Source organism: Pseudopodoces humilis, chromosome 1 (genome assembly GCF_049639895.1).
Source record: "Pseudopodoces humilis isolate 2021_Gansu_Grassland_sample_001 chromosome 1, ASM4963989v1, whole genome shotgun sequence".
NCBI classification, from domain to species: domain Eukaryota; kingdom Metazoa; phylum Chordata; class Aves; order Passeriformes; family Paridae; genus Pseudopodoces; species Pseudopodoces humilis.
This window is the reverse complement of record NC_142200.1, coordinates 104,224,648-104,296,736: the sequence shown is the minus strand read 5'-3', so window position 1 is coordinate 104,296,736 and position 72,089 is coordinate 104,224,648. Positions and strand designations below refer to the sequence as shown.

Genomic DNA, 72,089 nt, shown 5'->3' with positions numbered 1-72,089 from the left:
GCAAAATGGTGGGATCATTTGTACACCAAAATGGTAGCACAGAGAGCCTTTTCTCACCCAGAATATTCAGACCATCAATATCTCCCACTCTGAGACCGTAGCACAAAGCCAAATTGGAAGCAAGGTTCCCTCTTAAGCCGGGTCCTTTCATGTAAACAGTCATTAAGAGACTTCCTGGGTGAGAAAGTCAGGGGTCCAGGGACCAAGATCTTGTTACCCAGCGCTGGGGTGGTAAAGCCTGATCACCTCTCTGTGGTTATGAATTCTGCACTAAACAGCTTCTGGATAAAACAAAGGTGCTGACAGAACTTAGACATGGCTGAGGGGGAGGGGAGATGCCTAAGACTGTGATTTTGGTTTGGTGAACTGAATTCTCATATCTGTGACTTTCAGCTCTTTCTTAAATCTAGTCCTTGGTCACTCCTCTGAGAGTTTAGAAGTAAGAGAACCAGCTCCACTTTGTTTCTCAGCACATGAATACTAATTGTTTCCCTTTGGATTTACGCCATGTCATCTAATATTCAGTGAATAAACAAAGCTCTAAGTCATGTGCAATCATCCCCAACCTACTGGAGTTATTAACAGCACCCACTCATGGACTTTTTAACAGAGATTCTGCTTTCCTTTAAATTCTCTCTTGGAAAAGTGGCCATAAAATATCCCAGGCTCAGATACACTCTATTCTGAAGGAATTCTTATTGAAAACTTTCAGTACTTACTGCAGCATGATTCTCTCTAAATTGTCCTCCTTTGGAGTGCTTGCTGAACATTCAAAACTAATAGGCTGATAATATTGCCTCCAGAAACTTTCTATGCCCTTGCAATATAGTTGCTTCTATTACTGTAGCACAGAAATGTGATCGAAACCCTAATTTTTTTTTATATGTCTTAAATAAATTAATTCAAATAATTGCCTTAAACCCCCCCAGATTTAATATATAAAGAAAGAATTTGTTGACATGGTGCTGCTTCTTCCCTTATCAGCTCACTGGGGAGGTAATTTTTTGTTGCAATCTTTATTTTCAAGTGCAATTCATGCTCACCACAGGACATGAAGCACTGTGTAGAAAGGAATAATGGGTGTAGCTTCTTTAAATCTTCCAGTGGAAAGTGCAGGGGAACAGCCAGCCGGCACTCTTTTCAAAACATAGTATTAAAAATGGTTCTGCACAGACTGAATTCAGTTCCTCATCTCCAATTCTTGGGTGTTTGTCACACCTTGGACAGTATTGATGTATGACCAATGCGTGCATTGGTACTTGTATGATCTATGTATGTAGATATGTGTTTAAAAACACCTGAAGCTCCAGATATTCTCTACCAGCTACTTGAAGTAGGTGAAACTTACACATGGAATTCCCATTTTCTCTTTGAAGAGTAGAGTCTCTACATTTGTCCCTAAAATGAAGAAAATTATTCATAAAAGAACCTCATCTGCTTGGTTTAAGCAGACCGACTAGGAGTTTTTACATCTTTAGTTAAGGCTGACTCTATCTTTTGTCCATATTTGATGGAAAACTCAGTAGATAATTCTAATGACTCAGATAAAAAGATGGAATATATATCTGCACCTGTAGTTTCACGCAAGTGTCTCACGTATGCAACATTTCAGCACCAGCTTCTTGTAAGGGAGATGAATCCTTGGAGTGTATTTCACAGTCTTATGGTGATCTTCAGCACAGGCATGTGCTGGATAAAGCCTGGCTAACAACTCTGATCAAGTTTACAATGAAAACTTCACTCCTTTCTCTACAAAACCCATGAGACAGATGCTGTATTTGTATCTTGTTAAGTAAATAAAAGACGTAGCTGGTGAGATGTAGGATTTCTCATTCAGATTAGCTGGCACATACCATTCACAGGGCTTCACTGGTGATGTGAAGAAGTTGCCTAGGTAGCAGAATATTGTCCCCAGGCTCCCAGGCTGAGAGCAAGTACAACACTGCCAGCCTGCTTCTAATAAACATAGAGGGATTACAAAGTGATTGCTTACTTTGAACTTCCTCACTTCTGCTTCCTTGCTTGAGAGAGATTAATGGATCATTTAAGGGAGGAAAAACATATTTTCAGGGGGCAATTTGGAAATGAACTTCAATTTTTGGGGACTTTGCATGTTTTTTTAAACAAATTACTGCTTAACTACATAGAGTGATGCAGGCAACAGGTGCTTACTGCAATGTTGTGCTTGTGCTTGAAGCGAGGAGCCACATGGGCTTTTGTGATCTGCAGTGGATCTAAGATGGCTTTAGAGTGCCTGAATTTTCTCATATGGAAATTGCAACCTGTTTTTCTTTTCTCATTCACCATTAAAATGTCAAGTCAAATTTTCTTTGGTTTGGACAGAGCATGTCAGGAAGACTGGAAAACAAGAAAAGTATAAATTAAAGGTTGTAGCCATCTGTAACCATAACAATAAATATCCTTGTCTGTACAGTTAATGCTTCATCCATGTCTGCTGCCTGAGAAGACTGAAAAAGCATTCATGTCAATGCACTATCCCTCATTATTCTGCATGTACAGAAGAAATTCATCCCTTTCAGCAGGAGGAAAATTGTCTAGTCTCAGGTCTTTGAGTTCAAAGCAGTTTAAAATATTGGCACAGCTCTTTAGGAATGAAATTTGAGCGGAGGTGTGGTAGAAAGATGGTTTTCATCTCTTTCAAAATGGCTAATTAACACTGTAACCAGTCATTTTTGCAATGGTGCACCTACTTTAACTGTTTCAGTTTGAATCTCCCATCAAAGCAGGACGTCAAAAATAGCATTGGGTAGAGCAGTAGAGAACAGGCTGGAACCACAAATCTGTGTCAGGGAAGGAGGGACAGAAAACTTTAACAGAACATCTTATGCCAAGTTCTGTTCCATGTTCTGAGTAAGCATGGTTTGGGATGCCCCTCAAGTTTTTCTCCACTTTCTTTTACCACACCATTAGGAGAGGGACAAAACCAGGAAAAAAATTACCTTTCTGCCATGTGGCTGTATGCTAAGGCACCATATCCATCAGAAATCCCAATAAAGCACTCAACTGCCTGTTCTTGCCTTTTATATCTTTCTCCTTTACTTGGATGTGAGTATACTGGCAGCTACATAGAAGCACTTTTAATACTTCTGCTTTCTCTGGGGTTCATTAAGGCCAGTGGAAAAACACACACTTTCTCATGAATTTTCACCTTGTCCAGTTATGTGTATCTCTTGCACTCTTGTTTTGAAGGCTAAGTCAGGAAAGCAATGAAATTATTGCAAAAGGAGCTCAAAAGCTTATAAATAATGTATTCCATCATTTTGGCCTAGGAAGCAGAGAAAGTGCTATCAAAGAAAGGTGACAAGGCTTTTAAGATGCTTTTCTGGGGAGTCAAAATTAGTGCCATGTGTTCATTTTACTGTGTTGTCCTAAGATTGACAGTGTGTCTGTTCTGTGGTCCCTCTGCAAACACCAGTGAGATTTAAGTGAGTTTTTCTGTGAGCAAGGGGACTAATCAATCCTGGTTTCCTATGAATTGTCCTTTGCCTCAAGTCTATCTCTTCCTTTATGCTTTCCTCCAATTTGAATAATGTCAGCCCTCCACTACGTGCTGTTGATGCAGCAGCTGTCAGTGGTATCCCAGAAAAACAGGGCCAGGGCTAATGTGAGGCTGCCCATGGATGATTACACATGTTCTACTGTCAGCTGGTTGTCAGCAGCTGCATATGTGAAGAGCAGCTACATCCTGGTTGCTTTGCTTTCATGGGGGAAAATAATTTGGCTTGCTGTGTGCTAGCCAGCTTGAAGTCTTTACAAAATGTATACAAGGCAGTTGTGTTTGAAATGTTTACTCCCTTGTCATTTTTGGTAGAAATTAGTCAGTGCTGTCAAAATTATTGGGTAAAGAGAGGGAACGAGACAAATGACAAACTGAAGAGAAAATCACAGCCTCAAAATTCTTTCTTTCTTGGGAATTCAGACCTGAAACAGTTAATGCCAGTATTGCATATTTGTCTGCTGCTTCTTTAACTGGTGATGTTGGTATTTTCAAGTTGTTCTCTCTCAATCAGGAGGGCCAAGCATTTTTTTTTTAATGGTAATGCAAATTATCTTACAACTGTAGCTGAGGCTTAAAAAAAAATATAAAGAAAATAGTTGTTAGATTGTGAAATTAATGAAATGTAAAAAGTAGCCAGAACAACTTCTCCTGTTTTGGTTCACTTGCTGATTTGCTATCTTGTTCATCATAGTCCAGAATAAATAGCTGATTCTAACTGGGGCTCCCAAAAGTTATGGCAACAGTGGTACCAGTTGTCCTAAGCATGCAGAGAAGGAACAGCTGGTGACTGTTTTTGCACACAATCTTCCTCTAAATATTAGAGGGTGCTTTGCAATGTGGTATTATTATTATTTATACCTCAGTAATACCAAGATATCCTAGCTGAAAGTGGAGCCTGGAGGTACAATTTTTGGATCTACAACACTGTAGGAGACAGTCCTGTCTCGGTTTCCCTCTATCCCTTTTGTCCAAAATATCACAGCTAATTAGGAAGAGGAAAGGCAGGAGCCATGAAATGAGGTGCCTTGTGCCAGGCTCCAGAGCAGATCAGGGCTGTGTGTGCTGAGAATACAGCTCAGTCTCCTGCTGTCCAATGGGAATCTCTTCCCTGGATTCCTTGGCTGCATCTCAAGGTCCCAGCTAAAACATTGCATTTCTAAAACAGTGTTACAAAACTCAAAAGTTCTAAGGAAACATTGTAAAAACTTCCTCAAAACTCCTCAAAACACTTGAAATATTGTGGGTACAGCTGAGCAGCATTCATTCACTTAAATGCAAGGTTGTTACAATCTTTATTGAGAGAAGGGCAGGGAAAATAATTTGTTTTCAAGGATTCTGCTTCACTGCGTGCTTTTCAGACTCTCATGATTTGTGATTCGGCTGTGACTTCTAATGAGAATTACATTCCTAATAAATACATTTGTGTTTGCATTGTCATTAGCATAAATGTGTGAACACTCCATGCATTTACCATGCACAGGCTTGTCTTGACTCTTGGCATTGTCAAAGCCACAAAGTTTTTTTCCCCAACACATTCTGTTCTTTAATATACTTTTCTATTTTGTGGAATGTTTCTTTCTTTGACTTGGATCATAAATGGTCTTAATTACCCTGTTCTTCTGAACTAAGTAATTAAATGCAAGTTCCTGTGGATGTGAAAGGGGTTACGAATCATACAAACAAAAATATGTTAACTTCTTGTGTGTGTTGTAATCCATTAGAAACATTCTTATTCCATGTGGCTTAACCTTGTACTTTCTTCCTATTATAAGTGACAATCACCAATTAATTGATGTGTAAATTTGGACCCATCAGACTGTCAGAACTGTGTGTTGCAATGAATTCATATAATTCCAGGTGCCGCTTTACATTGTCACCTCTTAATACTACTGTACTATGACAATAATGGATTGAATAACTGGGATTGCAAGGCAATCTTTTGGGGGTTACTGTAATAAAAGTGAAGGTAGGTTACATGCTCTAAATTCTCCTCCCTATTGAGAACAAAGCCCTTTTGCAGGGAATTTATATTTCCGTATAGAGAGAGATCTGGCTCTCTTCAGCTCTCAGCAAGAGCAGGCTGGTCCTGTCTTTCCAGATGGTTTAACCTGCCTGATGTGTTTGCTGAGGAGTCCCACTGAGGTATAGAGAGAGATCCATGAGATCATCACATGTGTGGGCCTTTCCCTATGAATTCTCCTTGGGGAGAAATTTCAAAATGCTGAATCCCTGTGTCCCTGGGTTCCCTCCATGTCATATGTGCTTTTTATGGTGAGATAGAGAAGGCCATCAGGAACACTGCTGTGGCTGACTCTGCAAAAGCATATGGGGCAAGAAACAAGTTCTGTCCCGGGTATGAAATGCAAAAGTGATGCTGCAAGCAAGCAGAAAGTAGAGGTGATAGTGCTCTGTTTGCTGTCTGAGTTTTAATTACAGTGTATTCCAGAGTGATAAGGAAAATATGGATTCTTTATCCATTTTTCTTAAGAATCATAAGCATTATCAATCAGACTGTAGCTTGCACAAAAGACAGTTTTCGAGTATTCTTAATGAAAGCACAGAAGCTGATGTTTTTTATAATGATGCTAAAGTCCACATTTTTTATTGTTTGGGAAGTTTCTCAGATGAAATCTGCAGTTTTCAAATTCTTTCTTTTCCCACCAACCACAGGCGATGCTTGCGTGAGAAGTCCTTATTTCAAAAGAGAAGTGAGAAAGAATTTAAGGAAGATCTACAGCTATATTACACAGAAGATTGACTGCAGTATCTTGGCCCCTCCCTTTTGCATGGACGGCCACATTTCTCAAAGATGCAGCAGAGTCTGGGCAGCTTGAGTCCTGTTCACCCTGAAAACAGAAACATCTTCCTTGTTCTGTCCTTTCCATTCAGTGGAGAACAGAGGAATTGCATTTATTCATTAAGCCCAGCTGCTGAACATGGGGACAGAAACATATATTGCCCCTCAGTTTACCTGAAGAGGTGCCTCTCTTGCCTTCCCAGTACAGCCCCTCTGCTTTGGTGTCACAAGTCTGACCTGCTCATCAGTACTGACCAGTGTTAGATTAAATGACCTTAGGGTAAAAGATGATCTCAGACTGGTATTGCTATTTCTGGTTTACTGGTCTGTTTTTCCCATCCATCTCTGTTATGCTGGTAGTGTTCCATTTCTACAGTAACAATATAGACATGATTAGTAAGTATGAACTGCCTGCTTCCAAACAGTACAAAATGTGTCATTTAAAAATGTATCTGTACAAACACTGTCTCACACTATTTGCAGCTAAATTTTCTGTAGCCTGAGCCATCAATGGCAGTGAAAAACCAGTGTCTCCAAGAAGTTGAGGTTCCTCTTCACTTTACACAAGGCAGAAATAAGCTGATATGTAGCAAATAGAAGTATTCACAGCAGGAACCATGGTCAGAACTTCAAAGCAAGGAAGGGAGAGTAACTTCTAAGCAAGGAGAGGAGTGTATTTTTAAAGCTATACTGTCAGCTGGGAAATAGCCTCTAAAAAATCCACAAAGAGCTTATGTATGTGAGTAAGCACCTAGGGTACTTTCAAAAAACCACATCCAGCATCAGATATTGTCATAACAATGGCAAATTTCGAGGCACACAAAGTCAGGCAGTTGGGGTTTGGATTCTATTTCCGTGACTCGCTGTGTGACCCTCATCCCTCTCTGTGTTTAAAAGTTCTTACTTTTAATATTCAAGGTACCTAAATATAGTTTATACACCTTCACTGCTTTTCTCCAGCTCTAGGTTTTGATCAGATCATCTATTAATGAAGTTCCTACGTGCCTTATATCATTGTGCAAGGTTTCTCTGAATGTTGACAACCTTTGCAATACTTGAATGAAAGAAATTATTAAATGTAAAATATAAATATAATAAATATAAATAGAATATAAAATGTCCCCTTAGAGAAGTGTCCTAATGATAAGCATGCTATTCTGTGAGTCTTACTAGGAATCATAATTCTGTATGCGTTGTTTAGCACAGGTAAAGCTGAAACCTGGAGTGTCAGGCAATGCCAGGTGGCCACAATTTCTACTCATTTGATGCCAATGAGTATCTCTTTAATACATGAACACTTTTTAAAACAAGTCATGGAGAGTTATCCCACATCATCAAAACATTGCCATTTATAATACACCTATTATCAATGCCCTTTTCCGTTGCAGTTTCTAATTATCTGAATTTGACACTGATTAAGTATTTTCATGACTTAGAAGCTGAAATAAGGCAGTATGTCAGAGGAAGATAGCACACCTTACTTTGGTGAGAATACAATACACTTTTCCAAATACACCCTTTAAATAAAAAGTTAATTCTGGAAAGAAGTAGTCAATTATGTTCATTATCTTCTTTCTTGGTTAGGTAATAAGTTGCCAAAGTCTGGTTTTCGCTTTGGATATCTGCTGGCCTGCTGACTGTGCCTGAGGAAGCTTTGGATCCTGACTTTTTATTTGATCTAATGAATTTGTTCAGCACTGTTGTTATGTAAATGCCCATAATATCACTGTTATAGGAAAATTACACATTGCCTTGATTCCACTCTGGTATTAGAATTTGTTTTCTACTGGAAATTCTTTCCTTTGTGACATTTAAGGAGTAGCATGAATGTAAGCTCTTTGATTTTTTTAAATTTATTTTTGAGGGTGGAGGGTTAATCCTGTGTTGTTCACACATAGCTTGGCATTTGTTTTTTGTGATTTGAATAATGCCTGTCATTTTTGGTATTTCAGTGATGGCTTTTGATTTCTTATTGAAGAGGTCTGAAATATTAGCTTATGGAGCTCTAACAGCAGCAGACTTAGCTGTCATCGCCTTCATTCAGATTAATTCCTTCATCTTCTGCCCCTTGTATTTCATATACTCAAGCCATAGAAGATGAGATAGAAATGTGGTTTACAGAGAACTCAGTCTTATTTTTAGTCCTCTGTAAAGGTCAGGGGTTTTTTTTTGTCTTCCATTCTTATATTAAATGCACTGGGTTTCTTTTTTTCTTTAAAGGGAACCATATTAACTGCTTTCTTATTTACAATATAGGTATTTTTGCAAATATGAAGTAATCCCTGATAGTTCTGCCAGAAGCAGCATTGTCAGGGTGCCTGTCACACCTTTGTATTTCAGCCTTAGTGTCAGTGGAAGTTACTTTACACCACATGATGTGACAAAGTTTAATGTGCCCCAAGAAACCACTGGCTCCTGGGTGTTTGGAATATCCCAGTGACATGTATGGGATATTCATATTCGTCTGAAAACATTACACACACTTTTCTTTGTAGACTACAGAAAAATTACATTATAGCACTGGGCTCCAAGACTTCAAGCTTAATTTGCCACCTCAGGGACTATTAGTAAATTGGAAAATCACTGTGTATGGATGACTTTCACATAAAAATGGCAGACTAACATTTTTGTTATTGAAACCACAATATGAAACTGATATTTCAATGCTGATTTATTCAATATCCTAGATTAGATTTCTGGACATTAGGAAGACAGCTCTCATCAGACTTTGTGAATAAACTGATTAAGTTTAAGGTAACTGATTATTTCTTGTCTCAAAGCAATTGTAATTTCTTTTAAATTATGCAAAACAGAGGCAAATAAATATATAAGGTAGCTCTTGCTACTTCTTCCTCACTTGGTATGGTGTGTATAGGCAATTTATCATGTTCAAAGCAATGTGTTGTGATAGCAGAAGGGATGATCATATCTGGGGCATAAGTTAATATGTCCAGGTTAATAGGAAAAAATGTGGATTTATTTTTAGTGATATATTTAGTGATATATTTTTAAGAATACAACAAGAAATAAACAAAATGTAATTTCTGAGCATGATCATCTAGAGAGAATAATTCCTCAAGATCAGGTGGAAATTTTGTTTTACATATCTCCTTTAATTAAAGTACAGCCCTTGAAACAGAGCAGGTGCCAGCAGAATCCTGGGTCTCAAGGGAGGAGAAAAGGGACACGAAGAGATGGTTTCTAACACAGAAGAAAATTGCTGATTTTAGGACAAGGCCAAAGGAAAGTAGGATTTCTTACTAAGAGAGAATGAACATCCCATTTCCAAGGGTGTACCAATGTATCTGTTGCCAGTCATAGCCCTCTGTAGATACTACGTGTGAGCCAGTGTGCAAGAGACCAGATGTGTATTTGACAACTTCCTGCTGATTCATCTGTGAAATTCAGCTTTCCTACCGGTTAAAAAGGTATCATTGAGCAGCAAATCTTGTGGTTCTTGTTTACATTTATTAAGAAACGGCAAGGAAGTAGCAAATGGTTTAGTAGAGGAACAGAGTGGTTGAGGTCATTGGCTGGTTAAAAAAGGGATCAAAGGGAAAAACACTTCACTGGCTGATAAAGGCAGAGGTGACAATTTTCCAGAGGCAATTAGAACTGAGATGTCTTCAGAATCTGGTATTCACTCCTCGTCTGTTTTTCATTTTATAAGAAGAAATGAGGGTTCCACTGATCTAGTGTTTATTTTTGGGTCATGTCACATTCTTATTTTGGAAGCCATACAACTGCAGATAATTAAGAGTGATACTTAGCTGTTTTAAGGATTTTGCATCTATCAACAGCAAATCTCTTTAACTGATGTTGTTATTGACATTTCACATTGGAAAGGTCAAACACAGAAAAGTGGAATAACCTGGTGGAAGAGTGCCACAGACAGGAACTGAACACAGTCCCTGATTTCTTAAGACAGGATTAATAATTGAGATGCCAACAATTGAAGAACTTAGTTGTAACATTGTTTAAAGGACTGGGTGAGAGATGGGGAATAGCAGAAGAGACCTGCCATTGTATTTACTGAAGCCAAGATCTCACATGGGCATTGGGTGTGTCAGAAGAGGTGACCCATTATACGACACAAACTGCACATGTGAAAATGACTGAAAAGCAACACCTTAGTTGAGCTCCTTCAGGCAGTTCTAATCCTGAAGATTTGTTGTTTGAAACTAACTTTGATACACAGGGCAAACAGATAATTATGACTGCAGGATTGGAGCAAAGCAACAAGCTCTAGATATAGGAGTAAAGCAAAAAGAAAAAAAAAAAAAAGAAACATGGAATTTGAAAGTTTCTGAGATTTTAAGCAAACATGAACATTTCAAAAGATGGTGAAATTATGCTATCTTTTTGGTATTATAATGTGTTGCAGGGTTTTGACAACCTGAGTTGTCAAACTTGTTTATAAGACAGCTTTTGTCTATATTTTTATTTTACATAGTTTCACTCACCACATAGCCTAGCCAAATGCTAATTCTCAGTGTCAAAGAATGAGTAAAGATATTTGAGGTTTTTATACCCATTTTTTCAGAAGCACAGTGAAATACATTTCAGGGAAAATACTGTTCAAGGTCTACTTTTACAAAGGTGTTTGTGTTAGACTCTGTTGCCCCAAAAATGGTTAAATACCCTGGAAGAAAAATCATAGAAGACAAGCTATTAAACAGGGCAGCTTGACAATACTTTCAGTAAATGACAAAAGTCAGACAAAGGTTTAGCATGTTCTGCTTTGTCCTGTTCATACAGTTTGATGCCAGAATGATGTAAGACATCTTATTGTCTGACCTACTGGATATCTCTGGCCACTAAATATTGCATCCAACTTCTCTGGTGGGATACTGTATTTATCAGATATTCATACAGTATTTACATATTATATTACAAGAGACATCTTGTGTTATTGGGAGATTTCTAAATAATAAAATACAGCTTCTCTCCACAATTTGTGCCAGTGATTATTCACTCCCAACAATAACATTTCTTACTTGAATTTACCCACCTTCAGCTTCCAGACATTGACTTTCTTATACATTTCAACTGCAAATGTGAAGGATCTTTTAGTTTGTAGTATGTGCAGTTATCAAGTTGCACCTCCTTTTGTAGCGTGGTATGGGGATCAATCTCCATTTATACAACCCTTAAATTAGCTTTGTGGCTCATCACTTCACTCGCTTATTTTTCAGGTGTGTAGCCATGTAGGCAGCATCCCAGGGGCAGCCTGGATGAAATAAACGCTCTTCTCATATTTTATGTTGATGTTGGGCAACCAGTTGTTCATGCATCCAGCATTATTTTTATTTACTTTATTTACATAGCTTGGCACTTGTCTTTTTTAATACAAGTGAAACTGAAGTTGTGTCAGGGTAAGTTTAGGTTGGGTATCAGGAAAAAGGTTCTTCCCCCAGAGGGTGTTTGGGCCCTGGAAGAGGCTCCCCAGGGCAGTGGTCATAGCACCAGCCTGACAGAGCCCAAGAAGTGCTTGTGCAATGTTCTCGGGCACATGGGGGACGGTGCTGTGCGGGGCCTGGAGCTGCCCTCCAGGATCCTTGAGGGTCCCTTCCAACTCAGCATTTTCTGTGATTCTGTGAATGATTTACCAAATCTACTTGGCATCTACAGGGCGACAATAAAAGCGTTTTCACTCACTGCTGGGAGCAGCGTCCCACATCCCGCCAGCTGGGGACACCCGCGGGGACGCACGGAGCCCCCCGGGCTCGAACAAACACCCGCCTGGGGGGGCACACGAGGACATGCGGGCGGCCGGGGCCGAGCCGGGCGCTGGGGAGAGGCGGGAGCCGGGCGGGCAGCGGCGCGGGGGCGGGCGGGCTCTGAGGCGGCGCCGCCGGCGGGGCAGCCCCGGGGAGGGCGGGCAGGCCGGGGAGGGTGCGGCGGTGTGACCGCCGGTGTGGCCGGTGCGCGGCGCCGCCTCCCCGCCGGCCCCCCTCCCTCCCTCCCTCCCGCTCCCTGACTGCGCCGGCAGGCGGGAGGCGGCGCGGAGGGACCGTGAGGTGCCGTGCCGTGAGGGCAGCCCCTGGCCGGAGCCGAGCCCCCGCACCATGCCGGCCGCCGCGCCGCCCCCGCTCCAGCCCGCGCCGGGCTCCTGCTGCCACTGCCAGGGTGAGTGCCCCTTCCTTCCCCCGGCCCCTTGCCCGCAGGCAGCCGCCCCAGCAGCACCCTGGTCCCGCAGGTCCGAGCTCGGGGGCTCGCTCCGGGAGGAGGGGGAGAGCTGGCGGCGCCGCGCCCCGGCTGAGGGGGACGTGGGGCGGTGGCGGCGGCGACGAAAGTTCCTGCCCGGGTCCTTGCGTGTCGGCGGGGAGCGGGGGAAGCTTTCGGGGGCGTTTGGGCTGGAAAATGGGGGCTGGAGACTGACTGTCGGCCATGGGACTGAGGCGAGGGCTTTGGGAGGGGAGAGAGGTCCCCGAAGGACCGGCGTTGGGGTGTTTTTTTTTTTCACCGTGCTCCTTTAATTGCCTGTATTTTGGGTTGAAGAGGAGCCCCTTCGCCCCCACAGTTTTGTGTTGTAGAGGAGACTAGTGCAGTGGCTTCGCTGGGAAGCGGGTTGCTTTGGGAAGCAGAACGGGGGCTGCTGCAGCACCGAGAGGCAGTCCCCGCTGCTGGGTGCGGGTCACGCCGGCTGTGCCCCTTTCGGAGCCTGAGAGAGCCGGGCAAGCTTGGCAGCCTGAGTGTGAAGTCAGCGTTTGCCGCTCAGAAAGGAGCGCACGGTGTCATCTGTGCTGCCATAAAAATTGAAGATTTGAAGTAACTTGCGCTCTTAATAGTCAGCGTGAGAGTTCTTCGCTCGGAGCGAATGCTTGCGGGCCGCTCAGAGCACGCTGATGCGCTGCAAAACAAAGTAAATAGAATGCGCTGTAAGGGTTTTAAAGCATTGCACAACTGTGTGTTAAAACACACTTGAGGCTGATGAATCTTTCCTCAGCTGGGAAATCACAACGGCTGGAGGTACACGGGTTACAGGCAGGGGCTCAAAGCGTGGGGAGGGCTCTTGTGTCAGATGGAGATGTTGTGACATGTGGTAGCCAGATCTCGCTCGGGAAGAATGCTGGCTCTGCCCTTGCATCCCCTGGCTTCTCTAGTTACATCACTTTACTCCTATTTAATAACTGAGCAGATGTTTATGGGAGAACTACTCCATAGCTTTTCCCTGTGCAGCATTATTTTCTGCCTTCCTCAGGGTACATTCAGTATGCAGTGTCAGCAGGACTGGACGGGCCACTGGTTTGAGCTAATGGAGCAGTTTTCAGGTTGTGAGACACTGTATTTGGGAACAACCTCATGAAGTGAAACTTTGCTACACCAAGTACTAAAAGGCTTCCTTTTTCAAAAAAGAACAAATCCAAAACCAACAAAAAACCCCAATGCCTTTCAATAGCATAAAAAGTTTATAGCTCCTTCCTCTGAGCTTTTGGATTGAACTAAGAGTTTATCTTTTAAACCTGATAATTTGTTATGTATGCTTTTGATACTGACTTTATAGGGACATGAGAAGGTGCGTATGTGCAAGTTTGTCCTCCAACCTCCTTGTTTCCTTTTCCTTGAGCCCCCCTTTTTTCTCTTGATGCTTCCTGTGTTTGTTTTTTTTTTATATGATCTGAATGCAGTGTTGACACTTTGAAATGTTGAGAACTTAGCAGACTCCCAAAACAGTCAGCAAGTGAAATGAAGCTTACAAAACATATTACAGCTGCTTTATGTAGTAGAAGTGCAGTTATTACGGCAATTCATGCTCTTCTCAAGAGGTGACTGAATTTTATACCAAAGGAAGCCACCCTTCAGCTTTCCAGATGAAACTGATCCTGCTGTGTTAGTCCCTTTCTTGTAGTATAAATGGGTGTGGATCTTCTGAAACAGCAATTCCATGAAAATTTCTGTAGGATGTTCGGACACACCAGCTGAGAGGTAGCTTCTGATAAATCTCCATCTGTGGCTTATTAACCTGAATTGGCTAATTGGACCTAAACTGTCAGCAAAGCTAAGATAACTCAGTTTAATTCAAGTTAGTGGTAGCTGTTCAAACCTCTGAATTTGAGCAGTGCTTAAGTTACCTCCTCTATATTTGTTTCTTTTTATACTCAAGTTAATTAATTACCTTGGACATGCTAGTCTGATTTTTGAATGTATCTTTATCTGGTAGTGTCACTACAAGCTTTGCGTCTGTTTTCACTGCTGCTTTTTCTGGTCAGGTTCCGCAAAGCATCACGATTTTGGCACTGGCTGGACTTACAGCGTGTGGTGACTAAGGGAAGTTGTGTGGGATTCATTTCCGCATTCCAAGATTACCTACCTTGGTTTGTTTTCTGCAGAAACATCTATAGTTTTGTAAAAATAAGGGACATTTGTGGTTCTTCCTTCTCTTCTTCTCACAGCTCTAGGGTGAATTGAGTTGGTTTTTGTTACTGATTTTCTCATTTCCTTTAACTTAATGATTCCATGACATTTAACAACATTGGAAATTAGTGTTACATAGATTTTCTTGGAAATAAAATTCAAATCTTTCTTGTAAATATAATTAGAATCAGAATGGTGATTTTAGCTGCCTCAGATCTGATCCAGATCTCACTGAAGCTAATGTGAATCTTTTAATTAGCTTCAGTGCAACTTGGATCGGAGCTGAAAATGTGGTAGTTGAAGAGGTTAATGTGACATTTCTCTTTGTAACAGTATACTGTTTTCCATGTTTTTCTCAATTTCAGGATATGGGCTCTCTCCTTTTGGAGTCTTCACTAGATTCTGGAAACAATGAGAAAAGAGTGGGGGCTACTGCCTTGTTTGATTCTAATATAAATTTGGAGTTTTGGTAATGCTTGCACATTGTCCATCTTACCTGACAGTAGTTGGCTTTCACTGCAAATGAAAGGCATGTTTACCATCTCCTCTCTGTTGCTAACATTGTTTATGCAGTCTAATTATTGTAAGAATGCAAAACAATTATGCCACATATTCATGGAGGAAACTCTCAGTAGACATTCTCAAAACACCGTTTCCCACTCCATCAATAGTGCTAGCCTGCATATATTCTCCAGGTTTTAGTTTTCTCATCACACCAAATAATGTAGTTAATGGAAATGCTGGGAAATGTCTGGTGATGTGAAAATCATGATCTTTCTGCTTGTCATCATGTTTTTGAGTCTAATTAGCACTGGCTTTCAGTTTTCCCTGAGAAAGCCATCTTCCTTTATAAGTCCTGTGAAAAAATTTGTTTTGCAATGTTGACTTTAATATACGAGTCTTTTCTGAAAAAGTGGTTCTGTAATAATGGGGTTGGGAATTCTACTTTTGTGTGTGAGTTAACATCTCTTAAATGTGCTATATTTACAAAGAAAACTTCTGTGTGATTTCCCCTTTCACAAACCAGATGGAGAATCAGACTCTGTCGGGTCTTTCCTTTAGTTATGCAACGAGGTTATTGGTAATAAAGGATCTGGAAGCTTAATTAAACTCTTCGGTGACACCTCTGCAGGCTCTTTTATTTTCACTGGGTTTGCTCAGTTGCAACAGATGAGTCATCAAGTTGAGATTTAGGAAGCAATGCAAATAAAGTCTCCCACAAGAAGAAACAGAATCCTGCTCCTTTGACTGAGGCATTGTTGGCTAACAGGACTAAAAGGCAGTTGAAAGCATAGTTTGTAGTGAAACATGAATAATTAATTTGAAATATATTGTACTTCAGGAGTCAAGAGCATCAACGTGAAAGTGAAACTTGCTGTACAGTGAGCCTGGAGAAACACATGGAGGGCTTTGCCAGATGGATTCTGGCAAATGCCACATTTGTGTAAGATGTTTTTGTTTCCCTCTGTCAGTTCTGTCCCTCTCCTGAAAGATCCTTGATGGAAAGTCCTGGACTGCAGAGCTCACTTCCTTGGTTACTGGGGCAGACCCTAAAGCAAGCAAATTGCAGATAGCAGCCATGGCTGCTCCCAATAAAATACACAGCCTGTTGTCTTTGAAAGAAATTAAATAAATGAGCAGTTTCATAATATTCTTTTTTTGGTTTTATGCAGCTTAAACCAAACCTCACACCTCCAAAGGCACTGATTCATTTCACGTGCAGTCTTACATTTCGCATAGTTCTTTACAGATTATGCATCTGTATACTTCTCTATAAGACTTTTCTTTATGCTTGCTTTTTAATTTGCTACCCTTAAAATGTCAGGAAGAAGATAATGAAAGTGGGGTTCTGCTCCAAAAAAAAAGTAAAGATTATGGCACTTGTGAGTCATTACCAGTCTCCATGAAATCTTTACCTTCATCTGCTGCTCTGGGTGTGATTCAGCTCAGTTTAACACTAACACATGGCAGTAACCATCTGTGTTTGCTGTAAATATTTTATTTTTTAATTACAAATGGCTTGATTTAGAAAACCTGCAGTGGTATAGTGGGGTGGTTGTGGGCCTGCAGGGGAAGAAGATAAGCACCTGGGAATTACTGGGAAGGTAATTTTTGCCCCAGCATGTTGCCAGGTTGGAAAGGCAGGTGTAACACAAAGAGCAACCCAGGCTGCCCTGCAGCAATCCAGACCCTGCTGCTCCCTTCTTGGAGGAGCTGGGCAGGAGAACACCAGCACTGACTGCAACAGGGCTCTGAACATTCAGTGAAGGAGAAGGGGGTGAGGGGAATAAGGCAAAGAAAACTGTAAATTTATCTTTGAGGAGAAAGAAGGAAAGGTGGCTGCTAAATGTCACTTATCCATCGTGATTCTCATACAGTAAATATGGTCACATGCTGTGGCATGCTGAGCCTCCTACAAGTGTTTTGCTGTGGTTGACACTCACACTGGGGCTGAGGGTGTCACCGAGGCACCATCCAGCCTCAGAATGGAAATGTCCAGAGCTCCCTTAGCCACAAGGGAGGGTTCTCCAATGTGGGCATCCCTCAGGCTCCCTCCCTCTGCTGAAGTCTAGCCAACTGCAAAGTTTTTCCATGAGACTGTCATTCTAGACAGTCCTTCTCATCTTAGGAACTCCTCTGCTGTAACAACTGCCTGATTTTAGCTGCTCTGGTGCTCTTTGTTCCCTGGGATCTCCCATTAACTCTGAGGTCTGTGTCCCAAAACAGGAGGTGAAAAGGGAGAGATAAATAGCCAGGGGGAAGAGAGTAGACTCACTTCTTTCTTTCTAGCGTGAGAGACTGGGGAAGAATGAGAATGAACACTTATGGGACTGAAAGATTTGGGGATCTCTGGTTTGTAGCTTGCATGGCACAATGTATGTTTTAAAATATAAAGCAGATGTGCTGAAGATATGGTGTACAATGCAAAGTTTTGAGGTCTTCTTGCTTGCCCTCAGGAGGCCAGAGAGAGGGTCCAGAGGTGCATGTCTCCCATAGCCCTGAAGTCCAGGTGTAGCCACTAAGGACATTTTCTTTCCTTGCAGCTGACACTTTGGAAACTCACCTAATGGGACCAGACAATTTTTCTGGGAGAAGCTTTAGTTCTGTTGGTGATGTGTGGGACAGAAGGAACCCAAATTGACACGTAGCTGAGTTTGCAGGACTGACAGTTATAGGAAAAATAATATTGCATGTGAATTTAGGCATGCTTGATGTGAAATTGTGAAAGATAAAGAACTTGGAATCCCATCATGCTAATTTTATATGATCTTTTAGGGCTAAGACTGTATATTTATGAGATGAAGATATTATTCTGATTTTTTTTTGTTCTTGTATGTGAGCTCAAATTAGTTTTTCTTCAGTGAACTTAGAACACTGTCTGAACTCCTGAGTGGCTTTCATTTTCTGCAATTTGGGTTAGACTGGGTCAGCAATTGATCTCCCTTTACACTGGTGCTTATTAGACATGGAAGTGCTGCCATGAGTATGACTGGAAATGCCCATTTAGGCATTTAGAAAGGATGTTATAGAAATTAAACTGATAACTGATTCCCCTCCCCCCCTTTTTTTTTCCATTGTTACAGTATAAAACTGTTTTTGAATTAATCTAGATGATAAATAATATTAAATATGGTTTTGTTTTCCTTCTGCTTCAGTAGCTAATGCAGATAAGAATTCATGCAAATACCATGATGAGTTGTTTTTTTTTTTTTTTTCCAAATTCAGTTAATCTAATTGAATAAAATACACTTTGGTCATCTAAAAAGACTGTGCTTCTTTTATTTGATTGTGTAAACCATGGTTATAACACCATATGCTTTACAATAATATTTTATACCATAGTATAGTTTATAACTGCTTTACCATCAGAATGTGTTCTGAGCACATAGGGCTTGTTCAATGTATTTCTTCAATGTCTTAAAAAATGTATTTCTGTGAGGCCAGGTAGTTAAAATCTAATATTATTCAGGTTACAAAGTCAAGCTTTTATGACTATTGATTAGCACTGCTATTCCCCCAACCCATGTTCCTGTGCATTAAGATATATACATTAGTTACATTATCAGATGCTGGCTTTTTTATCCCCAGGGGCTCTGTCTCCACCAGTGTGTGTGGTGGACAAAGCTTTCCTAGTGAGCCTACTCTACTGTTTACCCTGGCACTTTATGCCTCCTGCTGTGTGTTTTTTGAACCCTGCTGTTAGTACAGGCTTATTAACTTCTGGGCTTTTCTGTCACGGTTATTTCTACAGTAACAAATGTGTATTAGCCTATCCGTAATACCTGCAAAGGAAGAGCTTGTGCTGCATTCTGTGGCAGCCAAGGTGCAGAAAATAAAGTCAAAAGTACTTCAGTCTGGGCAAGAAAGCAACTTGAGATGCCCAGGTCCTGAATTTTGGGATGATTTAACATTATGTGTTGTGTAATGTTGTGGTCTGAAGTACCTCTTCCAGTATATGCGCTTGTAGCTGTGATCACTGAGCAGGTTTGTGGATCATGTCTCAGAATGTTGTTTTGGCTAGCAGACTGATCCTCTCTAAAAAGTGTAGATTAAGTCAATTGGAATTGGTTGAGACAAAATCCAGTTCTTCAGGTCTGCAGTGCCTTAATCAGATAAACTGATCTTCCTATATTTTTTCACACACTTCAGTTCTTCTAGTTACATAAATTTCTCCACAACACGGTCCTTAATCCATTTTACCTGAAAAAGAGGGTCTGGAGTAGACATAGGAAAAATTGTATATATATATCTAAACTGTCTTGTATGCAAGGAGGAAATGAATTCACAAAAGAAATTATTTGGATTGGAAGTGACCTTGAAGATCATGTAGTCCCAAGCCCTCTGCCACAGGCAGGGGAACCTTATACCACCCCAGCTTGCTCAGAGCCCCATCTTGAACACTGCCAGTGATGGGGCATCCGCAGCTTCTCTGACAACCTGTATCATCACCCTCAGTAAAATTTTCTTCCTCATATCTAGTCTAAGTCTCTCCTCTTTCAGTTTAAAACCATTCCCCTTTGTCCTATCACTCCATGCCCTTGTAAAAATCCCTCTACTGCTCTCTCCTAGGTCCCTTTAGGTACTGAAAGGCCATTCTAAGGTACCCCAGAGCTGCTGCCTTCTCCAGGCTGAACAGCCCCAACTCTGTCTTCATAGGAGTAGTGCTCCAGCTCTTTGATCACTGTCATGCCCTCCACTGGAGTTGCTCCAACAGGTCCACATCCTTCATTTGTCAAGGGCCCCAGAGCTGGGTGCAGCACTTCAGGTCTCTTGAGAATGGGAGAGTGGGGGAGAAGTTATCCCCCTTCACTTGCTGGCCATACTGCTTTTGATGCAATGTAATGTGGGTAATAATTCTAATTTTCTCCTGTCTCACTGAGAACCTTGCTAATGTTCTCTTAATGTATTCCCCTCTTTGTGTACATGTAGTTCTTCTTGTTATTTAAAAAAATATAAATCAACATAAGCTAATATAGCAAGTGCAACAAAAGCAGGTGGATGTTCTTTATTATGGAGAGCTGCAAAGGAGCAGACTATGTGAGGATAGTTCTGTTGCTGACTTCCAAGCTCATCTCTTTTTCCAAGTTTGGCATTCTACCTGACTTCTTGATCCGCTCTCATTCTCATGTTTTACTGCTTCTCTATTATGGTCTTCATCTGCTTCCACTGTGCCAGTAAAGTTCAGGGAAATTGCTATCAGCGGGTGTAAAAGTTCGTAGGAGCTGCTGTGTGTCAGACAGTGTCTGACTGTGGCACTATTTGCTTCCTTCTCTACAGTCTGTTGTAATTCCTCATTTCTCTTATCCTCACAGTCCAGTTCTTCTCTAGGTTTCCTTTTCCATTTTCAATTCCATACCTCTGAGCTGAGTGAGTATTTGGAGCTTGTTCAGGCTGGAACCAACAGCAACTGTCCTGCTACATTTGACACCGTCTTGATTCAGTCTTTGTGAAATTTGTCTTTCTTTTTTTATTTTTTTTACTCAGGATTTTATCTGGTCAAAACTGATGCAGTGTGTCTGCCTCTTGTTGCTGAAATAACCACCAGTCCTGACTAAAAAAAAATAATAAATCTCTGCCTTAAAATGATGTAAAACATGTCAGGAGAGCAAGGATGAACAGCAGGGGAGGAAAGAGAGGGTATGACTCCTCAGAGAAAAATTCACCAGTAGTGTTTGCAACAGTGGGGCTGTAGATAATGTAAAATTTACTTGCTGTAAAAGGATGCCTGTGATCATGTTTTGTTTCTGTGCATCTAATCTAGTGAACTGGGACTTGCCATGTTGCTGCTTCAGTCTTGGGCACTAAAAGTGTGCATTAGCCCTGGAAGTTGCAACTTTAAATAATTTACATCAAGGAGAGGAGATCAGGATGGCACATTTCTAGAGGACTCAGATTTCATCCTGGAGCTGACTGCTGATGCACACTGGTAACCTGTGTAAGCTACGTACTTGGCTCCTCTGAGTTCAGTGCCAGAGACATTCTTCATAGTCTAGTACTTGAAGATACTTGTTAGTACTGTGAAAGGAATCAAATGTTTTCTGTTCCAAGTAAGATTATTCTTTTTTTATCCCCTGTGGTCTTTGTTTTATATGCCCTCAGCAGAAAATTTCTTAAGGAAAAAACAGACATTTGTACTGCTGTCCTTTCTCTGCCCACTTAAACCATGTTTGTCCTATATTGGGACCAGTATATCAAAACAACTCCTAGATACACGGTTTCTGTCATGTGCAAGTTTAGTTGCTGCTAATGTTTTTGGGCCTTTTCACGGTTGCTTTTGTAAGTGAAAGCCTTATAAAGAAATTGTAGGGCTTAAATAACAACATCTTATTCACAGCAATGCTATACCTAGATCTTATTTCACTGCTGCCTTCTGTTTTAAATTGTGTTGTAAAACTCCTTGTAAAAATTTAATTCCGCTTCAACCTGTGACTTGATAGCAGAATGGTGAACCATTCAGTTAATTACTGAAACTGTGCTCTCCAGCAGGAGAGCCAAGAAGTATGCAAGCTGAGTGGCAATATTTTAACTAATGAGCAAAAGCTTATGGACTGGCCAAGGGAAAGGATAAGTTTTGAAAGACAAATGGCAGCAATACATTTTTAGTTGCAATGGGTGAGCTCTGGCAAACTCTGTTTGTCTGCTATATTAGCTGGTGTAGCCAGGCAATTCCTTAAGATATTGATGTTAATGCTCTGTATACACAACTTCTTCAGAGCTTCAGAATTCATTTAATTTTACTCCATGTCCAGAATATGATCCAAAACACTTCAAGGAAATGTCTTCTAGAGGAATTTTTGTGATTTCTCCCCATGCTTTCCCACTCTCCCCACCCCCACAGTGGGATGGACTGTGATGATCACAAATGATTTGTAAATTTTAAAATGAATCACAGAAGCTGTGCTCCCTGCAGGGGAACATATTTTCTCCATAGGGACAACCTGTGCTTTGGTCATAGGTGCTAAATTTCGTGTTTCTGCTACCTGTTTGATCCCCCAAATCCCAGTTTGTTCCATCCTCCATGCTTCTCTAGAGTTGGTGTCAGTGTTTGCCCAAGACCATCATGTCTTCATCATGTGGAGCTCTGTATTGCTCTGTGGGTTCTAGTTTTCATTTCCCTGTGCCCATGTGCACAGTTTAGGTGGCATGAAGGATGCCCTTGACCAGCTGTGCTGCCTCACCCCTGCCCATCCATGAAGCCTCAGCATCTTCCTTGGCCATGCTGCACCACTGATAATCTGTAATACACAAGAATATATGGATAGATGTGTATAAAGATAAACCCAGACACACTCATCAATCCATCTTAACATTTTGGAGGAATATTTATATTTAATAATCATTAGCACTCAGGAGGACAGCAAAGGAAAAAGCACATTTTATTCTCAGATGTATAATTTGCCAGTGCTTGAACTCATTGAAGTGTGTTTCTCATACCACCTCCCTCTTCCTCCTTCTCCCACTTGTATATAAATATGGAAACAAGATTTTGAAGCAATATAAATTGTAGCTATAGGATTTGGGTATGTGTGTGACCTTTGAAGGCTTTCTAGAAATGCTTGTTACTGCTTTAAGCATATGCACTTTCCTGACAGATTGAGGCTTGCTTCTTGTGTATCAGATAAATATAGCATAACTGGAAAATAACAGAAATTATCACTGAAATTGTAACAGACAAGTGAAGTGAAATTTTTATTGTATGTAATATATAGTCATTGTGACCACCACTTTGACAAAATTTGACATTTCCCCTTTTCTTGGAAAATATTAGAAGATTCTTTCATGCAATGATTTAAGCAGTTATTTCATTTCTTGTCACAGAAGAATATGCAATTCTACTCTATAGCGAACATGGTTAAATATCAACTAGTGGCTTTTGTCAAAGTGTTTTTGGCTAGGAATCAAGTCACTTTAAAAAGAACAAAGCATTCCTGTATTGTTCTTAATAATGACATAAAACTGCTCTTATTCCATTAGTTACAGAATTAAAAAATAAGCTTGTCTTCTCCTCAAGGCTTAGCCAATTTAGTGAAGAAAGGAAACATAATTGATGCCTGGGTAATTGAAACAATCAACAGTACAACCAAGCACTTAAAATCAATGGTTTATAGAAAGATATGATAATAGCAGCATAACTGAGAGGAACATAATCTGTGGGAAAAATCATTAGTAGTGCACCATTGTTTTTATGTTGTACCAGGATTATAAGCAGTAAAAATGTCACTCACAGTTCCCATAAGCAAGATAAAGCTTTGATGACAGTGGGTACACGAGAACCTGGAAATGTTGATTAAATTCAGAACTTCCTCAGTTCCTGGTAACTAACATGTTGTGGAGTTGATTTAGATTTCAGAGAACTGTTATTACAGCTGAATTTTTTTTTTCTCTCCATTCACAGTAAGCTTTATTTTGGGTGGAATGTAAATACGTGAATGTTGAAAAATCACTAGCACGTATGTAGTCATCTTTTGATAACAAGAGATCATCCTTAAAAAGCAGAATGAAGACAGAAATAACTTGTACAACCACCAAGCATTAGTCACACATAGCTCTTATATAATGCTTACGTCTTCAATCAGCATGCTGGCAGCTGGGCTTCTTTGTAATATTTGTTTGGAGAAGAAGCATCTATCTCATTTGGCAGGGGAAGAAAATGAAGCCAAGAGTTAAGGGACATGCCGGGGGCACACAGTGCTTAGCTAGTGAGAGTATTACAACTAAGGAGCGTCCATCATCCTGCATCAAGCAGAGCCAACATAATCCACCAGCAGAGAGGATTCTATAGCGGTGTCTCCTCGTGTGCTTTCTGCACTCAAGCCCTGGCCTATTGCGTACTTTTTTTGAGGCAGAGCAAGTGAATGCTCTACTGCAGCACTTTTGCAGTTTTCCCTTTTGTTTGTTGTTCTAGATGAGGAGGTGTATTTCTTCTTCACTCTGTCATGTCTTGATGGAAAGGGCAAATAATATGTAGCATGAAGTACCGAAAATGACTTCTCTTGCACTCAAAACCCAAAATGTAGTAGGCATGAGCCTAACACCAAGAGAAATGCTGATATGTGCAGATTTTCCTTTGAGGATTTGGCCACTGCACTGTAACTATAATCACAGTAATATCATAGTAATCGTAGCAATGTATGAAAATGGACTTGATTCTCTGGGAAAAAAGCCCAGTAATGATTTGTTAACCATTCTGGCTGTTTCCTTTTGTCCTGGTCCTGTTAGTTCATATATATTGAATGTTTGTTCCCAACTGAAGAGCAAGGCTATTAACTGGGGTTGGAAACACTTTGTGATCTCATTCTGAAAGTTAATTTCTCGAGGCTGAAAATAAATGCATTGTAAGCAGGTTTTAATCCTAGCAAGTACAGCAGCTCAGAATACTTTTGGGGGGAATTTTTATTCTTATCTTCTTGCTGATAGACAGGGAATTATGTTATACCTTGGTTTGTCCATAACCATATGTTATGTTTTCAGTTGTTTTCACAATTACCCGTGACGAATGGTGCCATTTTCTTTGATGATGTTCTAAGATGAAATGTTGATGTCCCCAGAGAATGCTTAGAACTTTGTGTCATTTTACATCATTTTTAGAATTAAAAACTCAATGCAAAGTATTGAAAACCGTGACTCCAGTTATCAAACAAAACTAAGATGCCCTTTTTTTAAGGCAAAAGATTAAATTACATTACTATTAGATAACCAATAAAATGACTGTAAAAATTATAGCAAATGTAATGTTTTTTAAAAAGAATTTATTTAATCTGTTATATAAGGTCCAGGGAAAATTAAGAAGAGATAATTACTTACAAAGATGTAAGGTTGTGCACAGAGTGCCATCTGGTAGTAATTTTAAAACAAGTAATTAGTTTCTTTTACTTCATGCAGTGTAATTGTGGAACTTATCACCACAGGGTTTACAGGGGCCAGAATTGCAGTTGGGTTCAGAAAGGAGCTGAGTGAGTTTATGTGAGATATATTAATAAGAGAATACTAAACAATCTAAATGCAATTCTGCTATTCTTAGAGGGTTTCTGAAAGATGTGAGGATTTAGATGAAAGATCTGTTTGTGTTCAATATTATTATTTTTTAAATGACATTCCCCTGTCACAAAATGAATTTAGATTTTCTCACAAACCTGGCAATGTTTGTAATTGCAACTGTGTGGAGATTCTCCTTTGTGGTAGTTAAAAGTTCGTTATAGGCCTTGAAGTCACCTACCCTTACTCTCTGAGGTCACATGCACTGAACATGTAGAAAACTATTGCTGCAAGATGTCTGATGATGCAAAATAATTAATATTCCTGCTTTTTGTTTGCCTTAGGACGCCAAGGCTTGTTGGACCATTCGCCACACAATGCAGGCTCAAAAGTGAAAGAGAGGAAACTACATGGGACTTGTCCTCCTGTTGGTCGTGGAAACTATGGAAAACCATGTTTGGGTGAAAGCAGCCACAGGTCCTCATTTTTCAGTCCCCACAATGGTTTTCACACGATACATTCAGAGCACAGTCCTGTGAAGCCAAGGATAATTACAGTGGTGAAACCCGGGGGACGCACGCTCAGGAGGATAACCTTGCTTCTCAACAGGAGATCAGTACAGACCTTTGAGCAGCTGCTGGCTGACATTTCAGAAGCTCTGGGATTTCCTCGTTGGAAGAATGACCGTGTGAGGAAGCTGTACAATCTGAGAGGCAGAGAAATTAGAAGTGTTTCTGAGTTCTTCAGGGAAGGTGATGCGTTCATAGCTATGGGGAGGGAGCCCCTCACTTTGAAGGACCTGGAGGTGGTATTACAAGAGCTTTATCCTGAAAATCCTTATGCTGCCAGTGCTGCCATTCAGCAGAATGAGGAGCAGTCCCAAAAGCTGAAGAGTGGGCTGTATGACAAGGCCTCAAAAGTAGACAGTGGCTTTGATGAGACAGAAATGACCAAGAGCTGCAGCGATGGCTTGTCTTCCCAGCTGGTGGCTGGACATGAGGGAAAAAGTCAAGCCAAGACAAAGCAAGAGGAAAAAATGAGAACCAAAAAAAAGTGGACTAGAGAGAGCTGGGGTGGTGAGCACGGAGTGAAGCCTTCTAGAAAAACACGAGAAAGTGAAAGGTACCTTAACCATGAGAGGAGTTCTGAGGAAGGCTTAGAAGACAGTTCGGAGGAGGTGCTGAGGTGTGAGAAATGTGAACAGGAAAGACAGGCCAGAGAAAAGTTACGGAGGGAAAGGCAGGCTGAGGCCTCATTTGAGAATAGAGACTTGAATGCAGGTGCGTGTCAGAGGTACCATGTAGAAAGAAATACAAAAGTCAGGAAGTGCCGGAAGTCTCCTGAGACTTGTCTGGAGGGTGAGGAAGTTGGCTGGAAAGATAATGGCAGTAGGAGGATGTGGAAGCCGCTACATAGGATTGTTAATGAAGGGCTGGAGAAGCAGAAGAGGAGCATTGAGAAAGAAAGGGATGTAGAGAAGCATGAAAACCATGGGAAGGAAGTAGTAAAAATCAGGAAGAATGCCGTAGAAGGGCTCCAGCTATCTCATGAAGTGAAGGAAGATAATGGAAGTAGCTGTGTAATGAGCCAAAGTGGTTGGCTAAAGAAAGACTCTCTGAGGGATGCTGAGAAAATGTCTAAAACACATAGGGAGGGCAGAGAGGGACAAAGGGCTAAAGAGGAAACTGCCAGAAGAGAGGGGAATGCCACATGTAGAGAGAGTGACATGACTCGACGAGAAAAAACAGGGGAGCGCAGAGTGAATAAAGAAGACAACAAAGCTCAGGGATTGGAAAGCACAAGCCGGAGGTATGCCATTAAAAGCAGAACTGATGTGGAAAAACACTATGAGATTGGCAGAACTATTGGGGATGGGAACTTTGCAGTGGTGAAGGAATGCCGCCACTGTGATTCCAATCAGATCTATGCAATGAAAATTGTTGATAAATCCAAGCTGAAGGGGAAGGAGGACATGATGGAAAGTGAAATCCTGATTATTCGGAGTCTCTCTCATCCCAATATAGTAAGCTTAATTGAGGTGTATGAGACAGAAGCTGAGATCTACTTGATATTAGAGTATGTTCCAGGAGGGGACTTATTTGATGCAATCATAGAAAGTGTGAAGTTCACGGAGCATGATGCTGCTGTCATGATCACTGACCTGTGTGAAGCACTGGTCTATATTCACAGCAAGAACATTGTCCACAGGGACCTCAAACCGGAGAATCTTTTGGTAAGTATTGTCAAACATTTGCATTTGTGCAGGAACTGAATTTATTTTCCTTCAAATTACGGTTCTTTGAATTGTTTTAAGCAAATCCCATGCAGAAATAATGTGCTGTGGCAGGACTGTTTGAAAAAATGGGTACAATTTTGAAGTGAAATTGCAGTTGCAGTTTGCTTTACATAGATCTGCTGTTCATTGCGGATAGCGGTGGCTGCCGCAATTGAAAGGAATTCAAGTAAAAATTATCAGACCTTCAGGGGTAGTGAGCATTTGTATTTTTCAGAAATCAGACCTGTTACTCAGCATCTGACTCTTAGGTGTCCAAGGATGAATTGTAAAGCATTTTCCTTGCAGACTGAAGTTTATTAAAAGTTCTAATTTATCTTATTTACTTGTTGGACTTTTTGTCCACTGCATTTGTATATCTTGAAGACTACTGTGCTGGTCCTCTACAATAGTGATTTCTATCTTGTGACAATTTCTTTGCTTAGAAGCAGAAGTATTGTTCAGTTGATTGAAATGATCTGACAGTAAAATGGTGAATACAGCATTAAAGTCAGCTCAAGGAGTAACTTCATGCCAAAGAGAAAAAATTCTTGTGTCCATTACATTTCTGAGGCTGCATTCTTTGCATCCAGCACTGAAGTCAATAGAGTTACTGACATGTGTGAATATGCATAGAAATGTTTGTAGTATTGACATTTTACAAGATACCCATTGTAGAACTGTAACAGTAAACAAATCTCCCTTACTAAGTGTGTATTACACTCTTGTATTAGGGTTCCAAATCTCCTAATAAACAGATAAATAGCAAGTATTTGCCAGTCTCTAACAAAATGGATTTTATCAGCTTTTGTGGAAGTTCAGTTAGCCAAACAAAAAAAAAAAAAGTAATAGATTATTTAGTCCTGTGGGCCATTCAGTGCTTTTAAGTGAATTAATTTTGCACAGAGATCATTGTGAATTTCTGGAGGAAAGCAGCACTGTAGCCTCAAGGATAACACAGAGGTTGCACAAGGCTGGGCTGTAAGAGTTTCTCCCAAACCTTTAAACTCAGCAATCGCATCCTTATTAGGTCCTGCTATGAATCCTGCTTAGTTTAATGAAAATCTTTGGTGTGTGAGCTCTGTGTAAATAAAAGAATGAATGCAACTGGCTGGTTTGCAGGCAGAAGTGGGCTTGTAGACCCTGCCTTTGTGCTTCCTTTGCAAAAAGTTTGAACAAAACTTCACTTAGAACTGCATGGCTTTTTCCAGAACCTGATTTTCCATTATGAACCAGGTCCTGCTCCTTCCTATTTGCTGAAAATAAGCTAGTGCATGTGAAACACCTGAGATCTGATGCTTCATTTCCCTCTATAATACATAATCATCACAGTGATGTAGATAAGCAAAGAAGGGCAAGATAAAGGTCTGTTTTGGTTGTTTTCACATTTAGTTCACAGAACTGCAAAACGGAGAATGCTGGGCAGTGGCAGCATTGTGTAGCTCTGAAATAATCATGATGCCCATTCTGAAAGTCAGAATACATTTTTCAAGGACAGAGCAGCACCCAGACTTTAGGTATTTTGTCATACAAGAACAGTGTTACCTGAACACTGCAGGAAATAAAATCTTACCTGTTCTAGTTTCAACTTGCTGTTAATTTTCTGTGCATACCAATACTAGTTACCGTGTATACAAAGTATTCTTTTGGAAAGCAAGTCTATTCAACCATGCAAATGAGTTTATAAGGTCCTGATAGTATTGGATGGGTCACCTGCTATCTAATAAGTATTCCTATAAATACAGGCCATCTGAGCAAGATTCTGGGGTTTCTGTTGTTTTAGTGTGCTGCCTCTGTCTCTTTAGAGTGGCTGGGGCAGCAAAGAAGGAAGGAGAGCTGCCACTAATCTTACCATCAGCCAGTGCTGAGCAGTAACAAACAGTATTGAGGCAAATTTCATGGGCTCATTGGCTGCTGGTGGAGCAGGAGCATCAGGAGATGAAGCAAAGTGCTTCAAGTTCCAGCATCCTGCAGAGATGTCCCTGTTTGTGAGATATCTCTTGTTGCACCGAGGGTGTTTAAATCTGAATTAGTCTACCTAGACTTCATAAACAGAGGTCAAAATATTGGTATGTACTTTTAGGCTGTTAACTTGTTTGTCCTACTTTGGGTTTTCTTTTGGTCAGGTGAACCTTGTAATCTTTATCTTCTGTTTTTCCCCTTCAAGAAAATGGGAAATGGATAAGAAGGAAGGGATCCTTGGCCTGTTTTACAAAGAAAATGTGTGTCTGCTCTGAACCTGCATTGTGTGAGAATCTAACAGTGTTCCTAATGACTTTTAAACATTTGGCTAATTGTCACAAGAGATGACAAAAGCAGCAGTCTGGGAAAAAATATTTCCCTAAGTTTTATGAAAATAAGCAACTGGGGAAAGAAGGGAAGCAGTTTCTGTCCCCACAGAAGAAAAGGTAGAAATATACTTTGATGTCTAGTAAATTGTAACATTCAATGTTGACACAGGAAAAAGTTGGAAACCTGGTTTAGCTATTAGTTCACTGCACTTCAGTTTCTCTTATGGAACTGTCCTCTAGTTATAAACTTTTGCAGCAGGCCACCGTCATCCTTTCTGCTTTTCCCCCTCCCTCTTTCACTACTGTGTCTGCCCACATTGATCAGGCTCCTTGCAGCATAGCTGTGAGGCAGAAGGGTGGTGACTTGCGCTACAAAAACAAAATCTGTTTGACAGCTGGTGTGAAGACAGCTGCTACGACTCCCTCCCATCTGCTAACAGAATCACCTCATTTTAGACTAGGTGTTCAGTAGGAAAACCTTTGCTGCCAAGGATGGGCAGCGTGGTGTGTTTGGTCTCCCAAATGAAGCCAGTCGCTTCTTTCATTCTGTCTTGTGGAGCAAGATTTGCTGGCAAGATTTTTAGGTAAGGGACTGTTTAATTCTACAGCTGCTGGTATTTCTTCACTTGTGAGTGAGAAATTAATGCCCAAAATGTGCTGTTGTTTTTCCAGGTTGTAGCTGTAAAAGACTTTTTAGTGGGGAGAGGGCTGTATTTGTGATTGTGTACTCATCTCCTTGCACATTTCCCTCACATGCTAATGTGGTGATCTTCAAAACTCAGCTTCACAAGTGTTATAGCTTTTTATGCATTTGAGATTACCCCCTGCTCCTTTTTCTGTCTCTCAAGTTTTCATGTATGTGTGAGAACTTCAGGTATAGCCTTTCTGCCCTTGAGCTTTGTGACAATATTTACATATATACAAAGGACTGTCCATTTTCCAACACTATTTACATACATACAAAGCACTGGCAGTTTTCTGAGTGCATGTGAGTCAAAATCCTGTTTAACCACTTACCTGTCATAACTTTCAGAATTTTCTGTAAGATTTTTCATAGAGGTTCTTCTAGCTAGCAGGAAGGGATATCTGAAACTCAAATGTGTAAGCAGTAATTTTTCTTAAGCTCTATCTGTTTCCCAGATACAAAATGTCACATGGGCTAACTGGGTTTCGTTACTTTCATTATTTCATAAGAAGAATCTGTGCTACCATATATATGTGCATACAGAGAAAGATTAATGTTGTAAATCATCAGCTTAAATACACTGATGGATTTCACAAGGTAGATATGAAATCAAACAAGGGCTTTAAGTACTAGGAGTCATCCGCAGACAGGAGAGAAGGAGAAAAGTTTTGGTTTGTTTTTTTATTTTTTTTCCTTTGAAGATGAATTTGACCTTATATTGTAATCTTCCAGTTGTATGGCTGGGATAGCTAGAATATTCTAATATTCTGACACGTCATCTGTATTTGAGTAAGTAGTGTGCAGTTGACTGCCTATAGTCCAAGGCCACCAGATGCTGGCAGTTGAAGGACATAAGTATTTGTATGGACTAAATTGCCTGTCTATAGAAAATGTATCGAAGTGTGCTGGTCTTTCTTACCTCAATTGAGTCTATAGGCAGGCAGCACTATTTTTGCTTTGTTCTCACCATTGCATGGAATACATACTGTGAATGTCAGAGGTTAGATTTCTCTTGAGCAGGTTGTGCATTTGTGTAATACTGCTATGAGGAAGTAGCCTGGCCTCAGGAATGATTAAAAAGAACCTGAGAAGCTTTTGTTTCTACAGTGAAGCATATTTGCATGCTCAAGGTGATGCCAGGTGATGTAAAGTTAGACGGGACAGGAGGAAGTTGGGGACAAGGGAATTCTCTGAGCTGACTGAGTTGTTCTGAGCACAGTATTAGTGAAGCTACGAAGTTCTGGGCTGAGGTTTTCAGGCTTGCTGACAGGTTACATGCTGTCTCTGAAGTGATTGTCACAAAGCTGTGAAAATATACCCACTGTGCCTGCTGTTCCTACCTGCTCAGTTGATAAGTAAAGTGGAAGCTCAGTGGTTTTGTCCTGAAAGAACAGATGGTGCTGTGTTGCCACCTTGTGCTGTAAAGGGAGATTAGGAGTCTGGCATCCTGAGAAAAGAAAAAGTGTAACAGTGCATTTTACAAAGCTAGAAGTCTGAAGATTTTGGGACTGGGATTAAGACCATTATGTTCTCCACCCTTCCCACCACCCTGCTGTTTTCTAAAAATGTGTATAAACGTTTCAGTATTGTTTGTCTTAGTACAGTAGTATGCAGGGTAGTTGAAATTCCATGTGACATGCTTTTCTTATGTAATTAAATACATTTATATATTTATAATATTCATATAATATATTAATATAATTAAATACATTAAATACATTCATGCTCATGTTTTTATATTGCATATAAAATTGAGCATTTCAATTGTGAATTTTTGTAACATCTTAACACTGTTACCCTTATAGATAGAATATAAATTCTGTAGATAGATGTTGTTCTACAAAGCGGGTGTTACTTTTATAATTTTTTGTCATTTTTGTCAGTTTGTGTCCACAACACATGGTGGCAAAAGATTGTCACATGGTTGCCTAATATAATAGAGAAAATGGCTGTGGCATTTTAACTTCTTCTTGCAGTTTTGACTGCATGGTTGTAGTAAACTTTATTTTCAATTTCATACTGAAAAACATTTTTTCATGGAAGAGTAGCCAAAAAAAACCCCAAATATTTTGCTTAATCAAAACTAGAAGAGTGCACAAGGGTGCTGCTTGTTGTTCCCCAGGACCCCCAGCTCCTTCTCTGCAGAGCTGCTTCCCAGCTGGTTAGCCCCCAGCCTGTACTGATGCATTGGTTATTCCTGGCCAGGTTTTGGACCCTGCACTTGTCTTTGTTAAATTTCAAAAGGTTCTGCCCTGCCTGTCTCTCAGGTCTGTTGAAATCCTTCTAAATGGCCACATAGCGTTCTGGGCCATCAGTCAATCCTCCCAGTTTTGCACATTTTTTATAAAGAAGGTAAAAACAGATTAGTAGTCTTTACTGTATTATTTTTAATTTTTGTATTGCATTAAGAAATGCTATACTTTTTGTTTCTTAAAAGGAAAAAAAAACCAACAAAACACCCACCAAAAAGTCCAAACCCATTTTTTTTAATCAAAATTGGATGCACGCTTACAGTCTCTATAAAGATTAATGGGAATTAGTCATCTGTAATGTACAAGAGCAAATTTTGTCACATCTGTGCCTTTAGTTATCTGGTAATAGAGATCATCCTGAATTTTTGGCTTTCTTAAGCGGTGTCTGATGGCAAAATATGAGGTGTTAAAGCACGGAGTATACCTGTCACATTGTATTCTGGTTTGTCCATTCAAAACCAAGTCCAGGTATACGTGGCTTTTTTGTAGACATTTTAGCTGCTGATCTGTTCCCCACAGTTCCAGGGACAAACAGTTTTTCATTTAAAGGAAATTAAAGACTTTTTTACCTCTCAGAGAATATTTGAGCGTCAATCACTAGTATTAAGCATACTGATCTATTTAATTATAGTGTTGCATTGTTTTTGGCTTGGCCTTTGAATATGGAATCCTAGAATAGTTTGGGTTGGAAGGGACCTTTAAAGGTCATCTGGCCCAAGCCCTGATAATGAGCAAGGATATCTCAACTAGCCCAGGTTTCTCAGAGCCCTGTCCAACCTGACAGTGAATGTTCCCAGGGATAGAGTATCTACCACCTCTGTGGGCAACCTGTTCAGTGTTATGCTACCCTCATCATAAAACATTTCTTCTTAATATCTAGTCCAAATCTACTCTTCTTCGGTTTAAAGTTATTTTCCCTTGTCCTATTTCTTCAGGCCCTGCTACAAAGCCTGTCCCCATCTTTCTTTTAAGTCTCCTTTATTTATTGAATGGCCACAGTAAGGTCTGTCTGGAACCTTCTTCAGGCTGAACAACCACAATTCATGCAGCCTTTCTTCACTGGAGAGGTGCTCCATGTCTCTTTCCCAGCCCTCCTCTGGGTTGGCTCCGACAGGTCCATGTCCTTCCTGTGCTGGGCCTCCAGAGCTGATGCAGCACTGCAGGTGGGGTCTCACCAGAACAGAGCAGAGGGGCAGAATCCCTTCCTTCCCTGCTCTGCTGCTTTGGATGCAGCCCAGGATATGCTTGGCTTTCTGGGCTGTGAGTGCACACTGCTGGCTCATTCCAGTTTTTCATCTACCAGCTACCCCAAATTACTTTTCACAGGGCTGCTCTCAATCCATAATCCATTCTGTAGTGATACAGCTCAGGTGTGGGACCCTGCACTTGTCCTTGTTGAACCTTATGAAGCTCAACCTTCTTGAGCTTGTTCAGGTGCCTCTGGATGACATTCCATCCTTCAGACATGTCAAACTCATCACTCAGCCTGGTGTTGCCTGCCAGCTTGCTGAGGGTGTGCTGGATCCCACTGCCTATGTCATTAACATATTTCATTTCTTAAAATAACCCTTCATTAATTGCATTATAAAGTAATGCTAAAGACCTGTGAATACAAAGTTAGAATTGAAGAAAGTATTTTGACTACTTGCCAGGTGGATGTAGGAGATGAGAACTGGTGAAAAGGCCCAATTAGGAGGTCATTCTGCATGAACCTATTTCTACAACTCTTGCTGTGTGGTCACCATTACTAATCTAGTTTCAGGGCAGCAGGTAGAGTAGCAGAGCAATTTGGAAAGAAAGTAAAGCTTTTGTTGGTTCGTATTTTGTTGTTAGATCAGTATGTTGGAGATACACTTCCCATGTGTCTTGATTTTAGCTGTACAGTGCTGTAATTTGGATTTAGTATGAGAATAACATTGATAGCACACTGATGTTTTGGTGGCTGCTGAGCACTGCTTATCGTAAGTCAAGAAATTCTCAGTGTCCCACGCTTTGCCAGGTAGCAGGTATACCAAAAACTGGGAGAGTATTCCATGCCATGGAGCATTCTCCTCAGTAAATAAACTGAGGAGAGTTGGCCAGGAGTTGCTGGTCTGTGCTGGGGGATGGCTGGGCTGAGTTGGGCTGGGGTCATTGGGCAGTGAGCAGTTGTATTGTGGAGCACTTGTTTTTCTTGGGTTTTATTCCTTTCTCTTGGTCTGTTTCCCTGTCCCCTTTCTCATTATAGTTGTTACAATTCCTACTGTTATTAATATTATTATTATTATACTTTTATTTCAATTATTAAATTGTTCTTATCTCAACCCACTGATTTTTTGGATTCTCCTTCCCATCCCACTGCAAATGGGGGATGGGTGACTGAGCAGTTGTGTGGTACTTAGCTGCTGTCTGGGACTAAAACACAAAAATCAAGTCAGTAAGTTACCTGGGCTCATTGCATTTGAGCATAAAGATGTCCACAACATACTTCTTTGTTTTCCCAGGGAAAAAGAACAGTTTATTTTCTCAAGAGGAAATAATAATATTTAATTGACTCCTGGTTCTTTTTTGTGTTCATTCTGTTAATTTATTGGAAGTTGCAGTGTGCCAGAGTTTGTAGAACAGTTTTCTTTTTTTCCCTAATTGCTTATCCTCTTAAATAAATGCACCCTCTTACTGCATGGGGGGGAAAGACCCATGTTCTGAAGACTGTTTCCAGTATTAGTACTATTATTAGACCTCCCCCCTGTTTAATTTTCTGCTTCCTTTATATTTTGCTGTTTTAAAATGCATCTGGACTAAACATATATATGTATTTTGTTTGGATATAGGTTCAGCACAATGCAGATAAATCTACTACACTGAAACTGGCAGATTTCGGACTTGCTAAGCAGGTTACAAAACCCATATTTACTGTCTGTGGAACACCAACGTATGTTGCTCCTGAAATACTTGCTGAGAAGGGTGAGTGTATATATTTTTAATTTGTCATAAATCTTTCAATTATGCTGAACTTTCTAATAATGGAAATAGTCCAGAATGTTTCAACCTACTGAAATGTTTTTTCAGGGTAGGAGGTTGGCTAGCGGTGTAATTTGGGAAAGGAAACCTCTTAGTTTTTAACAAACACAAGCATGACATCAGTTATATTTGCATTATTAGTGTCTGTGCAAATATATAACTGGCTTCCAAGCAGAAAAGCCATAAAGTATCATAGATAATAACAGCTGAAAGGGGTAAATGACCAAAAGTTCATGTTGCAACCTAAGAGTAGCCAGCCCCGTTTCATTACTGTAATCCAAACAACTTTCCAAAGCCCCTGATGGTGCAAAGTTGGTGTGAATGTGTATGTTAAATTTATGTAACAATTCAAAACATGTTTCGCATCACTGGGAATTTTGAAGATATCATCTCCAAAAAGATTAAGACCTGGAAAGAAGTCAGTTTTGTTGGTGACTCAAGAAAATCTATTTCTGGTTTTTGTTCTGCGGAGCTGGGTTGCACATCTCCAGTTATATCCAATTTCAATGGAAACTTGGCACTCCTAGTACTTTTTTGAAGGGAATCTGAGATGACTATTTTAGAAATATGTGCTCTGTTTCCTCAATTAGTCTCCAGTTGACACTGGCCTTTTGAGACAATGTTTGTGAAACATGTGGAAAAGAGAGACTCTGTGAGAGCTGTAGCTGATAAAGGGCAGCTTGTAAGCGTGGTGTACCAGCCACTCGTTCTTTTGCTCACCTTATCTTTCTGAGAAGCTGAGCAGAGATTCTGTGCTTCTTTTTTCATTATATTTCCCAGAAACAGTTCCTCCTCAGTTGTGAGTTTTCTTTCTGAAACAAGACTTAAAGCAAGACTTATGGTTTGTCCTGTCTTCCTTAGGCTATGGCCTTGAAGTGGATATGTGGGCAGCTGGTGTGATCCTTTACATCCTGCTCTGCGGCTTTCCCCCTTTCCGCAGTCAGGACCGTGATCAAGAGGAGCTGTTTCAGATCATACAGCTGGGTCACTACGAGTTCCTATCCCCTTACTGGGACAATATTTCTGCAGGTAAGATTCTGCACTTATAGCAGATCTGAGAAGTGGCAGTCTTCTTCCCTGAAGTGGGAAAAACTTTTTTCAGGGCAGTGAGCTGGATCAGCTTGGGGTGTTTTATTGGTCTCTCTTGTGTGAATTTGTGCTTTAAATGTGAATTTAGTCCTCTGGTACTAAATAGCTGTGTTTCTGCATATTAGTTCTGAATGATCTAATACATTTAACTCAATTCACCCCTTTCTAAGCAAAAACAAGGATTTTCCTCCTCATGTGTCTCTGCAGAAACAGGTGTCAAAATAATCTCAAGGGTTATTTTAAATGTAAAGATGTTACCAAAATCTCAAAAGCTGAGAATGAAATCCTTGTCCTGCAGAACAGTGTTGATTTCCTATTGACAGTGAGGTCTGCATGTAGTAGTTTTTTTATTTCTCACAGGCTAGTGCAGTGTCTTTTGTGCACTCTTCAAAATCAGAAACCCTAAAACTTATTTACTCCCTGTGCAGTCTTTTAAAGAGCATGTTCCACAGCATTTTACATTTATGCCTCTTAAGGGATGAGATAGCCAGTGCTATGACACATTCACATTCCTGTGAATGTGAACACTTAGCCTGATGCCTTCAGCATACTTTTTGAGATTAAATTCCCTTCACTTGCTCCTCTGTTTCTGAAGGGGAGAATGACATCAGTCATGGACATTTAATATTCTCTGTCACTAACTCTAACTGCAGTTGTTAGAACAAATCCTGGGGATAGTCACACAAACCATGGTAAAACTAATGAAAAAATTAAGAAGGACATTTTATGTGAGTATAATTGTCACCATCACAGAATGGGTAAGGTTGGAAGTGACCATGGTGGGTGATGTGTTTCAAACACCCTGCTCAAGCAGGGTCATCCTAGAGCATCTTGAACAGGATTGCACATCCTAGAGCGCATTGCAAACCACCGTGCTTCACTCCTCTCTCCTTTGCTTTCTTCCATAATAGCAGCAAAAGACCTCATCACCAGGCTGCTGATAGTGGATCCCCAGAAGCGCTACACAGCACGCCAAGTACTTCAGCACCCCTGGATCAGAACAGCGGGGAAAACTAACAGCAGGAATTTGCAGAGGGAAGTGACAATAAACATTGAGCGCCATTTCCGGGCCCAGCGCCGAAAGGAAGTTGTTGATGAGGACACATGAAATCCTTCAAGCTCATTTGGTCTTCTTTTTACTGATTAACAAATCATTTATGTTTTCTTTTTTTTAAATGAATTGGGAATTTAATGTGCAGCTGTTGGTGGCTATTGCCATGCCTTTTTTTTTGATTCTGAGATTCTGAAGGACAGAGATCAAATTCACATTCACCTCTTCTGATGTTACTTGGCAGTTCTCTGTTGAAAGTAGTGGGGGACTAGATAAATTCTGGAGGGTATCTATTATTTTTCTTTAAGTACACATTTGGGCTTTTACATCTTTTACAAATGTTTGCTTCTGTGACTGACACTAGTGGTGAGTCTTCTCTCAACCTTTTTGTATGATATCCTCCAGAAGTTTTGTGTTTCTAGTGTTTTCAAAATATCTGTCTGCATACACATCTTGGACTGATTCTTTAAAAAGTCTTTTCACTAATTCCTTCTAGCCACAGAGAAGGAAGAATAAAAATAAATATATACTTTAGCTGTAGAATATAATAAATAAGCAGCCAGATACTGTATTAAGTTGTGAGGGAATAAAACCCTTATTGACCAAATCTGATATTTTATGATATCTCCCTTGGCAACATCTGTCACTGGTTGTTCAGGCTAATAGATGGTACAATGTTGCTGTTACAAGAAGGTGGTGCTGTGTATGTACTATGGAGGTTTCATTTGTTTTTAGAAGGTAGAAGATATGGCTGATACTTTTTCAAGATTCAAATAATAACAACTTTCAAAGAGGTTTTCTTCCTACTCTGGGCAGTAGGAGGTTAAGTGGTTCCAAGGGCACTTTGCTTCGTTTCCCAAAGTCATAATTATGGAATGGTAACTCAGTCATTTTTCCATATTGAGATTTTTCCCTCTTAGAGACACCCATGTGCATCTTTGACTTTTCCATGCTGATGAAGAAGAAAAAGCTGGGAAATCGTGACTAAAGTTAACCCTTGCCTTTACAGTTTCCCTTTCATCAATACACTTCACAGCTGAATCACTTTTTTACATTTTTTCAGTGTAGTTTAGCAATTGGTTTGTTTGTTTGTTTGGGGTTTTTCTCACTCTTACCCTTGCTGTGACCTTTTTCTCCTTGCTTCCATGAGAATAGGCAAGGGGATGAAATTAGACTAAAATCCAGCTTGGGGAAAAACAACTCAGCTGTGGAAAGGTCTCCCAGGGGGAATATCAGATGCTCTATTGCACGTGTTTTTTTAATATTTTTATTGGATGCAGTTTTAAAGAAATCCTGTGGGGGAAAAATACAGCCCAGAGAGGGGCCATGACCTGGACCAGCTTTTGAATCTCAGAACTTTTGATGAACTAATTAAATTCAAAATGCACTTGAGTTTTCCATTTTATAATTATTTGTCTTCCAGTTCCATGTGGTAGAAGATTATATTGATGTTAGAATATAAATGGTGTTGGCATTGAATACACAGCCTTTAGAAATGAAAGAGGGTGTTTTACTCTTGGAGAGCTGCTGTTCTGCCTATGTATTTCATAAAGACAAATGTCAGAAGCATTTCAGAATCAGTGAAACATTTTCACAGCTATATTAACCAGAATATTATTTCTTGGTGAGTGCTAATATTTTGTGTGAACTTGCTGAATAACCAAAAAGTGTAGGGTGCTGTCATCATGTTCCTGTTACATCTTGTGACTGTTTTGCTGCAAGAATTATGTATAAAAGTAGAGATCACTTGACTCTTAAAGGAGAATTGCACTTTAAATTAGCTTACTTCTAATACTTACTGGAATAATACTTGCTATGGAGTTCAAGAATTGGTGAAACAAACAAATCAAGTCTTTACTGTATGCCCAAGTAGTAGCTATATGGTATGTCATACTTCTGCTTTGGAGTCTCTAAGTCAGGAAGACTTTTCCTTTTCCTGAAAACAAGAATGAATTTAAGTTCTTCCCTGAGTTAAGGGAACCTAATATAACCTAATATTATAAAAAACATTACATCGTATTTGAGTACTAGTAATAAATGTAACCTCTGTTGATTTAACTCTATTTTGGATAGGAAATTGTGGAAAAATAGCTTCTGATGTGCAATACTATATTTTGTAATTATCTTATTTTTAATATAGTTGTTTAGGAATAAAGTCTGAAGTGACAAAAAATAATTTAATCAACAACGAATCTGAAAGTTTGGAGATTGTGTTACAAGTTGCCTTTTTCACCTTTAAGAACCTGTCTGCAGCCTTATTCATAGTGCAGAAGATGGAGAATTTGCTTGTAATGATTATAAAAGTAATTATTTTTTGAATGATTTTTCTTTTCTTTCAAGTTCTATGTTTTCCAGACAGGCTAAACATGGACTGTGCCAGGTGGTCACTGCATGGCTCCTGTAAGTACAGATGCTGCTGTGGCAGTGCTGAGGCACGGGTTTGTCACTGTTGCTAATAAACGTGTGGCACTAGGCCCTCCTCCTTCAGGCTGGAGGCTGAAAAGGCTTCCAGGTGCTTCTCAGGGTTTTTACCTCTTTCTTTCTTTCCTACTTTGTTTTTCCTTCTTTTCTCTTGTTGCTTACAGTGTTCTTGCTCTGCCTTTGTGCTGTCCGAGGGAGTCCAGGTCCCCATACATGTTTAACTTGAGCAGTGAAAACCAGTATGACTTTGGAGAGCTCTGCCTCAAGCTTTGCTTGCTGATATTAAAAATCATATTAGGCAGGAGTAAGACAAATAATGGTGAAAATCCCCTCTCATCTCCTACTGCCTTTTCTCAGGCTTTTCTTTTTCCTCTGTGTGGTGTTCTAATGCAGACCTGATCTTTATGCTCTGTAAGAGTTTCTAATATATGGACCATGTTCATACTCTATGATTGAGGATTATCACTGCTCTTCCTTTTCTAAGGTTTTTCTAATGTGTTCTGTCTCCTTGGGTTCTGGACTCATCTTCCCCTTAATGTTTTCATTTCTTGATTGGTTCCTTTCTCTACAGTAAGTCTGAGGAAGCTCAAAGCTGTGGGAGATTATAGACTCAGAGCAAATTATTGCGGATTTGTTAGGAAGAAGAAATACCCCTTCTTGCTCTTCCTTAAGTCTTTTTGGATTAGACTCTCATATGACTTTATATTCCATTGAAAATAAAATAAGATATGGTGTCCTCATCTCCTTAATACTAGCAATGAAGAGAGTCTATCATCAAGAAAAACAACCCTCCCCCCAAGAACTAAGTGCAAAGTATTAATTAATATTGCAGACCTTAACAGGAAAGTTCCACTTCCAGAGGATTTGCTGGGTCTAAGGCAGTAGAAGGCAAGAACCTGTTTGTTTGCTGCAAGCTTTAGCAAATCAGCTGAGTAGGAATCCTTTCATGCCTCTTAAAAGGTATTGTTTGGTTCCTAACTCATAATGGAGATCTTGATCAAGTTCTAGTTATTCCAGGGTTATTTCTTTACTATCTGGTATTGACTGTTTAAAATATATTCTGCTTTTAGAAACCAGAGGCTCCCCATTATCTTTAACCATTGACTTGGCTCTTCTTTAGCTGGTTGCAGCTTTTAAACACGCTTGCTTATTTTCATGCCCTAACTGTAATATTTCTCAGACTTGAAGCAAGCACAGAGATCCAAGCATATAGAATTGAGCCATCAATATTTCATTTTGTAGTGAAACACATTTGTTATAGAGAGAGTTGTTTTTTTAGCTTTTTCAGCTACCTGAAGATAAAGTAGTCCCTGGATATCCCCTCCATTTGCCACCAAGGTCAATTTCTGCACTTTCCCATTTGCTATTACATTTAATTGATCCTAGACCTCACCTACATATTTTCTATCACCTATCATCTGCCTACTGTCACTGGCCTCTTATCCCCTTGTATCACTCCCATTATTGAAACATGGTGATGGTGAAATCTTCACATATTAATATGTTTTTCTTCAGGAAATTCTGGCCTTAGAAATGGGAGTGGGCAAAAAATTTTGGAAGTGTTTAGGCATATGAAACGGTGCAAAAAACTGGCGCTTCACACTGGGCAGTGCATAACTGCCTGAAAATGAACAATGGGAATTTGGTCATTGCTTGTATATTTAGTCTCCTAACATTTAAAAATGTGTTCCCAGGAGACTCATGATTGAAGCTTGGCAATACAGCAGAGACTGTTTCTTCTGAGACACAGATACTTTATCTTCTTTTATTCAGGAACCTTCTTAATCTAAGATTGTTCAGGGGCTGTGTGGAATAGCTGGATTCAAACACCATCAAATCTACCACCTGTCTTCTGACTGGAATTATAGGTGGATTTCCTGTATCTCTGTTACTGCAATTTTTGGCTGTAGGGTGATGAAGGGATAGTGGGTTGTTATCCGCTGAGTTTAGCCTCTTCGGTTTTGGTCCTCTTGTTAAAGTGAACTTTTAGGAGTTGACTGCTTGCTTTTTGGCAAAAAAAGATTTGGGGAGGTATTCAGTCTGCTTGAAAATAAAATAAATTTGCTGTGCTCATTAAAGTGATCTTCTCAAAGACACATAAGTATCACTCTTAAATATTTTTCCTATAATTTCTTCTGTCACCTGGACTTCTTTTAGTTTAAGGAATGTAAGGAAAATACTTTTATGTTTCTGGGCATGTGTTTTTCTGTCTTTTCTAAGTCCACGAGTAATACTTTAGTATTGACATTCTTGCTCCTGAAAGGGATTATGGGCACTTTAACTGGGCTGACAGTGTATAATGGCACTGTTTGTTCTACAATATGGTTTATTTGTAACTAGGATGAAGGTGTAATTTTCTAAATTAAAATACATTGTAGACTTCAGCAGAAAAGTTGTTACTCCTCCTCCTGTACCTCCAATAAAGGTAAATTATACAGTAAATGTTATGTTTCAGTTCTTTCCAATAAATTGGTAAACAAATGTGTGGCCAAGTATTTTGAGGGTTTTTTGTGTTGTTGTTTTTTGGTTTTGGTTTGTTTTTGTTTTTTTTTCTGGCAATGTATCTGTTTGGGAAATGCTTGTTTTAAAAGGTTTGCAGTTTCAGTAAGTATTGTGTACGCCTTCATTTACAAATAGCAGAACCCTTTCTAATGCTGCAGTCCTTTGAATACCTACAGTATTTATCTTACAGTGTTTGTCTTTGCTGCTGCAGGTAATCCCATTAAATCCAACACAAATCTTTGCAGAACTGGAGCTGAGATTTATTCTACCACCATTTTTTTCCCATATTGTGTTAGTCATACATGCTGTGGTGTTAGAGCAATCATGACAAGCAGACTTGGCTTCACTTATGCTTAATGCACACAGGAATGACTTCTCCCATCATTAAAACTTCTTCTGTAAAATTCAAGTTTGTTTAGAAAAAGGTTTGCTTTCTTTGTGGAAACAGGCATTCCATTTGGAATTGAGTTGCTTGCAAAAAGTGGCTTTTTCAAAGGAGACTGTTTCTTAGTAGCCTGTGTATATTTCAGTTCTGTTATTAAAAGTGGTATTTTCCCGCAGGCCTGCAGTATCGTCTGAAGCAGTGGAAATTAAATTGTGTCTAGGATATTGATGGTGTTTTTGAAGAAGCTACCTTCTCTGCATGTGAGCATGTGTGATAAAGTGGCTTCCAGTGAGAAAAGTTTATTGCATATTGGTCCTTAAAGACATCACAGCCTCCTCATTACTCTAAGAATAGCTGTAAACTCTTTGGAATGACTGACTTTCATGATAATCACACAAATTTATTACACTTCATTTTAGCAATTGGTATAGGCAGCTAATTAAATCTGTTTTAGTGCTTTGCTGCTAGGAGTGGGATTCAGATGTGTTTCTGTGTCAGAAGTAGCTGAAGGCAGAGTCCAGCAGTGCAATAAATTTGTGTGAGTATCATAAAAGTCAGACTTTGTATTCTTGCAGAATTTTTTCTTTTTAAATTAGGATGGTTTTGACAAAGTAGCAATTGGAAAATCAGAAAAAGTAAAGCTAATAACCTTAAACTGTCATTTGGAAACACATTTTGTTTTCTGAATTCAGAAACTGATATGAAGAGCCGGAAGCATTTTAAAAAAACAGAGAAATACAGGAACTATTCCCAGAGTGTTTCAGCAATTAAAGCAATAAGAATATTTGGTGCAGCGAGAGCATGAAGTACCTTGGTAGGGCTGAGCAGGAACTACAACAGGAGCTGTGTGGGATTGCAAGATTATTGGATAAGGAGTGTAGGTCTGAAAAAAGGGTTGCTCCTTATAACCACTGGAAAAATCTGTTGAATCATAAAAAGTGAATCCTGCATTGTCATTGCTGTCTTTCTAAAGCTTTCTAAATTTCTGTGACAACCACTGTGCTGTAAGAAGGCATTTCCCATGAAGAATTGCATAAAACATTTTAGATAATGTTTAACATAAAGGATTTCAGCAATGAAGATGATTTTCCTGGAAAATGGAAGTGTATGATTGTTAATCCCTATGGTAAGTTGTCAAGAAAACCTTATTGCTGGCTTTTCAAAAAGAGTGCAATTTTGTGATCCTAAGCATTTGCAACTACCCAGCTTGCAATGTTGAGAGTTTCAATGACATTGTACTGCTCCAGCATAAAAACTTATTATTTTAACAGCTCAAAAGAAACACTTGTGCTTAGTGTAAGGCTGGAACTAAATGGGCCCAAATGAGTCTTATTAATTTCAGCTTGCCTGGAAACATACTGGCCAGTATTGTTCATATGGTGAGGGATGGATGAAAAATGTATTATTTGACAGTGTTTCCAGTAGAAGCATAAAAATGTTCTTGAAAATGGGAGCATGATGGTTGTTTGGCTAAAAACCAGCATGTTTCTTGGTAGGGTATTATTTCTTCAAGTAAAGAAAGAGGGAGAAACACCCTATTAAATAGCCCCTCATGATTTGAAACAAACAAATAAAAAAGATTCTGAAAGAAGAAGGTGGGAAATAAGAGGAGGAAAAGCTGAAGGGAAACATAACTTTTTTTTTAAAATGTTTTCTTTTATTTTCTGGACAAATCTAGGAGAGCTTTATGAGCAAAATGAAAAATGTCTTTCCCTTTGTTGTTGTGTAACATTCCTGTGGTGGTTCCCCAGTTACTTCTGTGTGTCTGGGAATAGCTGATGCCAAGCAGGTACTATGGCAACCACTAGATATCTCACCTGGATCATAATTTTTGAGTGACAGGACAGGAGAAGAATCTCTTAAAAGAAATAAAAGCAAAACTTCTCCACAATGTAAGCAACTTTGAACAATTATTCATCCACAGGATAATTTTATGGAAGTTCATTTTTACATGCTTTCATAACTCACACAGTATTCAAGGGATAGAAGTTAGAGCTGGATGTTGGAATGTGACAGTAATAAACTCATCCTAACAGCTGAAGCCTTCCATAAATTATTAGCTAATAATTTGTAAGGTTATAAAATCAGAGTATTCTGAAACTTCTATTTAGGTACAAAGTTACCTGGAGAAAGGCAGCAGGATATATGAGGAAAATAAACAAGGATGTGCAGATAAATCCCTTAATGACTGGGAAAAAGAATTGTTTCTCTAAATTCTGAAAGAGACCACTGAGTGTGATGGTTGTTGAAAATGATCCTGCATTTCTTTTATGATGAAATAATTATTTTAGTATTTTTTAAGCTTTTATGGTGGGAATCTTAAAACACACAAACATGGATTTTAGATTATCACTTTCTGTGAAACAATTTATGCTTTTGCCTTGAAAATCCCACCCTTCTCTAGAATATTTTCTGCTGCTCGCTAATCCAGGTTTTAAGGAAAACAGATGCATTTAACGTTGTATTTCTGTGACACTAAACTTAGTTCATGTGTACTTGCCAGTAGCAAAAATCCCTTCATTAACATCTTCCAAATGCATGTTTTGAAGCTGGTGTTTCTGAGGGCATTCCTGTGTTTCAGTGGATTAGAGCTCATGATGGAGACTTTTTTCCTTAGCTGGAAATAACAATTGCTTGAGGCTTTTTCAGGTTTTCAGCTTGTCTGTGTGCACAAATGGTATAAATGCTGAATTCTGTGCATGCCCTCTGTTGTGTTGGTTCTTGGGGCTATCTGCCAGTGATACTGCTTCTCCACACAGCTGAAAAAAAATCTCCAACCTTATTCAAAATGTGCTGGCAAAAATAGTGTCATCAGGTCATTGTTTTAATGAATCAGTGATGGGACTGCTATGAATTGTACCAAAAGTTAAACAGCTTTTATCAGGAGGATACTTTGGATGAACTTTTGGACAGATCCTATACAAGGGATTCTGGGAGGTGAACAGACAAAGAATTCAGCAGCTTCATTCCGGCAAGGTAACTCACCAGGACTGACTGTTCAATGTTTTCAAAGTCAAATGAACATTGAATGTTCATTTTCATTTCATTTCATTTTCAATGTCAAATGACAGAGGAAGGGTAAGGATGGGACAGCTTTGTTTTTTAATTGGAAACCTCCTTACTGGCAGGCTACAATGGTTTGGATTCTGAAGATTTTTTTTTTTAGTCCAAACTATATTTTGTTTGTTTTTCAGTTTACATGTGCATAAGCGTTTGCAATTTGAGTAAGACAGTTCTGTGTGGGCTGAAAAAAACCCCTACTTATTTTCACTGGTATATTAGTTAATATGCTTAGTTATTTTACTGATTTTCAGGTGTAGTCTTTTTCGGTGGAGCATACAGCTTGCAAAACTGAATCTGAATTTAACCCTATATAACCAGAGAAATTTAGATTTTCAGGATGACACTTTATGTATGCTTCTTTGAAAAGAGATGCTTTGTATCACTGAGGTGTGTGGACATTCTCTTGTTAGTGTTAAGATTTTCCAGGTGTGAGTTAGCTGTTAATAATACCAGTGCTGCCTTTGGGCAGCCTCAAAGGTCTTCATGAGCTTGAGCTCTAGTTTATTTATTAGGAGTGAGTGCCTTGATGTCTTAGTGAATGGCACTTCTTTAAAAGAACGAACAACCTGAATTCTTTCCTGGGAAGAATGCTGGAGAACAGGGTGTGGAACAGCTGGGATCCAGAATTCACTCACGCCCTGTCTGCTGATCTGATGTTGGCGGGGTTCCAGTGTGGGGAAAAGTCCTGTTGTGAGGTCTGGAGGTCAGAGGCTTCTGCCATCCTGCAGAGGAGTGAGAGAGGCCTCGAGAGCACAGAACAGCAGCACTGTTTAGTTAGAGCAAAGCCCTGCCAGATATCGCTGTCCTCTCCTGCAGCTGTGGTCCCCAGTGGCCTCGGGTCAAGGTCCCTGTCTGTTCTCCTTGTTTTTGCCATGTCCAACTTTGAAACCTCCATTACCAGGAACAGAGAGAATAACAGTGCAGGTACAGCACTTCATGTGTTTGAAGCCCTTCACAAACATGAAGTAATTAAGCCTCAGCAAGTCCTTATGAGGCAGATATTTATTCCAGCTGAGTGTTTGTGTCTGCAATCAAGAATTTGCTAGACTTAATCCTCCTGTCAATCAGCCTAATTGATTTAAATGTCTAATTGGGTAGATTCCCTCAAGTAAGTTCTGTTTAAGAAAGGTTAGCCTGGGGAAGAGAATTATTCAGGGGAAAAAAACGTTGCAAGGGGAAATCCTCAGCCAAGGAAAGACAAGGACAACTGTCAGTGGTGGTTTTTAAAGCACCTAGGGAGACAGGAGCTATTTTTTCATTGCTGTAAAGTGCCTTCAAAGAGGTCGAATAACCTAGAATTAAACAGTCAGTCTTTGTAGCTGGGTTGGTTTCAAAAGGAGAAACTCAGAGAAAATCTCTAGTAGCAATGAGTAGTAGTATCAAGGAGAGCGGTGAGGGACTGAGGGAGAATGACATCTTGCATTTTCAAACTAGATGGTTTTTCTGACCCAAACTATTCTATGATTCTAACAATGCTTCTTACTGTGGTGTTGAATGGTAGTTAGTGTCTAAGTGTGCTGCAGGCCCAACTTGCCATGGGGGTGTGGAGAAAGGGGAAAAAGTTACAAGTAGGAGAGCTGAGCTGACAGGTGTTGCAAAGGGAAGCCCCCATGCTCCAAGAAGTGTTGTGCTGTGGTCTGTTGTGCTGTGGTCTCCTCCAGACATTTTTTGTGACACTTCAGGGGACTAGGAAGTGTTTTAGGAAGTCACACCTCTATCTTCTTCCAAGGTAAGATTCCTGTGGCCTTCCTTATGGCTGCTGGCAAGCCTGATCTTTAAAAGCTTACGGAAAAGGATCCTGTCCTTTTCTCAGTCATGGACAATGGCTTGTGTTGATCAAGGCTACAGTGGGACTGCTGTCTATGCTGGAGTACGTGTTTCATCCTCCTTCGCTGTCTGTGCCTCATTACAGAGCTGTGTGTAAGCTACAAATGCTTCCCAGATCGGGTCTTTCCTCCTGTTTCGCACCAGTCTCATTCCTTTCCCTTGTGTGGCTTCAGCACAAGCAAACCTTTATAGCTTGGGACATTGCTGCTGGAGAAACACTTTTGAGAACTGAGTTTTACTGGTACTTTATATGAATATTTTAGCTACTTTTCTTAGAAGAGTGCTATGAGGTTTAAGAAGGAGGTCTACAAAGACAGTTTAAAATACCTTCTGTGGAGCAGCATCCAGAGACCTCCTTTGCTGTGGTAGGGGATGTACAAGTAGAGTCTAAAGAGCAGCTTAGAAACAAACAAAAAAAAGATTCAATGCCATTCTTCAAAATTTCACTATGGGAAGCAATGCTTGTAGAAATCCATAGTGAAAGTAAACAGCAGGTGATTTTTTTGCAGCTGCTGCAGAGAAACCATCTTGCCTGCACCCCTTTCTACAACCTGCAAACAGCTTTGAAAAAGAGATATGGCTGTAGCTTCAAGCTGACAAGGACTGCAATATGAAATTCATTTCAGTCAGAAAAGAAAACGAAAACTTGAAAAAGGAGGCCTACAAAAGGACATGACTCAGGAAGCTGTATTAACGGGTAAAAAATGTTGCTTGGCATATTGTAACATCAAGAACCTTTATTTTAAATTAAAATCTAATAATGTTACTATGTTTTAAACACATTATTTTTGTGTTCACCCATTTCTTATGAACAAAGGAAGGGTGGTTTAAAATAAAAATAAGTGAATAAATTTCCAAAGAGCTTTAAGCATAAAACAGATAATTTAGATGATGTTCATCAAAAATCTGGTAAACCTGGAAAAAAGTATGTACACGGGTAATATCACTCTAGATTTTTGATTAGTGTGGGCTTCAATTTCCAGTGTCTCTCGGTAAAATTTGGTCCTTTTCCTTTTAGGAAGTTAAAATGACACTACATTTTGTTACACAACGTTTTCATGCACATGTACTTATCTCATTTTTTCCAGTGATGCTGACTTGTCCCAGAAACTATACTGCTCACAATACAAAATGCTTGAGAGGATTTTTCTATTAACCAAAATGATAAAGGTTTACAGTGCTGTGCTGTCTTGGATTGTCTCTTGAAGTGAAGAGCCTTTTCAGTAATTCTGTCTTTACTAAAACAGCTTTGATATTTTAGCAAGAAAACACCTCTCATGGTGTGGCTGTATTTAGACGAAGTGACATCCAGAAAATAAACAGGACAAGAGTATGCTGGATGTATTCATCCCGCATTTGTAGTATTTGTCATAGCTGCATGACCTGCCAGCCAGTTTGTCTGCAGATTAGAGAAAGTGCTCTTCCTAAACTCGTAAGGAAAATGAAAGTGGAAAGGACAGGAAAGCAAAAAGAAATGAGAGGAGGAAGAGATTGTTTTAGCTGACAGGAGGCTTTTGCCATGGTTCCTGTGACCTATGAGCTAAAGGTGCCTGGGGTGACCCAATGCTACAAATCAGGCTGTGCTGCCAGGCTGGGGCCATGGGCTGCTCACTCCCAAATTAGTCCTGTCTGACCCTTGCCTCCTTCCTGCTCACCTTGTTGTGAGCTCATATTATTTGTTAATATTTCAGGTCACTCGTGAGTTCACTTGACTGCTTGATAAAGTCTCTAGTGCCAGGTAGAGCATGACTTTCTTCAGCCCTCTTCAATTTCCCCTCTGATCCATTCAGCTCTTATATAAAACCTTCAGATCAGAGTACTAAAAACAATGGACCTTTCTTATCCTTTGCACATGGGGCCTCGAGGCATAGCTATTGGGAATTATTTGTTATATGTACACGCTTCTCTTTCATCTTAATAGAAGTGTACATTTTCTTTTTCTTCCCAAAGATTTCCATTAACAGCCAATAATGCTTGTATAAATTGTTTCCCACAGGGCTGTCTTCCTTGCCAGGTCTGAATTATTTAACATATTCCTGCTTCAGGCAGCAGGAGGACGCACACAGAAATCCCACGGTGCTCAGGGACGTCTTCTCTGGTGAGCATGCCCCAGGGAACCCAATGAGTGCACAATTCCAGGCAAAGCCTGTGAGCAGTATATGGAAAACTACTCATGAACACTTGTTAAATCCTCACTTTTAGGCCTCAGGGTCATCAAGGCTTCAGAAAAACTTGCAGTGACCCTGTGAAACACACTGGGTAGAAGTAAATGGATAGTGAAGGGAGAGTAGAAAAAGGGAGGTGGTGGTCCATCATTGCCCAGGTCAGCAATAGCAGACCTGTCTTGGCTTGCTGAGGGTGCAGGGAGCTGTGCAGGTGCAGGGAGAGCAATGCAGCACCTTTGGGGTGCTGGGACCTGCCCCCAGGAGCAGCAGAGCTGCTGTCCTGGGAGGTGAGGTGCCAGGGGAGGAGGAGGTAAGTGCCAGCCATAGTAGGACCGTGGCTTGCTCTCTCAAAGCCTCTGCAGCCCTGCGTATTCACCTGGTCCCAGCAAAACTCAACCTGTGACTTGTTCCTTTTCTTCAAGCCATCTGTAACATAGGATTTTTAAATTTGATCTCATACTGGCTGGGTTTCATTCAATAAGCACACCAGGGTTTGTACCCAGCTTAGGCATACAGCTCTGTGTACAGCTATAGGCTTCTGATTTTTTCCCTTCCCCTTAAAATATTTCAGTTTTATTACGGTTTCTGAGGGAGAGAGCCCTGGCCGTGGATGCCACCGGGTGGTGCTCTTGGCACAGAAATGGGGGGCTTAGGACGCTGCTCACTACTCGGGACTGAGCTCCGTGTAAAGATTTGGGCTTGGCTGCAGCAATAATTTACAAATGAACTTTGACACCAACAGCTGTTCCTCTGCAGGATGCACAAAAGTTTCCCGATTTTGAACTTAGTCCAAAAAAAACATTTTAAATATAGACATCTTCTTACAGTGTCTCCCAAAGGGGGAAAAAAGACCTATTTTGAAATGGGAGTCTTCTTGACACCCCCTCAGCAAAGAGTGTGATCTGGAGGATGGCTCTGGTGATGCCACAACTCGTGCACAAGAGAGGTCTGGGAGATCAGTTGTTAGCTTTTGTTATGTGTACCATAGCTGCCATGGGTGGTGGGTGCGGAAATTAAGTATTTTTGTTTTAAATATCCCCAGGGGAAAAATACAGAGATGTCTTCCTTCAGCCTGCTTCCCTGGGAAAAGTATCTAGCGTTCTGGTCCCAAGGGTCTGCCCTCGGGGAGCTCACACTGTGCCTGTCCTGGTGGGGAGCCCCCAGCAGGGATGGCCCAGCTGTCTCAGCAGACAGTGCTCAGTTTGAGCCCTTGGCTGCCTTGTGGGAGCTGGGCTGACACCTTGAGTGTGGTTGCAAAGGTAGTCTTCTTTCCATCTCCTACTGAGAATCCTTTAAGGCTTCCCCACTGGAAAACTCTGCAGCCCTTTTTTCTTTCTGGAATGGTTTCCTGTTGCAAACCGTGCCTGTAGAAGTCACCCTTTGGCAGCAAATGGCACCCTGTGTTCTTCACAATTTGAAGACTTGGCTATTTTGGCCACTGTTTTGCCCTCATCTCCCAGCTTGTCTGTTTTAGAGGGGAAATCCAAGATTTGTGCCTAGTGCAGAGGTGAGTATGACTGTTGTCAGTGTCAGATACAAAGAAGGATCCAAACAGAGATGAAAAGGGGACAGTCCTGTAAGTCATGTCCCTTAGTGATAAATACATTGGGGGTGGATGGAGATGCTGGAGATAAAATGTGTTATTTTGTTCTCTCTTACTGAGCAATGTGGGCTGTTTGCTTTCCTCTGAGTCAGAGCTGAGGATCTTTGTTCCTGTGCTGTACTAAGGCTGACCTATGCTACTGGAGCTGGGATACTGCTCCTGGACCAGCCATTCCCTAGCAGCTGAAACTGCTGGGATAGGCAGGAGACAGCTGAAATAGGGTCTTGTTGTCAGAGGAGGATCTCAGCAATCTCCTTTTCCTAGGCTTTTTTTTTTTATTATTATTCTTTTATTTTTTAAAAATATTTTACTGTTTTACTTCTCCTAGGGGGAAATACTGAATTTTTATAGCACTTTGCTTCTTCAAGTTCCTCTCAAGTTGCTCAGCTTCTTCTCACGTGCTCCAGCATGTGCTCTAGATAGTGAGGCACCTGGCAGAGCAAAGGCCTTTGAGGTGCTGGTGAGCAATTCTCTTCCTTCTGACAGCCCAATATGTGGATCACCACCTTTCATTTTGGGCATGGAAGAGGTGCTGCAACAGCACTGGCCTCTCCAAATTACTGCAGGAAGCAGCTGCCCCTATATTTGAAAAAAACCCTGCTACTGTTGTAACAGGTGGCACTAAAAAAACCAAACAAGACACCAGAATGAAACACTGGATTGTCTGTGTGCAGCCATCCTTTAGTGACTCGTGACTGTTCTTAACTGATGAACTGCCAGGGTCTGACAGCAAATTTATTTATTTCCAGAATGTATTTAGGGAGCCTCAGCTATTTATATTTCCCTTGCAATGCCCAGTGAAACAATTGCAGCCACCTCTGGTTCCTGCTTTGGGCCGTATCAGGAATTCTGCTGGGCTATTTTAGCCCAAGTTTTGAGACTTCATCAGCCAAATCATTCAGCCATTCCACTGCTGTTTTGAGGCAGCTCCAAGGGACAGGCTGCAGGTCCCTGTCCCACACTGAGTGCAGGACTTGTGCTCTTGAACCCCGAGTTTGTGTCAGAAGTGGCCATCACTGGCTTGGTGGAGTGCACTTTGCGAATGTGCACGGACCTGATTTCAAGTCTGCAGAAATAAATCTAAACTTTTCTGACGGATGAAAATTCATTCTCCTTCTTGAGTTAAATTGACCTTCCTCTAGGGATGTCCTAACAAACAGGCAGGACAGGGAGAAGTGGGAGGTTGTTTCCTTCTGTTATTTGAGGAAAAGACTGTGGTGGGATTGTTCACTTAAAGAGTCCATTAGTATGGAAAGAGGGAAAATACAAGGAAATTGCCTAGAAGGTGGTGTGTGTGCTTGCAGTACATCATTCTTTCACAAGAGGTCTCTGTGTTGTCTTCCAAAGCTCGGGGGAGATGAATTTGCTAATAAAAAGTACAGCTATGAGGGAGCCCCTCTGAAGATTATTATTATTATTTATAAAAAGTGTTTTGGATACATAGAATGGTGCCAGACTGGGACAGTGAAAATGTGTTTTGTACACTACTCTTATTTTTTTTTCTTTTCATAGACCATCTCTTTTAGCAACATATACCCTTAGAATCGCTGGATTTCAAATTCAAATGCAAATGCAGTGATCATGCTTTGAAAGGAAATAGGTTATGGGATCTACTGGACCCTCTCTTTCTTATAGAAGATCAAAACTTTCTAGTTCTTGGGGTTAAGTATACTGTTCTGTTGCAACAACAACAATTTAAAAAAAAAAAAAAAAACAACAAAAAAAGCCTTATTCCCAGAAACTTGAACTACCAAAATGACAGTGTTGCTGGCTATGCAGCAGCTGGAACTTGTTTGGGTTGTAAAGAGTTCCAAATACACTGCTTGCTTTTTCAGCTCCTCTCTGCCTTGTGCTTTGCTGCTGGTTGTAGCACGTGCCCAAAAGCAGAACCTGAGACCCTGAACTGTCAGCATTTCTGGTGGAAACCCTGCACCAGAAGGAGATCTGATGCAGGAGTGAAGAAGTCAGAGGCAGGGATTTGTTGAGGTCACATGGGCTGTAAGGCTCTTTATGGGTAGTTCATTTTCTTGTGAACATGCTTGTTCCAAAAATAAGGGGTAAGCAAGGGGAGACAAAGTTCTATGAGGGCACTAAGCAAAATGGAAATTGATTTTCTTTATGTTTTCTCTTCTCACTTGTAGGTGGAAGTTGGAGCCCTTGGTGTGCAGTGTCTGAAGGGCAGAGTCCCATGGGCACTGTCTGACACTGGGAAGAGCTCATGCCCCAGGCCCTGGGGGTGACCTGCTTCCCCTGCCAGAGGTGGTCACTGAGCTGGCAAGGAGGTTTGCTCTGGGCTAGCACTGCTTTCTCTTCCCTGGTGTGAGTTCTGCAGCATTCTGTCTGTTTCCTAGGCACTGCTGGCTGCTTCTTAGTAAAAGGCACAAGATCTTGGGATTTCTAAACAGGGTGTTGTCTGAGAAATCCTGTGGTGGGCATTAATAGCTGCCTATGGATGTGGGAGGCTGTGCAGAGGTGGGGGATTACACCCATGGAGTAGTGGCATAAATAAAAGGACACTCGGGTACTGAAAAGGATCATAATTTCTCTAATTTGGTCACTAAATGGGCTGACTTGAATTGTTGGTAAGTAGTTTGCTTAAAAATAGGTTTCCTGTCTAAAACATACTTTTAACAAGAAATTATGCTTGAAAGATGCTATTGAAAGAGTTGCAGAAGCTGTTCACATGTATAGCTTGAAGGAAAAATGCTACACATGAAATGTAATATGCTTTTCACATCTTGAGGGAAAGAAATGGCCAGAACTCTATGAAACCATGAAGAAAATATGTGTTTGTGCTATAGGTGGTGTCCAAATGTTCAGACTAAGAGAGTCAGGGTGAATTTTCTAGATCTACTGTGCAGATTTTACTCAAAAAGTAGTCTTTGCAGCCCCATAAAGTTTGCTAGTAGCTGACAGGTGTCAGGCATGACCCTGTGGCTTGACCCTCTTCTGCTCCTTTTGTTTATCACTGAAAGGTGGGTCTGATATCCAGATTTATAGATCATCTATAGCTTTCAGTTGTGTACAAGGAACACATTTTGGAGGGAAACCTTTTGGAAAGACATGCTTATTTTTTTTTTTTTTTTTAATGGAAGTGCCTCCAAGACTGTATAGCTTTAGGCCTTAGCTTAATAAAGAATCGTGGGAATAAACAAATTATGTTGCAGTCCATTACCTGGGGCCTGGTTGCATCCTTGAAGGACACAGAGAAGCTTCAGAAGACAGACCAGAGACTCCTGCAGTTTCTCAATATTTATCCCTGCCCCTGTGTTGCAGAAATTGCTCTGGGACAGGTTTCTCCTGCAGTTTGTTTCCAACATAGAAAAACCTGCAGATATTACTGATTGTCATCATGTTTCAAATCTGGGTAGGTACCTAGTGGATGCACTGCCTTATGTGTACAAGTTTCTCTCTTCCTTCATTTTTTTTAATGTTAGTTTTATAAATTCCCTGGAAAGAAAACCAAAACAAAACACCCTAACAAAAAATAAATAAATAAATAAATAAATAAAAAAATCACAATCTCCCCCCCCCCAAAAAACCCAAAAAACCCCAAAAAAACTTTGGGATTGGGTCATATTTATGTGTATTAAAAAAAGGCTTCCAAGTAGTTTCTGTTAGAGGAACAGCTGATTTCACAAGTCCAGAAAATGTCTGAATGAGAGCACTCTGTATTATCCAGGCATATTTGGGTTTGGCACAGCATCTGTCTTGCCATGAATGGAGCATAAATGGCAATATGGTTCTTCTTGGAGCTTCAGAAACCCCTATGGCTTTATGTTGGTTTTAAAATTCGAGCTCTGAATTTATCAGCTCTCATTTGAAAAGATGGCTGTGTTTACACATCTTATCTGATTTCTTTCAGCTCTTAAAAAAAAGATAAAAAAAAATTGTTTGAAAGGGAATCGAATATAACATTTTAAAAAAAATCTTCTGGGTTGTTTCTGGTTTTGCTCTGTCCTATTTGCTAGATAAGCACTTAAATGCTGATTGGGTTGACTCATAAGATAAAACTGTAATATGCTATCCTGTATAACACTCTGATTATTCTTTATGAGATGGAATGTCACACCTGCCAAAGTGTTAAACATAAAATATTTTTATATGGCATCTTTTATCTCAAAGCACTCCATGAAGCACTGAAATGGTGCTCTAAACTTCCAGATGATGGGGACAATTACTGCTGGGTGAGTCATGTTTTCAGAAATGATGAAGGATTTGGGATTTGGATCCAGAAGCCAGTTCCTCCTCTTATGTTTCCCCCTATGGCCAGGAAAGTTTCTGGTGTATTGTAGGGAGCAACTGCTTGCCTCACATGGTTTAAATCAAACCAGGATCAAAGCACTTATGGTTATCTAGTAAATCAGCAACTGGGGAACATCAGTATTAGCAGCACAACAGGTAAACCATGGGACTAGATACTTTCAAGGTGATAATTAGAGTCTATAAATGCCTAAACTTCCTCTTATAACTGACCCTCCTAACTTTCTGGCAATGCTGAACTGAGGTTTACCTGCTGCTGCTATCACTTCTCTCCCCAGGCCTGTAAGTTTTTGTGCATCTTTCACAGCTGATTCCAAGCTGATGCCTTTCCTCAAGCCTCTACAGAATTCCCCATCCATTTATGTTTGATCCATCCTATTATTATCTTGGGTAAACTCTGTGAACACTTGATAATTTTCTCCTGGCAATGTGAATTTTGAGGCAGGCACTGTCTCAGCACAGGGTTCTCAGGACTTTACTTGCAAGCACTGTTTACTCCTGTATCCCTTTCACATCATCCCTTGTTATCCCTCCACCTTTTTAGGTGCAGGTACCCCCATGCTGCTGTAATTCCTGCTTCTTCCTAGAATTGGAAGCACAAAAAGATCTCTTGATGGAGAATTTTAAAGCACCTTAATGGCCTAGGCATGCCAAATAATGTCACCCTGTGAAAATGGGACTCAGCATCCCAAGATACTATTGAGAAAGCTGCTCACTGTGATTTTTTCTGAGGACTCTTTCAACAAAGAGCACCTTGAATGAAAAATGCTGTGTGCTCTTCAGCAAATATGTAGAATGTGCAGTTTCAGGCCTTGTGAACTCAGCTGGAGGCCCATCCACCCACTGAACATGTTAGATCCTAGAGCATTTTACAAAGGACTGTAAAAGAGGTTGCCTTCAGGAGACAAGCAGCTCAGCCTGGCCAGAGCTGGGCATTGTCCTGTGGCTGGAGCTGGGGAAAGAGCTCCCTCACTGCAAACTATGATCCATGGAAACCTCTAGTGACTCATGGAAACCACTGTTTCACGTGGCAGAATGACCACTTGTGCACAGGGAGCCTTGGCCCACGTTCCAGCAGGGATAAATTCCTCATGCTGGTGGCCAGTTAGAGGGTTAAGTGTCCTTGCAATCTTCCTCAGGGCATCAAGGAACTGTGAGTGAGATGGCTTCCTTACAAAACCACTCAGGCTCAGGCACAGAGTGTTACTGAAGCCTGAGGAGCAATCAGGTCCCCAGGCAGCAGCACTATTCTTACAATTGCTGTCTCCTGTTATATTTTTGAGAGAGAATTTAGTGTTTGCAGATTGTCTGTGCTGGTGTTCTTGTCTGCATTTTCCTTTGTAGACAGCATGAAGGACACTCTCCCTGTTCTGGGCTGAGGGTGCCCTGCCAGAAAAAGCACTGAGCTTTGCAACTTCTTGGGAACAAACAAAATGAGGAGCATAAGACAATGAATTTCCTTTGAAATTCAAATGTCAGGGAAATAAGCACATCTGATATATGTCAGCTTGCCATGCACAATTGTTTTCTTACAAGATCCATGGGTCCTTGCCTGGAAATTTAATCATAAAAGATATCCATTAAATATACCCAATATTGATAAAGTTATTTAGACACTAGTTCAATAAATATTAGGCTGCTCTTTTGGGATTATACATTCCACTAATATGTATGCCTCTAATTCTTGTGGTAGAGGTCAGGTCTTCTAAGTTATCTATTTTCCTTGAAGCTACTTAGAATTTTGTTTGTGCTTGATTGAATCTTTGATTGAATTCAATGCCTGAGATGATGATAAGAGTTCTTAATACCTTTACAAAGAAACTATACTTATAATCATCCTGTTACTGTGGTTCAGAGAGCCAAAGATATATTTATCCTGCAGTAAACTACTCGGGGATTATGTAGTTGTGATAAGGCCCTTCCTTGATGGATTTTCCTGTTGTCTGTTCTGAGCTTGGTGGGAAGCTGCAGGGGATGAGGCATGTCCCTTTACTAAGTTGCTTTGCAATCCTCAGCCAAAGTTAATAATAATTAAGGGCCTAATCTAGAAGCTGATGGAAATCAGTGAACACTTTGTCTGACTAACAGAGAGGTCCTCTCAGAAGACTCTATCTACTTTTTCACCACCAGGAGCCCAGCAGAAATAGGGTGTGTTTGCATTAGATGGAGACATTACTTCTGGGATGCCTGGTATCATCCCGAGTCAAGCAAAAGCCATCTCTGCCCATCTTTCTGCTTTCAGGACCTCACCAAACTGGTCTTGTGACTTTGTCCCTTTAATACAGGCAGGAATTTTGCAGAGCAGTGACAATGTGCTTCCCCTGAGGCTGAAGTCAGGATGTGCTTTCAGCCCAGACTTGCTGTATCCTTCTGGGACTGCTAAAAGATTTTGAGCAGATCAGCCTAGGAAAAAACCCAAAACCAAATGGTCCCGTTATATCTATGCTATAAGATGAAAATTTGGTCTGAGGACTGGTTGGAGTAGATTATTTGTTGGCTATATCTCCAGCTCAAAGCATGCACTCTGTAAGGAGGAAGAGCCAGACCTGGTGTTAGGTTACTCCTGTACCTGGTAATGTTTAGTCATTTTGACCAATTTTCCCCCTCACTGGGACTGTTTCACAGGTGGGTTGAAGCAGTAAAATCCCCTCGTCTCACCTGGACAGAGGTGAGCAGAGCCAAAAATCCTCAGTAAAGGGGGTGGCAGACCTGGAGATAAAACCCAGGAGTCAGACCTGCAGGACCAGAGAAGCATCCCTGTAGATGGAGGTTCCCATAAATCTGCCATATCTCTGTCTCTTAGGATGTTCAGCCATCACTAACACATTGTGAGGGCTTCTGTCTGCAGAGAGGCCGGTGTCCTGTCCATTGACAGAGCAATTTAACTTAGGGAAATTAGGGAAATCTGTATTTGATGGGTAGCTTATTATATCTGCTAAAATGAATACTTGCAGTACAAGCAATGACTTGAATTTTGACCTTGATATAAATGACAATTTATTACAATGTGTGTCATGCTGAGCTGGGAACTCTCCTTCACAGTCACTTCTCCTGGGATACAGAGAACTTCAACATATCCTTTTCATGGCAGTCGATACCCTATTAAGGTGATAGCAAACCTTAGTGACTGTGATTTAGCATCAAGTCTGAAGTGGGGTAACCAATTTGCTTATCTAATGATATAATCAATAGGCATAGAAACGGTGCAAGGGCAAGTCTGTGTTTTTCTGCTTGCTGCTGGCAAGACAAGCAGCAATGTAACTTAATGAATTACATGAACTGCCTGTTGTGTGACTTGAGAGTCAATAAAGACTTAAAAAAAAAAATCACACCTGTCTTTGGAAAGCCACCAAAATGCTTTGGAGGGCAGAGTAATATATCCAGTCAATTATTGGCAGACTATTATGTTGTATTTCTTATGACATTTTTGTGAGACACATATATTTTTTTCTCCATCCTACCAGTTCTGTTGTCAGTGAGAAACCCTGCAGGAGAATCTCATCTGGTTTTCTCAATGCTGAGAACCTTCCCTGTAGTATCTAAGCTTGGAGTCAGGGCTTTTACTTTGATGGGAGCATCATTTTATCACCCATTTTATCAATTCTGTTTACCAGCCTTGCCAACTGATTAGTGCTTTCCATTGGTGACACTTCTATGCCCAGGGAAGTGGGTGAGCTCACAATTCCCACATAACAATAGGTGCAGTGCCTCTAACCCTTGCAGAAAATGTAAAATCCAGCCTGCTGCATTTGTCCCTGTCCAAATTAAATCAGTGGAGAGGCAGATGAGATTTTGAGAATGTCAGGAAAAGCCCAGACCTTTGACACTGAGTTCCCCTGTCCTCTCACAAATGATTCTCTCGTTGAGAATGGTTTTGATGTGTTGGTACAAAGCCAGCCTGATTTGACTATACAGAGTGGTTGCACTGCTTTGAAACATCTGCTGAGCAAACTTAAATTAAAACAGCTTTAAGCAGGTGCAGCTGTTTGTCCTGGGAGTTACAACAGTGCAATTAGCCCGAACTGAGCTGGATTTGGGTACATTGCAAGCTCTGTGGTGGGTCATGCCTGAGTTTCACTCTCTTTTCTCTCAGTTCAAAGCAGAAATATACTGGTGAAACATTGCCATCACCTATCCTCTCCAGGGGCATCATAATACTTCAATTAACTTTTTGGAGGCATCAGTTACAATTGCCTTTACCCCACCAGAGTGGAAGGTTGGCTGTAGCATCAACTATGCTGGTGCTCCTGAGTTCCAAAAGCCAACAGGCATTTGACCAGCTGATCCTCCTGAGATACTGCCTACTGAATTGGACTCTGTCTGTAAACTAACAGCAGGGAAAGAATAATGTCAAAAACATTTTTGTGTAGATATTAGCAAGAAGAAGTAATATTGTTTTAGTATCAGATCTTCACAAAAGAGGTGGCAAAAAATAGTTGCCAGATTCCACGTTTTGTTCCTTCCGAACTGAGTCAGGGGACTTAGCAATGAATGGGGGGCTTAACAATGAATGGAGAAAATATTTGTCTAGGGTGCAGGCAATCACCTGAGGTCTGCTTTGCACATCTTCCTAATCTCCTTTGTGGTTCCCTGTTAGCTATTGTGTTAGCCTTCACTCCTGTCTGAATAAACCTGATTGAGCCTGCAGCTATTTTTATAACACTGCCTCGAGGTACCCAGTCGGAAGCTGCCTGTTCGTTTCGTGTTAATGGAAGTCAGGCCCAATTATGTGCATGTGGGGGATAAGTTGTTTCCTCTTGCTCATAATGAATTCTGACCTTTCCTAGGATCTGTCTTGTCTGTTTATTCAATAACGCGTTACCCATCACACTAAGGAAAGAAATGGAAAAATCCCCAGCCCAGCACAATGGCAGCCATCTGCCTTCTGTTTAAGCAGCTAATGATGATAAAGCACAGGTATGAAGCAAGCAAATGTGACTGTATAAGTGGGCAGCTTTGATCCTTTGGCAGAAGGAGCATTTCAGCTGCAGTATTGGATTGAAATTCTCTCACATTCAGCCTGGAGAAGCAGCTGTGGGCATGGGGTGCTTTTGTGCTGGTCACAGTGGTCTTTCTCTGTAGGAACCAGTCTCTGAGAAGAGCCCATACTCCTGGGCCAGTGGAGCATAGTTGTGGGTGGGGATGTCCCTGTATCCTTTATGTCTTGGGGCTGCAGTGCCAACAGGGGAATGGGATTTCTGCAAGATAATTTTGCGAGAAAAGTGTCACCGAAATTCTAAGGTTATGCTCTTGGGTAGGATGTGAATGTGTAAACCACCCAGAGTCTTTTGAAAATTTTACCCCTTAGCCTTTGTCCAGGGTACCTCTAAGCCCACTTTTTCTCTTGTTTTAGTCCCTGTGTGTGTGTGTGTGCATGAAGATGAGACAGCTGCCAGCCGCTAAATTACTGCAACAAAGGCAAGTTTCTAAAGCATTTTATGTAACACTTGTTCCCTTCCTTTTGATGAATGATTCATTAATGTCTCTGTTTGAGATAATTATTACAAAGGCTATAGCCTTTTTAATTATTTGAATGAACACAAAACATTTAAAAGAAAAATTCTGGAAAGACCTAATTCATGACCATCAAAAGAGGTGTGGTTCTCAGCAAGCTGTCCATGTGCGCATTAAACAGCAAAATCGTATTTACCACAAGGGCTGCAGAGCAACAAAATCTCCCTAAATGTTTGTTTAAGAAGCTGATTCATCTTTATTGATGTTTAGGGAAAACCTCTGCTGTTTTCCTTGGCTGCTCCTGGTTCTGCCAGGCACAACTCTGAACAAACCAATGCAGTTAAACCCCCAGGGAAGCTCTGAGGTCAGTGTATGACCATCAGAGGCTGTGTTTAGTTTCTGTAGTTTCTTCCCCCTTTCTTGCTCTTCAACCCCAGGAATAAAAGTTTTCTCTGTGGAAGGCAGTGATGATACGTTATCCCCAAAAAAACCTGTTAGTGGGAAGGGGCTGGCACAGCCCTACTGTCTCTAGTGGGGAGTGAAAAGGGACTGACAAGACACAAAAAAGGAGAGAGGGGAGAAAAAAAGGGGTCAAGAAGGAAGAGTAAAGTAGCTTTGGTCATTGAGAGTGTGCTGCAGCCTGCTTCCACTGCCCTGGGTGAAGCATGGTGCATGCAAAGTTCTTGAGGTACAAGATTGGTCCAGTGATGCCACCCATGGCCAAAAAGCCATGGCCCTCTAAAGGAGAATGATTTGCTCTACCTGTAACACCTGCAGTCAGCAAGAATATAATTTCTGCTCCATTAAATCTGGGCTGAGCCACTTTATTCTTTTTCTTTGTTTTGTGTAGTGGCTTTTTTCCCCCCCACAGGAATCTCAGGGAGAACAGAGCAACTTGCTTTAATCACAGTTTTCCCCATAATGTCCTAGATATTTCCTGACAGTTCAGTCTTAATTTTGCTGTAGATCTTAATGGTTAGAAATGTTTTGAAACATTTGAAAACTGGCCCTAGCCAGTTGGAAAAATGTGAGATTGCGGCATTACTATTCAAAACCTTATTTGAGGGCAGTGCTTTCTAAACTGCTGCAAAATTATGCCCATTTGAAGTATTTCCTCTTCCTTTCCAATAAGTTTCTCAGTTAACATCAGCTCTGATTAACATATTGGAAGGACAGAAGGGCCATTGAATTGCCTAAAATAAGCCAAATTTCAATTTAATATTATTTGAATTATTTATTTTTGAACACTGAAGCCTGAGGATGACATCATTTTTCCAAAACCAGAATTTCAAGAGTTCTCGCAGATAAACCTTGTGTCCATCAGGTGTTTTTATCACTTCACAGAAAATGCTATTACTGAAGTGTCAGTAGCTAATAGTCTAATAAGAGTTTGGCATGAAAGCTAGTAATTTGATGGATTGCTTGTAAACTTGCCTCATAACCGTGCAGCAATAGCAGATAGATATGTAACTGGCAAAACATCCCTCTGGAAGAGCAGTAGGTGAGTTTAACAGTGTGTGGAGGGCAGTGTGATGGCACTGCCTGCCCAGCTGCAAGGAAAGGGCACCATCACCCACCAACAAACTCTCTGGGTAAAACTTCACAGGCAGGATTAGTGTTCCCAGGGATTAGCCATGGGAGCACAGGGTGCTTGCTCAGGCAGTAGCTCTGAAGGGATCAGGCTCAGGAAAATACCTTCCTCTTCTGCCTTCTTAAGCCTGATAGTTGTGTCACTCTAACTGACAGGAGCTGAACTTTCCTGTTGCAGCAGGATGCAGTGGAGAGGAGGGAGGGCACAAGCCACTTTGTGAAAGGCTTCTGTTAAGAAGTTCTAGCCTGCCATCTTTTTCTTCTTTCTCTTTTTCTCTTTTTCTCTTTTTCTCTTTTTCCTTTTCCTTTTCCTTTTCCTTTTCCTTTTCCTTTTCCTTTTCCTTTTCCTTTTCCTTTTCCTTTTCCTTTTCCTTTTCCTTTTCCTTTTCCTTTTCCTTTTCCTTTTCCTTTTCCTTTTCCTTTTCCTTTTCCTTTTCCTTTTCCTTTTCCTTTTCCTTTTCCTTTTCCTTTTCCTTTTCCTTTTCCTTTTCCTTTTCCTTTTTCTTTTTCTTTTTTTTCTTTTTCTTTTTCGCAGAACAGTTATTGAAAGTACATTATTAAAAAGATAATGATTTGTTGCACATTTTTGTCCCTGCTGGATTGAAACCTTCCATGTATGCCTTAAACACCTCTTATTTATTCAAAAAATGGGAGCAACTGCAAGTTAAAATTAAGCACATGCATTTCTTGTTTCCAAACTAAAATGTTTCAGCCTAAACTCAAAGCATTTCTGAAACACACCTCTCCATTACATTACAGCCAAATGTAACCCAAACCCCTCTCCAGTGCCACAGTTATTCTCTGGCTCCCAAAGCTGCTGTGTAATTGCTGTCATCTCAAATCCCTTTAGAGCAGCAAGGGAACCTTGGGAGCTGTAGCTTGATCCAGCCAGCATGGGCTCTGGGAAAAACAAAAGGGGTGCAAAACATCCAAAACACAGTTTCTCCTAGGCATCACTTGGTACTTCAGTTGGTGATTAAAAAAAGTAAAAAGGGACTTTTTGTTCTTTTCTTTGTTTTTTGTTTGTTAGTTTGAAGTTTGATTTTTTTTTTTTTTATTTTAGCTAGTGGGTTTGTTAATTTATCTCATCTCCACGAATGTATGAATGTATGAATTTATATGAATGTACTTGTGGAGAACCACCTTAATTAAGGTGTAAAAATACACATGTAGGACTTTGCATGTGCCAAAGGATGACAAAAATACTGGGGAAAAATAGGCAATGATTGTCTTTCACCTTGCTTCAATATAACCTTCCTCTGATGAAGGCTGCAGGAAGCTCTACAGAAGGAGGAAGGTTCCCATCCACCTGTCAAAAGGGAAGGTTTGGAGACATCTTAGTGTTTTTGCAGCCTGTACTTTTTTGTATTTTTCAGAGCTGGATTTTTAATGGAAAAATTAATTATTAAAATGGTTTGGGGGCAAGAAAACAAAGAAATTGATTGTTTTTTAATGAGTAGCTATGTATAAAAATTACATTTTTACCACTGTTCAAGCATAAAATGGAAGGAGAGCATGTAAGAGTCAATCTGCCAGCTGATATTTTTATTCCTCCTTTGCACTGATTGGAAGTTATCAGGTCCTGCCACTGCTAGGCCATAAGACAGCATGAGAAATGGATGAACCACTATGCCTACACTGAGAACCAGTGTAGGCTGAGAATTATGAACTGAATTCTAGAATGTTCAAGTCATAGCAAAAAGAGGTTTAGGTATTTTTATTTTCATTTAAACAGTTTGTTCCCCTTTCCTCCCCCTTTCTGCTTCAGTATGTAACATGTGAATGGATAGGAGCAAAACTGGGGAAATATAAAAAATATCTTGGATGTAGAGAGTTTTTTTGGTTCCACTTTTGTATGAGCATGACTAAGCCTGAGAAACTGGAACTATTTCCTAGAGGTTAGACAGAGCATTTTCTATCCTTCCTTCATCTCTTCATGTGAGATAGACAAGAAGGAACAGGAATCTTCCATCCTGCTCCTCCCATGTCTGGAAAGATTAATTTTGATCTTGTGTATTATAGAGGGGTTGACCCTATATTGTACTCTGGTTCAAAAATATTTCCATGTGGCCCAAGGAATGGATTGAGAACTGGGATAGTTCAAGTTTGCTCCTAGCTGTTTCAGAAGGGGAAATAAGACAAACTCATTTGATGTTTTCATGCCTCTGCAAAATGGGGAAAGATAATTTGTTAATATCTGAAAGGAGTTTAAGTTCTCTAGATGCAAAGCATAGCAGGAAATATAAGAAAAGTAGAATGAAACACTACTACTACTACTACTACTACTACTACACTACTACTGTGCTTCAGTCAAATTTTCAAATTTCTTGCACCCCTTCAATCATCTTACTTTGTTCTAAAATGCCAGTGAAATATATAATACTCTAACAACTTTAAGCCTGAGTGAAAATTTAAACTGGGCTAAGTCACCCTTGCAAATTGACTCGTGTTCTTTGGAACAGAATGGCCAGTGACAGACAGTGATGTATGGTATGGAGTAATGGGTGGTTGGTGCCCTTGGGGAAAGTTTCTTAGAATAGTCAAAAGGTTTTCTGGCTGATTATTTCTCAGCTGGAAAGAATGAAAGCAAAGCATTAGTGACAGGACTAACACAGTACATTCCTGCACACATTTCTGCTTCCTAGCATTATTCCTGGTCAGTTTTCACAGGCTTGGCTAAATACTGAAAGTTCCTGAGGAAGAAAGGGAAATGAATAAAAGTCTCATTTCCCCCACATGCTCACTGCAAATGCTGAGTGTGTCCCTGTGCCTTGCAGAAGGGGACAGACACAGCTCCCCACAGCAGCTCTGCATGGGCAAGTGCAGTGTGTGTGCTTGGATACTCCCTGCCAACAGCTCCGCAAATCAGCCATGGGAGCATGGTAGGGGGCTGTGAACTGGCTTGCTGCTACTGGAGGAAACAAGCTGAAACAGCATATAGACAGTGCCCTGATTTACAAACATTTCCTGTCTAGGCCAAGGACATGTCTACCTCTGCCTTTACCTCTACAAGTAGCCGATTTCTCTTCTGTCTACTATCTCTTGCCTGGAAAAGTGCCAATCATTAGTAGCTCTCATTCTTCGGCTCCTGAAATTTGTTGCCATCCTGTGATGCAGCAAACCCTGTGGACTTTTTCTACATATTCATGTCCAGAGCGAAGACAGAATGCACTGACTCTTTCGGCTCGAGTTGTTCCTGCACATGTACATGCTCACAGTGTTTTCTGTGACTCCTCACTCACACCTGTTCCAAAGCTAACAGGAGTCACTGTGAAGTTATTCTACAGTGAAGGGAAAGATTGACTCAGCTTTCTCAATCTTGTCTTACGCAGCAGTACAAGAAATAGAGTCCCAAACCTGCAAGATTATGATATTAAAGGGACATCCCTACTGGAAGTGTCAGGTTCAGTGAAGGCAGGAGGTACAAAACAAAAGGTTATTCCTGATGGAACAAACCTGTGTCTCCTCTGTGTCTTATGGCTTACATTTTTTCCTTCATTTTCTCTAACATGAACCCATCTGACACACACAGTGAACATCTTTTGAGTACATTTGCTCCAAAGCAAGGTCCACTGCCGGATAGTTGTGTTTTTGAGTGTTTACCATCAGGAATGATTTCCCATTTTCACACTGCTGGTTATGTTGTGTGTATGGTACAGCCCTGTAGTCTGGTATATAGAGAGTCTTTTTAATCTTTGCTTTGTGTCAGAAATTCAGGTGAATGAAGTCATAAAAAAAAAAGACTTTTAGAAAAATCCTCACACCCTTTAAATCTACTTGAATGTGTAAATGCACAGATGATCTGGTGTAGGCTGTCTGTATAGGCAAGAAATTGTACTGTTGATGAATTAGATATACAGAGAATCTGCACATGCTCTGAGTAAAATGTCACTGATTTAGTTCTGGTGAAAGAAAGGGTACATGAAGAAGTAAAGATTGTGCTGAGGATAAAATTATGCTGATTGGTGGCTAAATAAATCAGTGAAATATTGAACTATGTGATCCTGGTTTTTTTGTTTTTGTTTTTTTTTGTTTTTGTTTTTTTTTTTTTTTTTAAAAATATGTGTCCCTGACCATCTCCTGGGGGAATTGTTAGATTAGATTCAGGATATTGTGTTAGTTAGACTTTTGGACTGACCCAGTGTCTTTGTTCTTCTGTATTTAATAGCTTCAGCATAACTGTTTGCACTTCTTGTTTGAAGAAGACTTGCAGAGCGTGAGCAGTCTCAGGCCAACAAAATCTATGTGTTGCTCAAGAGCACAGTTGCATTGTTACGTTAAATCACCTCAAACAGGGTGGGTGAAATTTTTTCCTTCCCAAAGGTAAAAGGGAGGGATTTTTGTAGAACACACTGTCAGAAATACATAGAAGGAGTGGCATGAATTGCATTATGGTCCTTTGTCAGCAATGGAGGGCAACCAGACAGCTTCCTAAACATAGCTGTCTAAATTTTAAATAATAAAACTTAGGAGAGATAGTTATTTTTTTTTTGTAGCACTTGTCAGCTACTCTCTTTCAATGGCAGGGAAAGATCTAGCACTGGTCCAAGATCTAAGCTATGTCATGTTATAGATACAAGATGAAGAGTATGCCACTCAAATCATGCTTATCCTGTGGGTATCTGGGAAGTATTTCTGGTTAGTTCTTGCATTATGTCAAGTATTGCTCTTGCCCCAAAGTTGAAATTTGCTGAACTGAAGTAAAGTGTCCTTGGATATATCTCATCTGCAATGCCATCCAGTGAACATCAGTGAGAAGCTGACGGTTGTTTACTACCCCCTGGGAAATTGCTTGGGCTAATTTATGTGTGGAGCTTTGCTAGATGGGTAAGAATACAATCCCATCAGTCTCGGTGTGGAGGGGGAGGATTAAAAGACAGCCTCGTCTGCCATGAGAAGACTTCTTTCTGACATCTGGGCCATTAAAGTGAATGACAAGTTTTACTGCAGCGTCCATCTCCTGGAGGGACATTGACAATTCACTGCTTAAAACCCAAGTCACAGCAGAGCACTTAGGTGACAACTGAGACCTTGGCATCAACAGCCAATATTGATAATATACAGCACAAACTCAACAGGAAAGGTGGAAAATGACACAAAGACATGCCTTGTTGGAGTAGGTCAACAAATAATGCTTCCTTCTCTGTTGTGCTCCAGGGAGAGAACCTTTTTTCTCCATATGTGCTAAAGACAGGGAGGTAAAACAGCTTTGATTCTGTTTTTATTTATTCCTGACAAGCATGATTTATGAATTAGAGTAGTTGCTTCGTTACTGAAAGGATCTATCTGCTCAGTGCCCTGACACAATGATTTCCTTCTAAGATTTTCTGCCCATGCATTTCCTAGCCCCATTTGTACACTGTCTTGTCAGTTCAATAAATCATTACAGATAAGTAAATCCTTCTCTTAACCTTCTGGGTTGATAGCATTGCTAACATTTTCTGAACATATTAGTCTCAGCCTTTCTAAAAGTAAAGGCTTGTTGCTTTGTTGTGCAGCACAATAAATACAAAAGCATACTTGTTCCCCTTTTGGGTCAAAATGGTAGTTTTTAACCCTTTGCATTGCTTGCACACAAAGTCTTTTAAGTGCTCCATCAAAGCTTTGAAACTACTTTTGAAGTGCATTTGTGCATCATCATATTTGAGTATTTTATCACTGAATACAGATATTGAACAGTGCATTTAGCTTCTTAGCAATTTCACAAACTGTAAAAAAACAGAAAAAGGAGTCTGTATTTTTAAAGCCTTTGAACTCCTCTCTCTACTAGCAGAGTAATTTGGTATATAGTAACATGGCATTCAAATCGCTTTAGTTTTATCATAGTTCTTTTGCCAAAAACCTGCAGGTCTGCAACATGATTAAATTAATTTGACTTAGAGTAAGAAAATAAAGCCTAGAGGTTAATGGAGATTCATATGGAATTAAAATTTAAGTCAAACTGGACTGCAGAAAAATTGCAGCAGAGACAAAGTTGTTCTGTTTGGGAAAAAAAAAACAAACCAAGAAACAACACATTGCCTAAATAACCTTTTCAATATTTCCCAAAGAAAAATTATATTTTGGGGTTTCAAAGGATTTTTTTCTTCCATAATACTTGACTGCTCAAACAGTGCTGTGGTAGGATTCCATTTTCCTAGCTCACCGAAAGGTAGACACAATTTTCCTCTTCTGCCCAAAGACAACTTGTTTTAATTTATTTCCTATGACCATTTAACAAATATGCAAAACAAATTTCTCTTTCCCACTTTTCACAGTGATGTCTCAGCCCCTCCCTTCAAAGTTTCATGTCTCTTTTGATGTCTGTGAGTAGCCAGCTAACCAAGCTGTGACATGAGTCTGTGACATGAATTTATTCATGGAGACAGGAACAAGCCAGGAATACAGACATTCCCTTAAGCATTAGAGCTTTATCAGAAAGCCAGCCATGAGTTTATCCCTGACAGTAAGTTGAAGTTAAGGCCTTAGGTATGTTGATTACCTCTTCCTTTTTGTTAGGGATTCTTTCACAGCTTTCTAGGCTCAGGTGGCACACACAGAGATGAACTGCTGCAGCAGTTTTCCTTTACGGCAGTAAATCCCTTCTTCTGGAAATCTGGGGGGACAGGATGGCTGCATAGCTAACCAGGGGCAAGATTCTGATATGCTTTGAAGGTGTGAGAACTTAGGCTGAGGTGATTTAATTAATTTCCCTGGCTTGCTCCTGTAACAAAGGTGAACACACTGTGAACACAGGTCACCCATAATGAGAGCAGTTGCTATAATTAGCTGTCATCATTCTGAAATAAAAGCACTAAAAAAAAACTCTCCAAAAAGGTTTTTTTTCGCTCTTTTCTCATTTTTTTCACTTCACCCTTTCAGATGAATAGGTCTTCCCTGAAATACATCAAAAGACTGTCAAGCTATGTTCCACAAGGTAATGCAGCAGGTCTCTGATCATACTGGACTTTCCTAGCAGTGAATCTTTCAACCCAGTGTATTTTTTAAGACTGTGACACATCACCTTATCCTTCCTCTTTCAAAGTATCCCATCCCAATATTTAATGTTTCCTGGAACTTCATCTGTATCCAATTTCCTCTGCATGTCTTAGTCTGAAGAGCTGTCATGTAGCTGCCATTCACAGGGCTTTTCTTCTATTTTCTGGATTTTCCAGGGTTGGGTGTGCCAGTGCTCACACCTTAGGAGCAAAACTTACCCAATGGCATCCACAGAGGTTGTGGAAATGATGTTTGATATACTCCATCTCTATTAATCTAATTGGTTAGTGATGAACATAAAATATGCAATGTTCACATCTTAGAGATAATTTGTAATGGAGGTGGAGTACACTTCCAAAAAAAAAAAAAAGAAAAAAGATGTCTGATGAAGATGTCCGATGCCCTGCTGCATAAGCATCAACTTGTTCCAGAGCTTGTTGAACTCTGAGGCAAGGAGATTTAATAAGTGAAAGCTGCTCAGACTGTGGTGTTGCTCTTGCCTGTGATCTGTTTGTGGGGAGGAAATAAGCATTGGGTGTTAGAGGTATGTGAAAAGTGTTAGTCTGTAGTGGGATTCTGTGGCTCCTGATTGTCAGACAATGAATTAGAGCAAAGAAGGTGTTTGACTCTATGACCTGTAGCTTTGAGCAGCAAGCATGCATTTAACCTTCTGGTGGCAGAGGAGATGAACCTCTGTTGGAAACACAGGCATTTACAAACCTTAATGAAATTTCAGTAGCCAGAATCCTGAATGTGGAGTAAAAAGTGCTCTTTACAAGGAGCAAAGATCCATTCTACCATGGATCTAATTGATGGAGCTAATTATTACTTGTATTTTTCCCTTTGAAAAGGAAAGATAAAATGAATGACAACAGGATCTGATTTTGTAAGCTCTAATGCATGAAAATATCTGCATGTCAGTCCTGCTGAATTTTACTGGAAAAAATTCAGAAGTTATATAAGGCAGAAGTAAATCTGGAGAAGTATTAAATCAATGACATCCAATGAAAGTTACTGCATACTAGTTTCATTGCCCAAGGACAAATAAGAAATAGAGATCTGCTCTGCGCTATCTGGGAAGGTCAAGGATGCACAAGACAGCAGTTGTGCCAGCCACAGTCAGAGATTGCTTGCCAGTGATGTAGCAGAGGCATCTGGCAGGTGCCAGCAGAGTTATGGAAGGGAATAAAGCTGCTCTGTGGAGGTAGGTACCCAGATGTTAGGCAGAGAGGCCTGGATCACACTCCACAGCCAGAAGGAAAGAGGGTGAAAGGACGAGCTGGCAAAGCAAACTTCCTGGTGTACAGTGTGCTTGGCACCCATATGTTTTGCAACGTGGGCTATTTAACTGCCTGCTAGACACTCTCCACATCCTTCCCCTGGATAACAAATCAGGTTAAGATCTGGTTTGTACTGCCAAAGACTGGAGTGAGAAAATTTGATATGATATCAAGGAAAAAAGGTTGAAAATAACTACATTTAACATACGATGTTTTTAGCTGGTATATTTTTTTTGATGGTGGCAACCCAGATGTCTATGTAAAAGTAGAATATAATGCTCTCTAAAAATATGAAATACTCAAAACTATCATACTATCAGAATTACATTACTGAAGCACTCCACACTAACATAATAATTGCCATGAAGCTGATCAGACATGCACTTTAATAAATGTTATTGTGTCTACTGCTGAAACTCTAGGCACACTATGTTTATATTGGAGTTTTTTAATAAGTTTGAAGAATATTTGAGTCATTCAAAGCAGACATGTTGTACTAGCTGTGGAGGAATTTCTAATGAACTGCTTCCTGATGAAACTTGAAGGCTTCTAATAAATAGAACATGACAGTCACAGTCTCTGACATAATTTTATAACTCCTCAAAACTTTTCTGTCATCTAGGCAATGGAGAGCACTGATCTGTATTTGTAGTCTTTATTCTTCTCCTAAGTGAATCTTCTGGTACTCATTTTATCTTATTCCAACTTTTTTTTTAAATTTTGTATGTGAATGGAACAGTCCAGGAAAGCCCCAGAGATGGATCTTG

The 72,089-nt window shown here is 40.3% G+C and overlaps 1 protein-coding gene across 1 annotated transcript; it reads left to right on the top strand.

The window, feature by feature from the left end:
* The first annotated feature begins 12,311 nt into the window (after positions 1 to 12,311).
* DCLK3 (doublecortin like kinase 3) lies at positions 12,312 to 42,654 on the top strand. The gene is made up of 5 exons (XM_005519070.3): positions 12,312 to 12,446; positions 25,496 to 27,384; positions 35,462 to 35,594; positions 36,513 to 36,680; positions 37,652 to 42,654. The coding sequence occupies exons 1-5, from the start codon at positions 12,386 to 12,388 to the stop codon at positions 37,846 to 37,848; spliced, it is 2,448 nt and encodes an 815-aa protein (XP_005519127.2). The 5' UTR covers positions 12,312 to 12,385; the 3' UTR covers positions 37,849 to 42,654.
* Positions 42,655 to 72,089: the final 29,435 nt, after the last annotated feature.

Bases quoted from the DNA above. Each gene is read 5' to 3' on its own strand.
- DCLK3 (XM_005519070.3), top strand. From the start codon at position 12,386: ATGCCGGCCGCCGCGCCGCCCCCGCTCCAGCCCGCGCCGGGCTCCTGC. The intron at 12,447-25,495 runs GTGAGTGCCCCT...TGTTTGCCTTAG, and splicing joins CTCCTGCTGCCACTGCCAGG to GACGCCAAGGCTTGTTGGAC. The intron at 36,681-37,651 runs GTAAGATTCTGC...CTTCCATAATAG, and splicing joins CTGGGACAATATTTCTGCAG to CAGCAAAAGACCTCATCACC.